Source organism: Onychostoma macrolepis, chromosome 02 (assembly GCF_012432095.1).
Source record: "Onychostoma macrolepis isolate SWU-2019 chromosome 02, ASM1243209v1, whole genome shotgun sequence".
In the NCBI taxonomy this organism is placed as follows: domain Eukaryota; kingdom Metazoa; phylum Chordata; class Actinopteri; order Cypriniformes; family Cyprinidae; genus Onychostoma; species Onychostoma macrolepis.
In genome coordinates, this window is record NC_081156.1 from 23640156 (window position 1) to 23691931 (window position 51776).

General features: G+C 35.7%; 3 protein-coding genes and 1 long non-coding RNA gene across 10 annotated transcripts; all 4 read left to right on the top strand.

Annotated features, from left to right (window-relative positions):
* The first annotated feature begins 990 nt into the window (after positions 1 to 990).
* ptx3b (pentraxin 3, long b) lies at positions 991 to 6655 on the top strand. Of its 3 annotated transcripts, none has more exons than XM_058797837.1 (3): positions 991 to 1321; positions 1959 to 2516; positions 3862 to 6655. In XM_058797837.1, the coding sequence occupies exons 1-3, from the start codon at positions 1147 to 1149 to the stop codon at positions 4476 to 4478; spliced, it is 1350 nt and encodes a 449-aa protein (XP_058653820.1). In that variant the 5' UTR covers positions 991 to 1146; the 3' UTR covers positions 4479 to 6655. The 3 variants fall into 3 exon arrangements, with proteins under 3 accessions (XP_058653820.1, XP_058653828.1, XP_058653832.1); XM_058797845.1 differs by having other exon boundaries at positions 1962 to 2516; XM_058797849.1 differs by lacking the exon at positions 991 to 1321 and adding an exon at positions 1541 to 1858 and having other exon boundaries at positions 1962 to 2516.
* A 1606-nt stretch (positions 6656 to 8261) lies between these two features.
* golim4b (golgi integral membrane protein 4b) lies at positions 8262 to 16844 on the top strand. 4 transcript variants are annotated; one of them, XM_058795631.1, is made up of 15 exons: positions 8262 to 8748; positions 10273 to 10347; positions 10524 to 10573; positions 10683 to 10736; positions 10844 to 10994; positions 11134 to 11216; positions 11407 to 11490; positions 12101 to 12128; positions 12705 to 12862; positions 13210 to 13543; positions 13906 to 13976; positions 14442 to 14579; positions 15525 to 15581; positions 15687 to 15776; positions 15973 to 16843. In XM_058795631.1, the coding sequence occupies exons 1-15, from the start codon at positions 8562 to 8564 to the stop codon at positions 16060 to 16062; spliced, it is 1650 nt and encodes a 549-aa protein (XP_058651614.1). In that variant the 5' UTR covers positions 8262 to 8561; the 3' UTR covers positions 16063 to 16843. The 4 variants fall into 4 exon arrangements, with proteins under 4 accessions (XP_058651614.1, XP_058651623.1, XP_058651632.1 ...); XM_058795640.1 differs by lacking the exon at positions 12101 to 12128 and having other exon boundaries at positions 12701 to 12862; XM_058795649.1 differs by lacking the exon at positions 12101 to 12128 and having other exon boundaries at positions 12707 to 12862.
* Positions 16845 to 16987: 143 nt separating this feature from the next.
* Positions 16988 to 25082, top strand: pdcd10b (programmed cell death 10b). 2 transcript variants are annotated; one of them, XM_058762445.1, is made up of 8 exons: positions 16988 to 17164; positions 18070 to 18231; positions 18688 to 18741; positions 18945 to 19062; positions 19187 to 19313; positions 19793 to 19871; positions 24376 to 24458; positions 24618 to 25082. In XM_058762445.1, exons 2-8 carry the CDS (start codon positions 18142 to 18144, stop codon positions 24697 to 24699), a joined length of 633 nt encoding a protein of 210 aa, XP_058618428.1. In that variant the 5' UTR covers positions 16988 to 17164; positions 18070 to 18141; the 3' UTR covers positions 24700 to 25082. The 2 variants fall into 2 exon arrangements, with proteins under 2 accessions (XP_058618428.1, XP_058618437.1); XM_058762454.1 differs by having other exon boundaries at positions 16991 to 17148.
* A 1669-nt stretch (positions 25083 to 26751) lies between these two features.
* On the top strand, positions 26752 to 40748 carry LOC131527340 (uncharacterized). The gene is made up of 4 exons (XR_009267635.1): positions 26752 to 26851; positions 26968 to 27037; positions 32027 to 32063; positions 39907 to 40748. It is a non-coding gene; the product is annotated as an uncharacterized LOC131527340 (long non-coding RNA).
* The last annotated feature ends 11028 nt before the right edge of the window (positions 40749 to 51776 follow it).

A 51776-nucleotide genomic window follows, 5' to 3' on the forward strand; every position in this document is an offset into this window, starting at 1 on the left:
TGAAGGGTGACTTTTTCAGTTTTCAGTCTGTTCTTTCAAAATATAAGTGAGGTCACAAATGTTTCCTTCAATAGTATGAAAGCTGGTAACCAGACAATATTACTTCATTGTTTTGTATTGTATTTATTAACTTGTTTGTGTTGTAAAGAGTTTGGCCTAAGGGTCTAAATAGCCATGACATAATCAATCACTCATTGTTTATCTTGAGCCTCTATAAAGATCTGTTGGTAATTTATTAATATAGTTCTTGACACAATTAATTCAATATTGTGTTGTGTAACTCAATTCCCATAGTTCTCTTTGCCCTCTCTACAATGTGTTGAATGAGTTAAACTTTAATCAGTGTTGATGCTCCAATGCACCCACAGTTAATATTTATGTGACCTGTTAATGTTCAGAGAGCTGAAACCTCAGATTATTAAATGGATTGACCCAAAATAAACATTCTGTCATGATTTACATACCTCGTGTCATACCAAACCTATATGACTTTCTTCTGTGGAACACAAAAATGTCTCTTGTTTTTTGATGATATGTTGGACCCCACTGGCATTCAGTGTATGGAGTGTTGAAAATATTCTATTTTGTGTTCATACAGGTTTGGGATGCCATGACAGTTTTCATTTTTGGGTGATCTATCCTTTTAAGAACCAGATGTAAAAGAGGAACTGGAATATTCATGTGCTAAACAGAGATACGAAAGATATAAATGGAGAGGTTAACTCCTGGACAACGTGCAAAGAAAAGCTCCCTCTGGAGATATTATAGCTACTCCCATAAGATCAAACATCTTTTTGCCCAAATCTCACTCTCTGTGCATCCACCTTGACCTGAGGCAGAATTCTCCTTTGGGAGACCCAACCCCTTTCCTAATTTTCCACACCCCCGTGACTATTTCTTGCCCAACCAGCGATAGAGGCTGTGACATTTGAGTACATCACATGCTGCCCATCTCCAACAAAGTATTATTCACATTGTGACAGCCCTGCTCTGAGTGCTGTGTTTAAAAGAGCTTGCACAGCCTCATGTACGCTCAGTGGGCTTCCAGGCACATGAGGGACGGCAGCTGTGTAACAACACAGGAACAACCACAAGGCATCTTAGTGGCTGTGGAACATCTGATTTACTTCAAAATAATCTGATTACATGCAGGGGCAGACTAACATACACACCAGCATTAACATCAGAATGTATGTGCCCGGAGCCGTGCTGGCCCTCTGCCTGCCCTGCTTTTTGAGTGGGAACGTCTTTGGTTATGAATATGGAGAGGATTACTCTGATTCCTATTATAATGAAATCTCCAATGGTGAACGCCTGCAAAGTAAGTAATTTTCAGTTCCAGACGTCTCTTCATTTTTATTTATACATGTAGCTGTATTGACATTTTGCTTTTAATTTGACTTTTTAAAATAATCACGACTGCATGACAAATTATTTTAAAAACAGAACTATTGAATAAATGGGTAGATGAATTTCAGGTTATTATATGGCAACTTTCTAAAAAATACTTGATGTCAACAACCCAAATATATTTAAATATCTGTATTTTTAATGCACAGTGCTATGAAAGTCATGACCCATGACTTTCAAAAATACAAAAGTGTTGGCAGGTTTCATGACATTTGACATTCACATACCTTTCCACTGACACTCTCCTGCAAAGCCAAGCCTGGAGCTTGAACATATTAACCAGAGGATGCTTATGAGCATCATAAAGGTTATTCATTTTCAGAAAACCTGTCATTGAGAGTTTAGCAAGCGGCAGTTAGTAATCCTCGTGGCCACTACAAAACCTTTAGCGGCAGCCCTGGGAAGAACAAAGGATGACAACAAACCACAATAATGTTATTCATTACAAGTACATTTTGTTTTGTATTATTATATGATGATATTACCTTTTAAAAATTGGTTATGTTGCACCAACACAGAGCAGTAAAAAGCATACTCTTTGTTCACAGCAGAAGCTACACAAATTCCCTGTCCGCCTCAAGACTTCTCACGCTGGGACAAACTTTTCATCATGCTGGAGGACTCTCAAATGAAGCAAGACATGCTCTTGCAGCAGAATGAAGACATGGTTAAGGTGGAGATGGACTCCGTACAGAAGGAGCTCCATAAGCTTAACAACAACAAAGTGTGCGTCCAGGCCTCAGAAAACACCTGTAAATGTATAAGTGAACAGATGAACCGCAATCTGAACCAAGCCATGGAGCAGCTCAGAGAGGCTGCAGATACGTATCAAGCCCAAAACAACGAGACGCTGCAGCAGCTCATTCAGTTCAGCAGGAACCAGGCCACCCGTCTCACCAAACTGGAGAGCAGCTCACTGCTGGGAGCAGGTCTAGGGCAAGTGGCCATGAAGTCTTTCTCCACTTATCCAAAGGAACAAGAAGCAAGCAATGCAGATGGCGGGAAGCTGGAGAGAGCGCTAATGGCCACCGTTGCAGATCTCCAAAGGGTACATGCCCAGCTGGCCCTTTTCCAACGAGCAACAGCACACCGATTTCTGCCTTCAGGTAGATGTTTCAAGGAAGACTAAATCTATGATTTCACTGTTTTTTAATTGAATTTAATAAATCTATGATTTAATTTAATTTAATTTAATTTAATTTAATTTAATTTAATTTAATTTAATTTAATTTAATTTAATTTAATTTAATTTAATTTAATTTAATTTAATTTAATTTAATTTAATTTAATTTAATTTAATTTAATAATTATTTAATTTAATAGACTTTATTAATTTGCAAAGGGCAGTTTGGTTTAGGGCATACGGAACTGACAGGGCAGACAAACACTGTCTATTTATATAATAAAATGCCTAACTACATAATACTATTATTGTTAGAAATTGCAACAAAATAAAAGAATAGAAATATAAACTTTTGAACTGCGGGTTTCGTCTGGCCAGAGGAGAACTGGAATATGAGCCTGGTTTCTCCCAAGGTTTTTTTCTCCATTCTGTCACAGAGGGAGTTTTGGTTCCTTGCCGCTGTCGCCTCCTGGCTTGCTCAATTGGGGACACTTAATTTCTAGCGATTATCGCCAATTTGATTGCACAGATACTATTTAAACTAAACTGAGCTAGACAATGACATCTCTGAATTCAATAATGAGATGCCTTTAACTGAAAATTTAGTGTTTAATCTTATCATTATACATTACTGACACTCTATCTTCCAATCTGATACTGTTAAGTGCTTTGACGCGATCTGTATTGTTAAAAGCTCTATATAAATAAAGGTGACTTGACTTGACTTATTTATCTTATCCTCAGCAAGGCTGAATTTAATTAATCAAAAAGACAGTAAAAGCAGTAATATTGAGAAATAAATGATAATATATTTTAAGCTAATAAATAGAAGAGACAGCGAAGTCATTTATAATCTTACTAAATATTTATATTTCAAATAAATGCTGTTCTTTTGAACATTTTATTCATCAAATAATCTTGAAAAAAGGCTTCCACAAAAATATTAAGGAGCAAAAACTGTTTTCAACATTGGTAAAATAGCAACCTTTACTAAATAACTGAGCACAACTGAAGTCTGAAATAATGGCTGCTGAAAATTCATCTTTGCCATCAAATGAATAAATTATATTTTAAAATATATTAAAATAGAAAACAATCATTTTTAAATGTAATAATATTTCACAGTATTACTGTTTTTACTGTATTTTTGATCAAATAAATGCAGCCTTCAAAAACAATGATTCCAAACTTTGAACTTTGAATAAAAAATAGCCGTGGCCTTGAGAAGTGATAAATAAATACTTTGCAAACACTGCACTTTGTCAGTAGTTGCAAAATGATTTAGCACAATAATGAATCTTTCATTTCTTGCTCACTCTTTTTTTAAGGCTGTGAAATGGCTTTATTATTCCCAATGCGCTCCAAGCACATCTTCGCAGAGGTAACACCTTCCATGTCCATGTCCCTACAATCATTCACCATCTGTCTGTGGGCCAAAGTGACTCAGTCTCTGAATAAAACAGTGCTTTTCTCTTACGGAACCAAGAAAAACCCTCAAGAGCTCCAGCTTCTTTTGGCAAGACACTCGTTGCTCCTCACGGTGGGCGGTGAGACCCATCTAGTGGAAGCTCACAGCGTAGTAACAGATGGGCAGTGGGGACACTTCTGTGCAGCTTGGAGCTCAGAGCAGGGGCTGGCTTCTTTGTGGGTGAATGGAGAGAGCATTGCCAGAGTGCCTGGAGTAGCCGAAGGACACGTATTGCCCAGTAATGGATTCATTCTGCTCGGGCAAGAGCGCAGCCGCTCGGGTATCTACAGAGATCTGGACTCATTGGTTGCCTTCACTGGAAAAATGACAGGGGTGAACATGTGGGACCACGTGCTGGACGCAGGGAGGATTAAAGAGTACGCCAATCAAGACGGATCTTGTGATAGCCGTGGGAATGTGATTGGATGGGGTGTTTCAGAGATCATTCCACATGGTGGCGCTCAATATATCAACTGAGACTGCATCAATATACATCGCAGTTAAATCTTGTGCATTAAGTAATATTACATTGTATATCATCAATGATTTTGTATTTACCTTCTTTTTCATTCCAAATAAAAAGCACTGCTTAAAGGAGTAATTCTCTCAAAACAGAAAATTTGCTGTGTGTTTACTCACCCTCAGGCCATCCAGGATGTAGGGGACTGTCTTTCTTCAGTAGAACAGTAAAGATGATTTTTAGTTGAACCCATGATCCCTGGTGGTTCATAAAATGCAAGTCAAGAGTACCGTACTTTGAGAGAAAAGAAGAAGATACAAAATGAATGCTGTGGCTCCTGATGACATATTGCGGTCTCCAGAAACTGAACATTATTTACAGTATTATTTCTTATCCATTCAGGTTCAGAGCAATCGTTTGACTTTATAACACTTCAATATATCATCAGAAGACACAGATTGAAGAATTCATTTAGTTTTTCTGTTACCACTTTGTTTTACTCTTAAAGAGACAGTACACATTGACCTATATTTTATGAATCACCAAGGACCACGGTTTCAGCTAAAAATCTTCTGTACTGTTCTTTTGAAGAAAGAAAGTCAAAAACATCTTGAATGACCTGACAGTGTTTAATGTTTGGGTGAACTATTACTTTAAGGGATAATCTACACAAAAATGACATTTTTGTCATCATTTACACACCCTTATGTCATATATGATTTTTGTATGATTCCCCCCCTGTGGAATGGAAAATATATTTTGATAAATCTTTCAGTGTGTTTGTCCATACAATGAAATCCAGTGGGGTACAATGGAATTGTATTGTACACTCTCAGAAATAAAGGTACAAAAGCTGTCACTGTGGTACCTTTTCAAAAGGTACACTTTTGTACCTATTAGGTTCAAATATATACACTTTAAGTACTAATATGTACCTTTAAGGTACCAAAATGGACCCTTTAGGTACAAACATGTACCTTTTGAAAAGGTACCGCCCCAGTGACAGCTTTTGTACCTTTATTTCTGAGAGTGTATAGTTAAAAACAGCTGAAACATTCTCCAAAATATCTTCTTTTGTGTTCCACACAAGAAATAAAATCAAGCATGTTTGGAATGAAATGAAGATGAGTAAATGATGACACAACTTTCATTTTTGGATCATTATCTCTTTAACCTTAAAACACTGTACACAAAGCCAATTAAAAATGTTTAATATTGTGTATTCTTTTTTAATTTAAGCTTTTAGTAGAGAATCGCATTACCATGTAAATAAATTAATTAAATGAGTAAAAAGCTACTAAATTCAAGCGGTGTGGCTCAGTGAGGATAATTAATGGACTACAATTAGAAGAAATGTTTCTCTGTTGTTCCAAATTAACATTTTAATGACTTAAGGTGCGGCAAGTCTGGATTTATTTACATCACCATGCTGGACATGACTGTTTACATTGGTCACCAATGATTCAGAACAGATTTTCCCTCTTCTATAGTTTGGTAATTAACAATGTTTGTCTGGCGTGGCATAGGTGTTGCTCTAGTATGACTATTGCCAGTTGGTCCAGTCTGACCACAAATAATATAAAACGAACCCAAACAAGGCGTATGCTTTAACCATAGTGGCAGTAACTTTGAAAAGACACCCATGAAATGATTGTTACAATGAGCAGTGTTTTCCAGTGGTTTGTGAGACAGTCAGAATAGCCCTCCCATGTTAAATGACCTAACTTTGTCCTGTCAATCTAAAAATAGGCTATATTTAACCATATTATTTATTATGAAGGCCTAACACATCAATATCAATGACTGTATCACTTGCTATTTCTGTATTACAATAATAGGCCTAATTGTATCATAAAAATATTGCTATAGTTTTGTAACATGACATTTTAAAAAAAAATTTTTGTATGACATATATCGTAAACAACATTGTTCAAGTAATTACATTTACAGAGCTCAGAATTATTTGGAAATCCATCAGCTCAAAAACAAAGCGGTTACAATATATGTGAATTTGTAGCAAAACACACTTTAGGAGGAAAATCATGATTGGCAGTCTATGCGGTCATTGAAAAGCCATTAATGTAGTTTTGGGGTGTCTTTTCTACACTTTTTACACTTGTCCCACTTTTATTCTATATTTAATTAATTAAATTTTGTTATATGAAGGACACATTAAAACTGTCTTGGAAACTTTTATGATCTACTCAACATTTATTTCTTTGCAATTTTTTTTTTTAGAAGAAGAAGAAAGTCTATCAAAACACAGGTCAAATACTTAAGTCACAGCAGGATTATTTTGATGAAAGAAGTGTTGAAAGTGTTGTGATAAAACTTTGAAAAGACATATGACAAAACATACATGCTAGAATATTGCAACCTACCTGTGTTGACTAGCATTACCTACCTTATTGTCATTTTAAAATGTTAAGACAAAGGTATGGTGACAAAGGAAATCTTCGGGTTCCTTCTTTGCCGTTCACCCAAGAACAAGGGGTCAGATGCCTACTTCACATTATTCTGTCTTCCCTTGCTTACCAGCTTATAGGAGCGAACAGCATGTCTGTCATTCGACTCATCCCAGTGTTCATAAGAGGTTTTAGGCAGTGGATCCATCACATCTGACTGGCTCTTCAGCTTTCCAGCACATTCAATGGTCTCCTTCCAGCCATCAACCCATGTATTCCAGTCCACTCATCCCAGATCACAACAGCAGCCTGAGCAGAGGTTTTGTCAGGTCTGGAACCTTTGCTGCCAAAGAGAAAAGTTTCAACCATTTTTGCATTAGTTGGTACCTAAAGTTCTTGTCCTTTTAGCAGTACACCTGGCATGATGGCGGATCAGCTTTCTAAAGCTCCTCTGCTCCTGAACTCTTCTCTCAGGAGCTGGCTTCTCCTCCTGACCCCAGTTTACTTCATTCCACTTGTTCCAGGACATCAAGTAGTTATCGTCGGCCCATGAGACGGAGGGCTGTAAAGAACTATCCATCACTAGCATCAAAATTTCACAGCTGCACAGCTCAGACATATATCACAAAGAAATATGAATGATCTGACCAGAGCAATGTTTGTGCTCAATTTAAAGTGCTTTGTATAATGAAGACCACCACTGTGACATCATCATCACTGCAAGAAAAGTTCCATTTTCTAGAGCCATTCCAGTCATGTTGGAAACTTCCTCTGCATAAAAATGAAAGCATTTACGCTACAAACATCTGGTTTATGGTTTGCGATTTGCAATCATGAAGTTAAATGACAAAACTAGAAGGTCTCAGCAGATTGCCTTCTGTCAAGTTTATACTATCCATGCAAGTTTTTCATTTGAATTTAACATGCTTTAACTTGCAGTAGCCAGAAATGAGAATAAAACACTAACACAATTTTTATTGTTTGTAATTTCATGTTGTAATTTGGTCAAATTGTGCAAGAAGTGTACTGAAAATACTGTTACGAATTAGCCGTAGCAATACAATAGTTTTATTTTATAAATTAGCCTACACATTTACATTTCACTTCAGTAATGTTTAAAACTTCACCGTATTTCTTCTCCACAAAACGCTAATAAACACAATACATTAGGCCTACCTGAAATGTGGTGGAATTTTTGTGGTAGAAGTTGTAGCCTAATGACTTTCAGAAAACATATAATATAAATAACGTTATTTGTGGCCCTAGGTGTGAAAACGCTCTTTTATATGTCATTTCTGATGTACGTTAATCTCTTATGAAGTACAGTAACTGAAGTAAATGTAAGTCAGCGCACTGGCCTCTGGGTGGCACTGTACTCAAAAGGGAGGAGTTGGTTGGAACAAACTCAATATAATGATAGTCCTTTGTGAATGACACGTATGAAAGTTTTGAAAAAGCCAATTCATAGCCATTAGTCGGACTTACTTTTTCCGTAAGGGATAAGTAGCCTATAATTAGGGCTAACTTGAGAAGTCTAGGAGAAATCAACTGGTGCGTCCATTAAAGGGACAGCATCGCGAGGAGAAAAAAAAAATAAACAGACGGATCATTGTGGCTTTCCTAAACATTTACGTTACTGAAGAAGAATCGGATGGCACATAGTCTTTACTGTCTACTCAAGAAGAGGAGGAAAGGATGGGGAAAGGAATTTGTTCGAGACGACAGAGAAGAATATTTCAGTCTTTCCTACTTCTCCTCTTCGTTTGCGGGACGTTGTGCGCCTTCATGATCTCATATGAGATGCATAAAGAGCTGAAAAAGACTGAGGCGACGGCTTTGAAGTACCAGCAGCATCAAGAGTCACTTTCTGCGCAGCTGCAAGGTAGAAATTAATGAAAAGATCCTACAGCGAAGGCACTTTGTATTAGATGTTTGATTAGGGCTTATCTGATTGTTCTGAGATATCTGATGCATGCCTCCGGAGATTTCTATTGAAAATGTTTTGGCCTGTTTTGTTAATTCCTCTTATCCAAGCCTAATAGTTGGTGCATAATAATTGACACGCATCGGAATATCATCAAGATTTTCTTGTGAACAACATTCCTTGAGAATTAGCTTTCACTTGATGGGAGTGCTTTCTGTCTCTAAGCTTTTGAATGGGGTCCTTTGACACACATTGGGTAACACCACACTGAGGATTTTCACCTTTCTGTGTCAGATCACAGTGTTCATTATATATCAAGGTGAATCTCATAAAATCTGTCAAATCCAAATCACTTTTCTGACCAAAAAGAAAACATATCTTGCATAAAAGAAATTGAATACAACTTTTTACACTGTGAAACCATTTTCATGCAATTAAGTTAATTTTACCCCTATATTCTAATCCGTGAAAAGTGTCTGGTATTCTCTTTCTAGTTTTTTCAGTAATGATTCTCATTACTGTATTACAGTCATTTACTGTTTTGCAGTAAAAAGAAAAAAGAAAGAAAGAAAAAAAAACTGATTTACAGAGATGTTAAAAAAAATTAATTAGGTTTAATTAATTAAAGGCAATACAATAAATGCTACTATGATAAAATAAAATAATTTATATATTAATATTTTTTTAATTTAATATTTATGTTATTCCAATGGGAATGAGATTTGCATTACAGTAATGATTTGGGGATAAAATTAACTTAAATAACGTGAAAAAAGGAAAGGAAAATTATAGTATATATATAGTTAACATGTGTATATATATGTGACCCTGGACGACAAAACCAGTCTTAAGTGTCAATTTTTCGAAATTGAGATTTATACATCATCGGAAAGCTGAATAGATAAGCTTTCCATTGATGTATGGTTTGTTAGGATCTGACAATATTTGAGATACAACTATTGGAAAATCTGGAATCTGAGGAATACTGGAATATTGAGAAAATTGCCCTTAAAATTGTCCAAATGAAGTTCTTCGCAATGCATATTACTAATCAAAAATTAAGTTTTGATACATTTACGGTAAGAAATTTACAAAATATTTTCATGGAACATGATCTTTACTTAATATCCTAATGATTTTTGGCATAAAAGAAAAATCGATAATTTTGACCCATACAATGTATTTTTGGCTATTGCTACAAATATACCGACTTAAGACTGGTTTTGTGGTCCAGGGTCACACACACACACACACACACACACATATATATATATATATGTGTATGTATAAGATTATTTTTTTATATACTAGTATATTTAGCAAAGTAAATTATTGTTGTATCAAATTATATATCACATTATTCAGATTTCTGAGAGGTTTAATATGTTTTTATGTCATATGAAAGTATATTTCATATATGGAAATTTAACATATTTCCATTCTAAAAAAACTATAAAAATAATATTTTCTTTCTCTTTTCAGTGGTGTATGAGCATCATTCTAAACTAGAGAAATCCCTCCAGAAAGAAAGACTTGAGCATAAGAAGGCTGAAGAGGGTAATGTCCTGTTCATTTGCACAATAATTGATTTCCTGATATACACAACCCACTTAATCTGGATGCGATTTGATAATGATGATAGATAATGAATGATAATGAGTCCAGGTTGTGCTGAATGCAGTCTGCTTCACGTTTGCTTTTAAAAGCCTCTATTGATTGTCAATACATCATAGATTTGCTAGTGTTTAAGCGGGAGTCACAGAAGGCCCTCAACAAAGAAAAGGTAATTTAAAACGTATGGTGTTTTGATTACTAATGATGTGTAAACATGATAGAGCTGCTGTCAGCTGTTGTGGATGCATAATAACTTACAGTTTTGTTTGACCTAACAGCAAGAATCAACCTATCGACTGAATGCTCTGCAGACAGAGCATCAAATACTGAAGGTGAGATGGAATAATAGAAGTTTTTCAAAAGTCCAAAAACTAGTATTTTAATTGCGGATGATGTTAAATATAATCATTCGGACTCCTTTTGCATATGACTAAACCAGTCCCAGCATGAAGACTTGAAGATGCAATACTATGAACTTCAAGAGAAGCACCAGAATCAAGGGCAGCATCATGAACGTGTTCTGGATGAGCACAGGTTGGAAATAGACAACCTCCAGAGGGAGAAGGAGGTTGAAATGTCCAGACTGAAAGGTGAATCTGTGTGCTACTCTTGTATGTATTCTGAGTAATCAGATTTAAGGCTCAGACCAAATCCATTTCCAGCCATATAAAATGCGCCTGACCACATACATTTGCTAGAGTCTTTCATCACCAGATTTCCTCCTTGTAGAGAATGTGTACAACCTTCAAGAGGAGAACAGACAGCTGCGGAAAGCTCATCAGGACATCTACACACAGTTACTTGATGTGCAGGTCAGAGAAACTACAAAGGATTCTGTGATGCATTATGTGATTAGAGTTTCAAGGAAGTTTGAATTTGCATGTAGTAGTTCAGTTAAGGACAAAGAATATTGCTGTTCGGTTTGTAATCCTAAAACCTGGACTTTTACTATTCTAGATGTTACTGAAAGGACAGTTATTCATTTCTTCCTCACCATTTCAGGAACAGCACAAGAACCTGCAAGCTTCAAAAGATCATCTCTCACTCACATTACAAGACCATAAAAATGCACTTGTTGCCGTCCAGGTAACACACAGTCATGACCACTGCTTTAGATTTGTGTGTATCATGCTTGAAATCAATCACATTCTGCCACTGCAACACCTTTAACAAATACTAAATAATTACTAATACTAATAATTAACATTTAATATACAGTGTTTGCTATTAATGTAAGAAACATTAATTTTAAGTTTGTATGATCAAGCTAAACTAAAACAATGCACACTACTGTTCAAAAGTTTGGGGTTTGTAAGATTTGTAATGTTTTTGAAAGAAGTCTCTTATGCTTACAAAGGCTGCATTTGTTAGATAAATACAGGAAAAATAGAGCAATATCGTTAAATAATATTACAATTTATTCTGTTTTAATGTATTTCATAATGTAATCTATTCCAAAGCTGATTTTTCAGCAGCCATTATTCCAGTCTTCAGTGTCACATGATCCTTCAAAAATCATTTATTTATTCATTTTAGTAACAATGTAAAGCCTTTACTGTTGCTTTGGATCAGTTTAATGCATCCTAATGCACGCATATTTGTTCTTTCTCTCAAAAAAAATCTATTGACCCTAAACTTTTTAACCTACTAATCATGTTCTTGTCTCATTTCATGCCATCTCACCCTACAAAGACAGCTGAAATGCACAGAGAGATGTGAAATTGAGTTAAGTTTGTTGGAAACTCCTGGCTAGCTATGTTTATATCTTAACCATGTCTAAAGTCTCTTATTATGGTTGATCTTTTTCTATGCCTTAGGCCACCTCAAGCTGTAAATACTACAGATGTGTCACCCTGGTATTTGACCCTGTGTGAGTGATGCATGTTTGCCTGCCATTAACATTTTAATACTGACATTATATCTGTCCAGATATAATGTGCCACTGTGACACATTCTAACATGTAAACTACTTATTGTTCCTCACCGACCTTACATTGTAGACATTATCCCTTTAGTAGCGTCATGCTACTGAATAAAACATTGTTCTCAAATAAAACTGGGGAATCTATTTTATAACAATTATTTATGAAGGTTAGAATATATAACATTATAAATTCAGTACATTTGCTCCTTGGCTGTTTATTTAATTTATGTTTTACTGTCTCTGTGCTGAGTTAGCATCTTTCTCTCATAGAGTCAGCACTCATACTATTTGACTTTCATTACCCAATCTATGCATCACAAAGTATCACTTGAGAAATTTTTAATTCCAACCTAATTCAATGTTTGAATAAAGCTTCAGGTGGAAGAGCTGAGGCGATTAAAGAAGAATCGCAATAAAGCATCCAGTGCAGGCCGAGAGGCTAAAATTGATAAATTTGCAACTGAACGCACCCGCAGCTATATACTGGAGACAGTAGAGCGCCTAAATGAGGAGCTGCATAATAAGCCCATTCAGGTACAGAAGGAAATGTAACATACAATGTTAAAGACTAACTCATTTACTATTTGGCTTTTTGCTTTTATTAGTAAGGAAGCCTATGGATTATCCTACTGTAGACATGAATGTGTGCTGTTCACACTCTCGCGTCACAAATGGATTAAGTCTTAATCCTTTTTTTAAATTATTCTCACTTCCTATTGCAGTTGAAGTAGATATTCAAAGGCCATTTGGGCTAGTTTGTCAACTTCAGGCTGAGATGACTCACGAAACCTAATAATGTAAATGTGTGACTGTGGCTAATGCAAGTGTCTTATCGTCAGGCCACACCACACTTTGGTCATACGGATGTTTCTCCTTTACAGGTGGAAGGATATGAGGAAAATGGAAAAGGGTTATCCCCTCAAGGTGTGTTGGAGATTGAAAATAACAATGCGACCAAAGTGGCAATGAAGCAGCCTCGGCAAATTGATATTTTTGCTGAGGGAAATGGCAAGAAAGAGGAGAGAAGCACATCAAAGGATAGAGGAGGAGAGGATAAGGGGAAAAAGGCAGTGCTGGAACATTCCTTATCAAACCCAGAAGAGCTGGGCATTAACCCTCGCAACACGCTAAGCCAAAGCCCGGAGAAACAGACACAGACAGAGCCACTTCACAGAACCAAAGTACACTTTGAGGCTTTGGATACAGTTATTGCTGGTAAGGAAGGATATTTTTGCGGCAGGTATTGGCTTTTTCTGATTCTGCTGTATTCTTTGAAGCTAAGGGGTTCTAGCACAAAATTCCAAGCTGACATTTAAAAAAAAAAAAAAAAATTGTTTTTAATTAAATTGCTGAAAAAAGATTCAAAATTAATATTTTTGAAATTAAATTGCTGTGAAATTTTTTTTTACTCAGAAATTGCTGAAAAAAAAAAACCGCAAGTCACACATTAATTAAACAAGAAATTTTAAAGAAGATAAACTAAAATAGTATTTTCTTGTAAAATAATAATCTGCGTTTTATTTACAGCTTTGAAAAATCATTTTTACATTGTAGTTTTAATTTCTGTTGAAATCCAGAGAATGCTGTGCAATCACACCATGGTATGGCTGGACGAGAAGATGTAAAGGAGATGCAAAAGCACGAAAAGGTGTGTCTGAGTGATAATGCAGTGTGTATTTTATTATATATAGTGTCTCAGTGTCTTTTTTTTTATCTGCATTTGCAAATTTTCCTCTTTGCAGTAGGAATTTCACGATCAGACATGAAAGAGGCCTAAAACAGATTTGAAAAGATCAATGTTTGTTTACGCTGTGCAGAAATTAGATCTGTGTCACATGTAGGGAGGGAAAAAAACTGATTCGGACCACTTACACACTGCGTGAATGACAAATTGCATGCAGAGTCATAAATTAATTATTCAATAACATCAAGGCAGTGTGGCGTAAACACTGTGGCTGTGCTTTCTCTGTATTATTTCTCGAAAAGCTCAATTATTTGACTTTGAAGTGCAAATTACAATTTCTTTAAAGTTTTATCACAGGAAATGATATCATTTGAAGTTTAAGATTTCTATTAATGACTTATTCTCTCTTAAAATGACTCCTTTGAGCAGGGCATAGGAGAAAAAAAACTGAACTCTGTGAATGAGGCCAACAACCAGAACGAAGATGAATTTGAAGATGTAGAAGAAGAAACCAAGAACAAGAGCAATGCGAATAAGATCAGGCCTGAAGAGGATGAGCAGCTTGTGGTGAGTTAAGAAGAAGGATACAGACGAGCTCCTCTTATATTATTCATGGAATAAAGTCTTCAGTGATACACTGACCTCTGACATTTGTACAAGTACAAGTTTGATTTATTTTGCCAAAGGATTTTTTAATTTATCATTATTTGGCAATATTGAACATTCACTGCTGTTCAAACATTTGGGGTCAGTGAGATGATATATATATATATATATATTTTTAAAGAAATTCATTTATTCAGCAAGGACACATTAAACTGATCAAAACTGACTGTAAGGCCTTTTACATTGTCACCAAAAAAAATCTATTTCAAATAAATGCTGTTTTTTTTTTTTTTTCATTTTCATGTTCTTTTGACCAAAGAATCCTGAAAATATCACGGTTTCTACAAAAATATTAACTGTGACATTAACATAGAATGATTCCTAAAGGATCATGTGACACTGAAGACACTGTGACACTAATGATGCTGAAAAGTCAACTTTGCCATCATAGGAATAAATTAAATTTTAAAATATATTAAAATAAAAGCAGTTATTTTAAATTGTAATAATATTTAACAGTATTACAGTTTTTACTGTATTTTTGCAGCCTTAGTGAGCATAAGACTTCTTTCAAAAACATAAAACTTAACAACCCCAAATGTTTGAATTATGGTGTATATCATTAATATTTTTACAGATGTTTACAGATTAAAATTACCTTTATCATCTTAAAGTAAATCTTAAAAAAAAAAAAAAACACTAACAACTTTAGCGAATACTGTACATTATAATGTTGTAGCATTTAAAATGCTTAATTTTTGAGCATTTTGTTTTTTAATTTAGACAAAACAGTAAATAAATAAATGTAAAACCTGTTGACAAAGTTGCTGTTAGTAGTTTCCAGCAGAAGAACTAAACCCACTGGTATGGAACGATAAGCAGATTACTGATGTACTATATCAATAGGTGGCAGGCAATCCCGAGCAGCAAGAGGACCAGCCGGATGAGCAATATGAGGATGAGGTGAGGGAATACAGGCATTGATTGGACTGGTGTGCTGAGGAAGTGATACAAAATGCTACATGAAAAATGACTTGTTCCCATCATCTCCACTGCAACATCCATTAGACTCTTGATGACTCAGTGCATGACAGACAGAAGAGAGCAGAAGAGGAAGAGAGTGAAGAAGATCCCTACAGTGAGCGTAATGGAGCACAGGTCAGCCAACTGCTTAAGAAGGCCTTTCCTATCAATCAAATAAAAGTAGTGAGAAACATGTAGAAAAGAATTGTAACTGTACTTTAGCTGAAACTGCAGAGCAGTGTATTAAGAATGCAAATGCACAAAATGTTAGACAGGCTAAGTGCATTTTGAGTACAGAAGATTTGAAATATCAAAAAATGTTTTGTTTCAGGGCCATGATAAACTGAATGAAAACCCAGAAGCTGGAAACAATGGCAATCAGATGGAGAGCGTCCAAGAAAAACTGATAAAAAGAGGATGAAGAAGATCTTAGGGAAAGAAATCAAAAGCCTGAGATGTGAAGGGGACTGATTCTAGTGTCTGATGAGTGGCTTTACACGTCTCTTCTTGCAGAATTTAAAGTGCAACAACTGTGATCCCTTGTTTTTTTTAAGTGACTACTTATGCAAGTGCCTTGTTCTTCCAAGTACAAGGATTTGTTTAGCATTCATATTTAATCAAAGCATTGTATCTTTTTGATCTTACTAAGGCGATATGAAATGGCACCCTGCTGAATAAAAGTAAACTTTTGATTTCTTATGTCAGAGAGTAGTTGAATGATTTCTTATAGGAAAATATTATTTATTTTTTAATATTCCCTCAGTTCTGTACTTGAGATTTTTCAGGTGAAAAAAAATATGTATTCAGATAAATCTTCAGTCTCTCACTTATTAAAAGTAGTAATGTAATAAAAGGGATAGAAGTTAAATTGTAAATGATTTTCTTTTCTTTTTTTTCATTTGATAACAGAATACATTAAAAGAGCTCTTGCACAGCTTTAATATATAATATTTTTTATTTTACAGGGAAAGTCCAGATGTGCTTTAAGTTTTCAGATATACCAGACCTGCTTCTGTGGACGTCAAATGTAACGTTACTTATAAAATATATATTTTTTAATTTTTTAATTACACTATATTTTGACATATTTACATGAAGGCAAATGAGGGATTTTTTTTTAGCTTTGTTAAAATTATGATTAATGTGTGTTCTTTAGTTCATGTTCACCCCCTTAATTTTTTTCTTCTCTTAACTGCTCATACTATTATTTACACGGTATTTGTTTTTTGCGAATTAAATGCTGTATGTTTACTGATTTGCAAATAAAAAGATTTAACAAAATTCCTACAGTAATTTAGCCCACATTATATTCAATACAAAATATGAAACACGTTCAAACGCCCATAGGAGGCACAGCCTGGTTGGTCAGGAGACGGAAGTCGTCAGCTTTCTCACAGCTCACGCAGAAAACTTCCGACTTCCGAAGTTGAAAACAAACACAGCTACATTTTGCTAGCTAAGCATCAATGAAACCTTGATTACTTACCCTCAGCTGTGGGACGTGCAGGTGAAGACCAGAGCAGGTATTTCTGTTGACATTGTGGTCATATGAAATGTACGGACGTCGAGATGAACAGACCTGTCTGCTAACTTTGATAGCCAGCCTGCTCATTTTTGGCTATGAAGGAGTTAGCTAGGCTGCTAACTCTAAAAAACACTTGAGAAATAAGCAAAGCTTGAATAATGTCAGAATGAGGTCTGTTTGATTTGGCTTTGACGGTTTAAAACAACCAAACTGAATCGAAAGGACCCGGAGGGATTGTGACAAAGATGCTAGAAAAACATTTGCTACATGTCCATTGTAATGGTCGGGTTAGGTTAGCAGGTTAAATAATTAACCATGATAGCTTCACTATAATGGACTATCTAGGCTATATTTTGTGACAAAAACAAGGTGTCTAGATTGTGTCAGATGAAGTCGATATTATGTCATGTAGGTGAGGCTGTGCAGTCAAGTTTGACTGAGGAAACCATAGCTGTCAAATATACATCCCTTCATAACTATTATATATTTAATCTTTTGGTATAAAATATATGCAGCAATAGTAATGTATTAAAATATTTACATTGAGATAGGCTTGATCATAATAATGTTTATTTCAATGCAGTAAGTTATATTATTAATTGTATCTTTTTAATTGCACCTCAGAGTAAAAATATTAATAATTTCATGTTTCTGAATATTTTTGTTTTTATATTGTATTCTCTTAGCTGTCACTAATAATGTGTTTAAAACTTAAGTCCAAGTTGTATGAATTAAAAAATAATTTTTCGGTTTAGAAGAACAGTCTTTAACTAAACATTTTGTATATTTAATCTGTTAAATGATTAAATGTAGAAAATTTGTCATGAAGTGAATTGTTATTAGTTGAGAATAACTTTTTGATCAATATCCATTAATTCAATGTATTCCTTCCAAACATTGCAGTGTGCTTGAGAGAACTGACTGAACTGTGTGGCTTAACTGCCCATTTTTACCTGTGGTGGGCCTCCATTGAGGATGACAATGGAAGAGATGAAGAATGAAGCTGAGACACATTCAATAGTCTCTATGACGTTATATGCAGTCATGTACCCAGTCTTCAATGAGGTATTTACATTTACACTTCAGTATAAGTAAATACGTAGTGTTTGTTGACCATGGTTTCTATTTGATAATATTTTAAAATGTAATTTTATTCTTCAGAAATCATTCTAAATATGTTGATTTGGTGCTCAAGAAACCTTTCATATTATTATCAATTCTGGAAACAGTTGTGATTTTTGCAGAACCTGTTTTTTTTTTTATCTTTGTTGAATACAAAGTTCAAAAGAACAGCATTTTTTAAAAATAGAAATCTTTTATAACATTATACATGTCTTTGTTATATTTGGTCAGTTGAATGCATTCTTGACAAATATGTATGAAAAAAGTTTTACTGACCCCAAAAGTTTTACTTTTTTTTTTTTTTTTTTTTTAAACAGTAGTGTAGCTTAAAGTAGTTCAGATGACATAATAAAGTGTGTGAATATGAAATGTCTGATTTTGAATTTGTTCATCTGACAGTTGGAGAGGATAAACCTGTCAGCAGCACAGACGTTGCGGGCAGCATTTATCAAAGTAAGACTTCCTGAAAGTGTCCATCCATCAGCTGGCAGATGCCGATGATACAGTATTTATTTTTCTGAGGTGTTATCTCTCTTTATCTGGCCCTTGTGATGTATTTGTTTTAAAAAAAAAAAAAAGATTAATTTCATGCTCAGCATAATATGAGTTTTACTGATGTGAGTTTAATGCTCTTCAATCAACGCCACCCTCTCAAGGCAGAGAAAGAGAACCCAGGCCTCACTCAGGATATTATCATGAAGATACTGGAGAAGAAGAACGTGGAGATCAACTTCACAGAGTCACTACTGCGCATGGCTGCAGATGACGTGGAAGGTAAAAAAGATAATTTGCTTCTGGTGCAGTCCCTATTTCTGGATCTTTCCTACACTCAAAATGATACAAATAATGACTGTTTTAGTATCTGAACCTAAGAAGTTTTGTGATTCATATTTCACAGAGTACATGATTGAAAGACCAGAGCAGGAATTCCATGACCTAAATGAGAAAGCACGAGCCCTCAAACATATCCTGAGTAAAATCCCAGACGAGATCAACGACAGAGTGCGCTTCCTACAGACCATAAAGTGAGGATCCTGTCCCTTGTTTTCACCTTGATAGTGGTTAAAGATCTGGCCCAGTAATCTGCCTCCGGTCACTCCAGAGGGATTGTCCCAGTAAGAGGTGTACTGTATGTCACTTAGGATAAAAGCATCTGCTAAATGAATACTTACTTACTACAAACTAGAGTAATGATCACGCAATAACTGCAGTCAAAATCGTTTGGAGCCTATAGATTTTTCTCCCCTTATAGTCTTGCTTAAAGTCTATTGCTTTAGTTTTAATCAAGCAATCAGCCAACAATTAATCGACTAAGCGATCTCACATAGCTGACAATACCATGGATACATAGACCTCAGGAGATGTTCAAACGTGAAAGATTTGTAGACATTTTAATGGGCCTCTCCTCTATTATCTTGCCATTCTCCACTGCCTGACTGCTGAGTCAGTGCTTCGCTGTTCATAAATGTATTCATCACTCCTGACCTCTCGCTGATTTCCACAGAGACATCGCCAGTGCTATAAAAGAGCTGCTGGACACAGTCAACAATGTGTTTAAGAAATATCAGTATCAGAATCGCAGAGTAAGTATTTCTTATTTCACAGATTTTCACTGTTGCACAGGCAGGTTGGGATGGTTTTTAAAATAATATTTTGGGATTAATACAAGTTAAATGGATAGTTCAACCAAAAATGAAAATTACCCCATTATTTACTCATCCTCAAGCCATCCTAGTTGTATATGACTTTCTTCATTCAGACAAATACAATCAGAGTTATATTGGAGTCCTGGCTCTTCCAAGCTTTATAATGGCAGTGAATCGGGATCGAGATTTTGAAGCCCAAAAAAGTACATCCTTCCATCACAAAAGTGCTAAAGGCCTTCTGAAGCGAAGCAATGTGGTAATTTTACTTGTATGATGGATGGATGCACTTTTTTGGGCTTTTTAATATAACACTGATTGTATTTGTCTGAAAGAAGAAAGCCGTATACAGCTAGAATGGCTTGAGGATGAGTAACACATGGGGTCATTTTCATTCTTGGGTGAACTATACCTTTAAGTAAATAGTTCACCCAAAAATGAAAATTTAGAAAAAATGTACACCCTCAGATCATCCAAGATGTAGATGAGATTGTTTCTTCATGGGAACAGAAATTTAGCATTACATCACTTTCTCATCAATGGATCCTCTGCAGTGAATGGGTGCCATCAGAATGAGAGTCCAAATAGCTGATAAAAAAAAAATGGAGGGTGCATTATTATTATGGTTTATGGACGGTTTAAAGATAAATCAATATTTTGTCTTTATCATCTGTTTGGACTCTCATTCTGACAGCACCCATTTCACTGCAGAGAAACTAACTAAACTAACTGGAGAGCAAATTATGCTAAATTTTTCCAAATCTATTTTGATAAAGAAACATCTTGGATGGCCTGAGGGTGAGTAAGTATTCAGAAAATTTGGGTGAACTGTTCCTTTAAAACCCTCATGTGGTGTTCGGGTCTTTTTTGTCCGGAGAAGATTTTCTTTATCCCTGAAAATACTAGTTAATGTTATCGCATTGGACTGAAATTTAGTGACTTTGTTCACGAAGGATATAACTACTTCTCAATTTTTAAAAAAAATCATTTTCTAACTTTTTTGGGAGTGATTTTTCACCTTGTGAAATTATAACCTTGTGATATTATAACTCGAGCAGACGAAACATAATGAATGCGATCATTGCTTTCGGAGGTGGATGCTGCTGTTTGGGAATGCGGTCATGCAAGACATTTCTGGGAGGCAATTAGAGAAATACTTTGACGACAGACTTTGCTCGGGCATTTGAGAATGACCATAACAACATTTCAGATGTTGTGGAATGACATCGGTCTGCTGGTTAGTCAAGTTTTGCCGACCTATAGCGCAAAGTCACATGACTTTTTTTGATGCGCTTGGAGGAATTTATTCTCAAAATGCATTTCCATCTCCCATTATTCACATCAACCCTTTTTCGCCAAAGTCAAAAACCACCTCAAGCAAGCGTAAAAATTATTTTGCGAATTAAGGGATTTTTATTCTAAATTTGGCATTTCCATCACTCGCTTTTCATGCAATACTTCAAAATGCGCATTAAAATAGGGTGATGGAAACCCGGCTAGTGCGCTGTCTTTACAAGAGATTATAATCATATTACTGATCAAGAAAATAGCGAGGAAGGGACAACTGAAGATGAATCTTTCAGTGAAGATGCATTGCAAGATATATTGGAAGAGGAAAACATCACTGAACAAGCTGAAAACCTTGCAACAACTGAAGAGGAGCAATCTTCTGATTTTGAGGGCCCAGCTGAAGTTGATGTAACATTCTGGTTGAAGGATGGAAAAAAATATTACTTTGAAGTCAGTGCAGGCCAAAGACAAGGCAGTTTGAGTGTGTTTATGCGAGAGATAGAGAGAGTTATAATATCAGATTCATAAAAGCATATTGCATGCAGTTCAGGGTAGGATGAAATAGGTGTAATACTCACAATAGTTTGTATGCATGGATGTGTGTGGGTGTGGGTGTGTGTGTGTGAGAGTGAGAGCATGAGTATACATGCATCCACACACGCACAGGTCCAAGGCCTTTATGTTTGCAAGCACAACATGCTCCTGAACGCTAGTTGTTTCTCTTACTTTCATTCTTCACCATTCACAATGGCTGGCCATTTTTGACAAGTGTGACTTTGTGCAATTTTGTACAAAATAAAAGCCTTTCAAAACAAACTTCCTGATTAAACATTAAAGCACACTAGTGTGATAAACAGTGCAAATTTTCATAATTTTTATCTCATATTGTGAAAATTATTCATAAAAAAAAAATTTTTCACTCAAAAAATGAGGTGTCTACTTTCAGATAAATGAGTCTACAATTAATCAAATGCACATAGAAACACAAAACCAGTCCTAACTGAATATTTGGTGATAATATATAGAGGTTGACCGATAGTGAATTTTACCGATACCGATAGCTAGGTTGGACCACACTGGCCGATACCGATTAATCAACCGATAGTTTTCAAAATGGATACTGAAAGAGAGCTAGTGCTTTACTATTTAAAAAAAAATAAAAAATAAAAAGCAGCAACAGTACTGAACCATACTTTGTAAATGAATAAAAATATTAATATTATTTACTATATTGATCATTAAAGTTATTTCATAATTTGCTAATGTTAAAAGAAGAAACTTTAAAATGTAAAAATATAGCCTATTAGTAGCTAATAGTGAATGTTGAAATGAAAACACTCTAACAAGGAACAATACTTCTACAGTTGTCATTAATGCTACGAATGGACTTTTATTGTTAAATGTTACCATTTAATTTCAACAGTCATGCTTAAAGATGGCCATGTTTAAATATCTACACAAGGCCATAGCATTAAAATGACATACATATGGATATTGTATGTGTACTCACACACTTTATTTGCTTCTATTTTTTAACACTTGATAATTATCTAATCAAAAAAAAGTTAGTCGCGCTGCGTCTAGGAGAACTCAGAGGTATCACACACACACACACACACACACACACACCAGACGCTTTGCGTTCAATTCAAGTGGCAGTCTAAAACAATTTATTTAAATCACCAAACGGACATAAGTTTGCTTCAAGAATGAACAATGTGGCATAAATGAGTTTGAAGTTCGGTGTTTAAAAAAACAGAGCAAGTGGAAAGAGAACGCGTGATCTATTGCAGCTCTCTACATGAAGCATACCGACTTTATTAGAGCCACAGAAAGACAAACGTTTTGCTGAAAAATGCACAATACATAATTTATAGCCTAGGGTGAAGTCATTATATACATTCACAACGATTTGGGACAAATATAATGTAATTTAATAGAAAACTATGTGAATGGCGCTCTGGTCCGCGGCAGGCTTTTGTGTCGGCTGCATTTAAATGCGGGTCTGGAGTTTCCCGCTCTGTGCAGCGCGCAGTGTCAAGTGTCAAAATAAACAACACGTGCTGTCAGTGATTTCCGCCGCTAGAGGACGCTCTCCTACTGTATAATGTCAGCGGACCCTTCTCAGGCATTCCGGCAACGGTTGCAAACCGGAAAACTATCGGCATGGATTTTTGCCGATAACCGATAGTTGTGGCAATCAACTATCGGTGCCGATTAATCGGCAAAACCGATGAATTGGTTGGCCTCTAATAATATAGCATTATGAGAAATTTATCGTTATTAGCCGGGAACACCGCAAGTGTGACTTTTTGCAATTTTGTACAAAATAAAAATATTTAAAAGCAAACTTCTCAATTAAACATTAAAGCACACTAGTGTGATAAACAGTGCAAATTTGTATAATTTTTTGTTTAATGTTGTGAAAATTATTCATCACAAATTATTTTTTCACTCAAAAAATGAGGTGCCTACTTTCAGATAAATGAGGCCTACGATTAATCGGATGCAGAAACACAAAACCAGTCCTAAATGAAAGAAAACAAGTTGACAAAAAGATTTAATCCAATCTTTGGTGATAATATAGCATAATGAGTGATTTATAAGCAGTTGTTTAGAGTCCGGTCATTTTTGACCCGGAACACCACAAGTGTGACAGGAATCCGAACACAACACAAGGGTTAAGTTATAAATTCATTTAGACTTGTCCCTGCTTTTCTTGAAAAAATAAAATGTAGCTTGCAGTGAGACACATGCAGTGGAATCTGCCCAATCCATAAATGTTAAAATACTCATTGTTGTAGTAATAGAGCCACAATTCATAAACATTGTGTGTGTGATTTTAATGTGAAAAAAATCTGTATAAAGCTGCCTCTAATTATACTTTGTTACAACTTTGTTGCAATGACAGCCTAATTGCTCAAACCTTTAAATGACATGAATTTTTCTATTAAAACTTTTATTTGAGATGTAATGTAAGTGCTTTTATAAAATAAGCTTCACATTTCTTTTTTATCACAAAAATTGGCCCCTTCCATTGCAAGTTTTTTTTTTTTTTTTTTTTTGCATAATCAACAGTATGTCACAAATGCTGCTAGTTAAGCTCAATTCTTTTTAATAGCCAAATATTAACATGTTTAACTTTTTTCCCCAGGCACTTGAACACCAAAAGAAGGAGTTTGTGAAGTACTCCAAAAGCTTTAGTGATACGCTGAAAACATACTTCAAAGATGGAAAGTAAGCAAGCAGACAGTGACGGATGTCTTTTCAAAGTGCAGTGCTTATGCTTCTAGCAGACATCTGTTTTACAGATCTTCTATGAAAGTGCATTTCTCAATGAAAAATGTTTAGCCAATTGATGTCCTGAGCAGTGACTTTTCTCTTTCCCATCCACAGGGCAATAAACGTCTTTATCAGTGCCAACAGGCTTATCCACCAAACTAACTTGATACTACAGACCTTCAAAACTGTGGCCTAGGAGACGGAGCTGTGATGTGTTCGGGAGTGTGGAGCCAGTTATGTGTAATATACAAAGATTTTTGTCTTTTCAAAGTATAATTTATAAACTTTGCCTCATTTGAAGGATCTTGAAATGAGTTCAAGACATGTTAATTTACCCTTAGCTGAATAATCATGATTTTCACCCTTACTGACAGCTTCATTACCTTTTTCTTTCACTGTTGTTCCGATCAAACGAAAGCCAAAAGACTTTGCGCCTTAAAGTGTCATGCAACATTCCATATACAAAGTGTAAATATTGGTATTCTTTCTTTGTCATTGAGACATAAAGAATAAGAATAAATGATGTATTTAACAGATATTTGGTTATAAATGTTCAATAAATAGTTTCCAAATGTTTAATATTCTCTGTCTCGGGAGGTTTTTAATTGATTCAATTAATATATCCCCACAGATGCACTAAGGAAGTTAAAACCGGCTTTTATGAAGTCTGCTCTGTGATGTACATTAAGAAGCACAGTTAATGGAAGAGCTATTTGACTTTCTATGTGTTTAAGTGGATATTTAATGGTCTCAGAGTAGATGCAGAAGAGGGTGTCCTGGGCAGAGAGATGCTGAGTATAGTCTAATTGTGTCACCCAACCTTATAATGTTATTAGTTTTGAAAGTGAAAGCCAAAACATGCATATTTGCTGTTATGTACAAACATACTCTACTGTTCAAAAATTTGTGGCTTGTATGATTTTTTTCTTATTCTTACTTTTGAAAGAAGCCTCTTATGCTCACCAAGGCTGCATTTATTTAATCGAAAATACAGTAAAAACAGTACTATCATGAAATATTATTACAATTTAAAAGACTTTTTCCATTTCTTTATATTTTTTTAACTATTCCTGTGATTGCAAAGCTGAATTTTTTAGCAGCCACTACTCCAATCTTAAGTGTCACAAGATCCTTCAGATATAATTTTCTTATCAATGTTGAAAACAGGTGCGCTGCTAAATATTTGTGTGGAAACGGTGATGGTTTTCTTTTTTCAATACTCAAAAGGATGGAATTTATTCAAAAGTTAAAAGCACAGTATTTATTTAAGTGTACATTTTTTTTGTAACATTATAAATGTCCTTAAAGGGATACTCCACCCCAAAATGAAAATTTTGTTATTAATCACTTACCCTCATGTCGTTCCAAACCCGTAAAAGCTTCGTTCGTCTTCGGAAAAACAAATTAAGATATTTTTGATGCATTCTGACAGCTCTCTGACCCTCCCATAGACAGCAATGTAATTAACATGATCAACGTCCAGAAACGTAGCAAGGAGATAGGGAAAATTATCCATGTGACCTCAGGGGTTCAACCGTAATTTTACGAAGCTACGAGAATACTTTTTGTACTGAAAGAAAAACGACTTTATTCAACAATTCGTCGTCTTCATGTCACTGTAGCACCATTTTGAATAAAGTCGTATTTTTTTTCTTCTTTCCATACAAAAAGTATTCTCGTAGCTTGTAAAATTACGACATGAGGGTAAGTGATTGACAAAATTTTAATTTTGGGGTGGAGTAGCCCTTGAACTTGATCAAAACTGGAAGTAATTTGCCATTGCTAAATAAAAGTATTCATTTAAAAAAAAAAAAAAAAATCTTGCAGACCCCATAATTTTGAATGAACAGTTGTTTACAAGCATATAGTCTTAAAGGGATATTTCAGTCTAAAATTAAGGTTTTGTCATTATTTCCTTATTACGTATCCTCATGTTGTTCCAAACCTGTATGACTGACTTTCTACTGCAGAAAACAAAAAATAAATAAATTCTGAAAAATGATAAACTGTTTCTGTCCATATTCAATGAAAGCCATCTAAAACAACATTAGACCCAATTGACCCCATTTCATCCTATTTTTTTTTTTTTTTTTTTTTAAATATCTTCTATTGCAGGGTGCCCAAACTCAGTCCTGGAGGGCCGGTGTCCTGCAGAGTTTAGCTCCAACCCCAATTAACCACACCTGAACCAGCTAATCAAGCTCTTACTAGGCATACTAGAAACTTCCCAGCAGGTGTGTTGAGGCAAGTTGGAGCTAAAGTCTGCAGGACACCGGCCCTCCAGGACTGAGATTGGGCACCCCTGTTCTATTGTGTTCCACAGATGAAATATTGGTTTGGATCAAAGTGTGAGTAAATGATGAATTTTCATTTTTCAAATATTTTCTTTCCCACAGCATTTGCTATTATTTATCCTGATATTTACTATATGCTCATATAAGCTAATATAGGCCTTCTGCTGCAGTTTTGTGTGTGGTAAAATCCCTGAGAGAAAAGCGTAAGTGACTGCCAAGGCAAGGCGACAGATGATACTGGTGAGCAAACCATTTATTACTGACTCTAAATAGAACGCCCAAGGCCAGCACAGACAAGTTGCTGCTTCTGCTTTAATATCTAATGATGCCCTTTTAGGCTCACCGATTTGTCTTGTGAAAACTATTTAGTCTGAAGCTATTTGTTGAAACAGTTTAGAAGTTTGCAGCCGCAACAGATTGATCAATTATAGAGGCCTATTGATTGGAAATGTCAGCAGGCATGACTGTGCGAGTCGATTGTATTCATATATTTTTTTCCCCACTTGTCGATATGAGACCGAGGGCCGCCGCTTCTTGGTGAGGTGTTTGGCGGGGCTCTGTCCGCGAGTCTGATAAAGCAACAGCGGTTATGTGCGTAATCTGACCTTTGGCATTGGCAGAACCTGCTGAAAAGCTTCTTTATGAAGAGAGAGGCCACCGGTTGGACGTTTCGCAGGGGCTTTTGACATTGCAGATGCTGCTGACACGGTCTCCTCTACTGCCGGCTTTAATAGCTCTCATCATAATAAGTGCTTGTTACAGAATAAAAACAACCTATAGAGTTGATGGCTCTGAAGTACAAATTCCATTTCATTTTCCAAAGTGGGTTTTGCATTTGGAATTTTAAATTTAAATCAGATGCTCAAAGTCATTCCAGTCAAAATCTCCAATTTAATTTATACACAATGTTTGATATTCATGTGATGCTCTCCAGTCTTCTGGATTCAGAAAAAAAGTGCTGGCATTAATGCAGAATGCCCACGAGCCACTGCAGAATTAGCATTTAAAATGGTCTGAGTGGAGTTTAATGAGCCTCTACCAGGGACAGCTTTGTTTTTGTCTGCATTCTTGCAATATCAGAGCACGTTTACACATTTGGACACCAGTCTGTCTAGTCACAAACAGGAGTTAGAACTGTCAATGCAGATTTCTTTCTAGCTTAACCCTCCTTTTGTGTTTATAATATGGGTGCCTCATTTGTGTTGGGCATTGCATTGGTTTCAATGCAATTTGCCAAAAAGTCAACACTACCGAAAACACTAATGAGTCATGAAAAAAACAAAAACTCTATTGTAGTTTGTCAGAGACTAAAAAATGTAAAATATGAGAAATGATTAACTCTTTGTTTTAGGGGTCAATTTGTGCCACATATTTCTGTTAAAAATTCGCTTTCTTTGATGCTTTTTGTCACGGCTATTTTTTAATATTTTTTTAGCCTCTGCATTTTTTGTTTTGTCTGGTTTTGAGGGTAAAATGTTTTTTTTTTCACACTTCTTTTCAGTGCTGCAACTGAAATCCCCCCCCCCCCCCCAAAAACAACCAAAAACATCCTTTCACAGATTTTTGACTATGAAACTGTAAAACAGTTCATTTTCATTGGATGATTTAGTAGATGAGTCTTCAATTTCAAGTAAAGATTAATTTCATAAGTCTCATCATATTTTAATCTCTGACAAGCTACAACAGGCTTTTCTTTTACCTGAATATTTGCTGTTCTTCAAGTGTTTTTTGACAAATTGCATGGAAACCCATGGGGGTCAGTTTGACCCCAACACCATTGCAATCGCCAAAATTTGTACAGCCTTTCCAAACACATCTGTGTCAAAGATTTGCAGGCCCATGCATGACTCTGAGGAAAAGTCAACAAGAAGAAATAGTTTAACCAGTGTTTCAAGCAGTTTGAAATCAGATTGACCCCACCACAAAAGGAAAGTTATCAGTCAGAATGAGTTTCACAGACCTTTTCTTTCTCTGCTAAACATGCTGACTTTCTCTTCCATTTGAACATTTATAGCACATATCCGAAGTACAATCACAAGCGTGCGCGAGCACTGAGGCTTTCAATAATTTTTTAGAGACACGCTTCATGTCAGTTATCTCTGTTCTATCACACCTCGATTTTGGGAGGAAATACTCCCGTCTCTCTTACCAGGATGTATAAAGAGCCATCAGAGAATCCCTGCTGGTGTTACTGATGGAGAGAGCACTTCTGCAGAGTCTCGGGACCTCCTCACACCATTAGTTATCATAGCAACACGCTTGATTGATAGATTGCTGAGCATTTGTTTATTTTCGCCAGTCAGAACTAGAGCCCTTGCACAAAAAGGTCTGCAGACGGTGCTGGCAGGTGTCCTACTGTAACCCAGGTCATTAAAATGCAGAAATCTTTCAATCCCCAGGTATTTGTGTACTCTTCCATGAAATTAAAATTGTTGTTGAACCATGGATTAACTTGGGGCGAGGTAATTGAATACACAAGCGTAAGCACATTCAGAGTATAGTAGTGCGTCTCCTGCTTCCTGTCTCAGCACACAGCATACATTTAATACCATGCTGTTTATTTTAATATGGACCTACGTCTTTTCAGTCCTTGTGCGATTTAAAACTCAAGATCAGTTTTGAGGAAAAAGTTGTTTTTATGACATCTATGGATCTCCTTTTGCGTTCACTTTGCTCACAAGGTCAGCAAACAGAACACTCATGTAAATTCGGAACCTTTTTTAAGTGAATTGGTGGCTAATTCGTACAATCTCACCGTAAGTATGTTAAGGGTGGATCTTCAAGCTTAAAGGGATAGTTCACGCAATCAATCAATCAATAAAATCCATAAAATTCACCCTCATGTTGTTTCAAACCCCCATAGGTTTCTTTCTTCCTCTGAAACAAATGTTTTAAAGAACTTGGGTGACCAAGCAGTTGATGGTAGCCATTGACTTACATTAGTAGCCTATTTTTTCCTCCATAGGCCTACTATGGAAGTCGGTGGATACCATTAACAGCTTACCCACGTTTTTAAAAACATCTTTTGGTCTCAGCATATAGAAACCATATAGGTTTGGAATGACACAAGGTTTTTTTTTTTTTTGGTGAACTATCCCTTTCATTTTTTTTTTTTTTAAATAGTAGGCCCTATGTTTCTGTAACTACAAATCACATTTTACTAATTCATACAAAATCAGCACCTCCTAAAATTGTTGTTTTATCATGAGTGACACACAAAAAATATATTTTGTACTATTAAAGTCAATTGGGTCCAAAACAACACAAAACAAAAAAACTGACTTTTTTTTTTTTTTAGTTGGACATAATGTTCATTTCTGGGTGAACTGTTCCTTTAATATAGACCGCAAAGGATTTGATATGTAAAATGCTGACCAAGTTGATGAATTATTCATGCTTCATTCCACATGCATGGACAAATGTGTGTGTAAATGGTCATATGTATATAAGAAGGTAATTTGTTGGTGTAATCGCATGGAGAAGTAGAATCGCTATAGGCATTCCCACAATCTTCACATATCAGCCACTGGATGCCAGTATAGTACTGACTTGATATCCTGACTGCACCCTAATAGTAGGGTTTCTATTCTTACATTTTCTTATACAGTGGGTGTTTATTACCATAATGTGACCAATTAAAAAATCATTTAGCTTTTAAAAGATGCATGCTGCTGGTGTATGACATACAACACAGGTCACCCCTTTAAAACAGTGATAGGCAGTCATATCACTAAGCTTGAGATGTTTGTTGGCAGTGAAGTATCAACTGCTGCTATCCCTCTAGCAGCTTGTCAATTTCTCCAAGCACTTTGGAGGCAATCCTCAGCTCCGTTCCCACCTGTCACCGTATACTGTACCTCTCACAAGGCGAAGGGTGAAAATTCACTCACACAAGGTAATTGTGTCAAAGTACATGTTTGAGCAGCAACAGAACAGATGTATCATTTTCCTGTGTTGCCTTTCTTACACCTCCACAATTTGTCTCTGAACTTCACCTTCGTAACACCCACAACGTGTTGCCTCAGAATTTCAGTGTACGTGTACAAGCCTGTGCAGAACCGGAACAGTAAAGGAGGAGAGAAGGAAATGAACGAATTTGCATTGAAAACACAATTTCAGTTCACTAAGGATCCTTTGTCAAATTTAGCAAAGAGGCTTTTTCCATTCCAGCTGACTTGCTCTGTGAGGAGACAGCTTTTTTTAATGCAGGGGCAGCGTGGGTCACAACACTGATATTTCAGTAGGTCAGCTGTCTGATAACACTTTCCAGCAAATGCTTGCCCAGTGGGTTGTTTCCATTACTGTGTTTAAAGCACAATAGAGTAAATCCAGTCTCCCGACTTTTCCTTAAAAGGTTTATCTTAATAATGTGTTTCAGGAGAGGTCAAAGGTCAGCCTGGCTCCTGGCAATCTCAAACGCTCGCTTACAAATCACTGCAGAGTTTTGGCCTATACTTTATGGACACCAGCTGATAAAGGATTTGCTTTTAAACGCGTCTTGTTTATGCACCATCCGAAGATTTACTTCTACATAATTTGAATTCTTAAAGTCATGCATATTAAAGGCACCCTGCTGCACCCGTGGTACGGCAGCAAAGTTCCTTGATTATTACGCCAGAATGAGAGTATACACTGTAAAAAAAAAAAAAGTTGAGCCAACTTAAAATTTTAAGGCAACCAGCTTCAGCAGATTTTTGTGGGAGATTGTCAAATTTTTGTTGTATAAACTTAAAACGACAAGTTGAGAAAACTCAAAAATCTGCTGAAGCTGGTTGCCTTAAAATTTTAAGTTGGCTCAACTTATTTATTTTTTTAGGCCATGTCAGGCTAGAAAATCGCAACTTTTCATTTTCTGTCAGTCTTAGTACACGATGTAACTACAGAAGAGTCAAGTTTTAAATAAGAAAAATATCGATACTCTTTGACATTTGAGCGAGATGCTAACGGTCTAATCAGATTCAATGATCTATAAGCTGCGCTAAAAGTGCTACCGCCAGACCCAGAGGTCGACTGAATGGATTCGAAAACGGTAAAATTCAACTGTTTAACTCTTGGGGAGTTGAAAAATGAGCCTATTTTCAAAAATAGTGGCGTGTTCCTCCAGGAATAGTTCACCCAAATATGAAAATTCTGTCATCTACTATGGAAGTTAATGGGGACCATAAACCTTTTTTTTTTTCTTTTTTTTTTACCAACATTCTTCAAAATATCATCTTTTATGTCCAACAGAAGAAAGGAGCTCCTACAGGTTTAGAACAACTTGAGGGTGAGTAAATTAACAATTAACAACATTAATAAATGTGTTTGTGTGTGTGTGTGTGTGTGTGTGTGTGTGTGTGTGTGTGTGTGTATTTTAAATTCATTTTTAGTGCTTCATACATCCACTAAAAATCATCTTCAGAACCAGTTAGTTAAATTTAAAGTCATTGCAAAAATACAGTACCTCACTAAAGTGAAGTTATCTCTGAGAAAATCATCATTTGTTTGGAGATGCCTCTTTTATATTTTGTTATGTGTGCAATGAAATTCATACATTTTTAAGTATCCAAAAGTGTCCGAATACATTTTGGATCCAATGTATTGCATTATATTAAAATGCCCTGAAATGATCCATCTCGTTTTTGGTTTATGGGTCTGCGGTTGCACATGACCGCAATCCCACTGCTGTTCTTTATTCATTCACACACATTATACGGTTGCAGATCGTTCGAGAGTACATGTGTTTAATTAAAGTGAACTGCAGTAGATTACATGGGAACCACTTTAGGTTTGAATTAGTAATGTGTGTTAATTATGCATGGTGTGCCGGCTGTTGAAAAAGTGTAGATTAGGGCCCGGTCGGCCTTACAATACTGATGTGATACTTCAGGAGTACGAGGCACCTCACTGCGTCTGTGCACAGGCGCTGTAGGCTTGTTTTAATTGCATCAGGCAGCGCCCACAGCTAGAGTACTGGGCAAGGAGCATCCCGTCTCTCTGTCTAATGTCTGAGATGCTTTAGAAAGTTGTTGGTCCCTGCGCGGTAGCTGAGTCATTATGCCGGGCAGTGCTTCTCTGTGGCTTTGCACATTTTCTCCGCATTGATGTTCTTTCATCTCTCCTCCTCTCCCTCTAGCCCGCTGTTTGCTTCTGTAATGGAAGAGTGTGATCAATTCTTGCCCTTCCTGTTCTGCAAAAATGCATTTTGATATTTTTTTTATTGTGTATTACCAGGAACAGCAATTGGGCAGACGGAGTCATATCTGTGAGGGAAATAAAACCCCTCTTTTACAGTGGGCTGTAAAATTGAATAATATTCCCAAACCTTCAAATCTATTATTTTGCTTAGAGTGGTTATAAATGACAGCTTTACTGTGAAGTTAAATGTATGCTGCATTCGGCATCTGGAAGAAAAAGAGATTGATACCATACAAAGCACCCTGATAAACTAGATACATGTCACAGTGAAAGTCTTGCTCAAAATTTTAGTTTTAGGATTTTGAATGTTTTAAAACAAAGTAACGTGACAAACGAAGCATGTGACTATATTCATCAAGGTACGTTCATTATTGCAAAGTAAACAGTGACATACCAAATAAAAAAAAGTTTTCAATACAGTTTTACCAGTATATTATCTTAAATCTTCAAAACATTACAATGTACAAACAATCAGCATGGCAACAAGAAAAACACTGTAACAATGTTACATTCATATTAATTCTGCCCCCATTTAACTATAATCAATCACAGAAAAGGTCATTTTAATTTCAAAATAGTGCCAGTTGTGTTTGTATTAAAAAATAGAAAGTCTGCGGTGTGATTTAAGAGCCATGAAAGTAGCGCTGGTTTCAGTTACCCGGATATACAGAGCTGCCAAGGACAACAAAACATATTACAAAATATCCAACCACTGAATACTATTTCATAGTGCTGTGTAATGAGAAACAGTTAGGATTTCACACTTTTTCTAGGTCACTGATCAAATAAGCAAATTTGTGACAACTATTTTTCACATTTGTCTTGCTTCCATTGAAGCAAAAAAAGATGCTCTTTGGAAGATTCTCAAATCATGCAGGACAATATGAATCATCACTTGAGAGGTCCAGCTCAAGCCCATTAAATCAAAAGTGGACGTAGCACGTACTAAGATATTAAAGGACTTGTTATAGTACTTACAATAACAGGGTAATAACTAGGTACTAACCCTGACCTTAACTCATGTAGTTACCTGACATTGCCATTTCTTTCTTAGACTGTAAGTACAGGTAAGTACACGTACTGTAAAACAAAGTACAACCGAAATGGTTATAATAACATTTTATGTAACAACCCCATTGTATGTTTTCTTGAAGGCATTAAACACAAAATAACCATCTTTATGATTTAAAATTCAACCTTATTGAAAACCAAGACACATAAAACATGCAGTGTTGCTCTGCTACTTCACTGAAAAAGTACATTTCTCTAAAGCTAAATCTACAATGCATGCTTCATATGAATATTTAAAGTTATAGACTGCCATCTTAACCAAAGCCTTAAATCTATACTCATGAATGTATGTTGATAAGAACCTAAACAATTATTTGCATGCTGGCTTTCTTTCTTTAAAAGATTTGCAGGAAAAAAAAAAAACCTTTTGCATTTGAAACGGTGCTCCTAAAGCACAAGGTAAAAGTGAAAATAGTTGTGTCTCCTGTGCATGAGTGCTGGAATAAATGAATCGGTAAGTAGTTTGTTTGTTGGGGTTTTGCTCTGTAGTATTGTGGAGCACCTCTCTCTGTAAATTAGGTCCCAATGGAGCACTGCATCACAAACCCCTGCACTGATTGTGCGGCTAAAGCTCCTACAACCTAACTACACTCCATTTGCACCAAAGGATAAACTCAGACTGTGGATTAGCTTTTTATTTTATGTTGCCCTAACCTTTTTTCTTTTAATTTGCACATATCCCTCTTGCAGAATCAATTCGATTACCCATGAATGCTGCAAAAGTATGCAAGATTCTCACCTGCTGATGAAAAAACCCTTGAATTATTCCGGTCTCCAGGGCCGATTTTGCTCCCAAGAGTTTCTCCCATTGTGAGGACTTTTCATTCTGGTTTTAATGGGAGCTCCAATCATGTCAGTTTGGCCTCAAGGGACAACCTATGCACCCTATCACATCGCCCACAATCCTTGAGCGTGCAGAGAGAGAGAGAGAGAGAAAAATGAATATGCCAGGACTGCAGCTGGGGATGATGAATTATATTTGAGATATGCAGACAATTTACCTGAGTACAGTGCATATGGCTCCTGCTTTTCCCGCTCTTCTGTGTTCCACAACGTTTTATGCGTGTTTGTGGCTTCGTAAGAAACGGTCGATCTCTTGTGGCTTATCAATTTCACAGACGACCGAGTCAGACGCGAATACGTTCTCCAGTGTCTTGCTCTGTATATTCCTCAGCAAATAGGTTGGCGGATTAGTTGATGCAATCGGGTAATACAGTGCTCTCAGCGCTCGATGCCGCTGCAAAAATCCCTCAACAATGACCGTATGAAAGTTAACTTGCTCGAAAAATAGGAGCTGTTTTCAGCTCTGGCTCCGCATTTACTTCGGCTTCCAAATAAGGCAGAAATACAGAGATCCGAATGCTGTCTGCAGAAATATAATCTCAGGGTGTGATTTCTTTTTAACTCAATGTTCTGGTATTGCCTTGAGATAAATACCCTTCTCCAGATGCAGTCCACCGTCTCATCCTTGTGATTTACAACAGCACGTTGTTGCCTAAATTAAATTACTCCTCAGCTAAACACTCGAACCCTGAGTCCTTATTTAGTTTAGCCGTGACACTAATGTGCGGAGAGATGGCGGCCCACAATACTCATAACTCCCCAGCGCCGCGAGGCAAGCTCTCCGTACCCCTAGTGCAGATGGAGCTTGTGTCCCAAGGCGCCTTGAGGCCTGCAGGAAAAGCCCTGGCCAGCCTGGACGACTGATTGAATTTGGGCCTAATTTCTGCCACACGGGCCCGTGAGCAGGCTGTAAAGATCCCGCGGCAACCCGCAGATTAGAGCCCCACATGGTGCCTTACAAATCACTCCCACAGCGTGACTGCATGTGCGACTGCGTGCGTCTGCCGCAAGAACATTAGATTAATTAACGCTTCTGTGTTTGGCACAATTGGAGCTGCAAATGTTAGCATAGTGATTAGGTTTATCTGGCATTTATGTGATAAATTGTAGGTTTAGGACACGCACACAACTGTGCCGGAATTAAGTGTGGCACATAACAGTTAAACGCGCAAGTCGGTGCATCTCTTTATTCTTGTGAAAATAGCTTGGTGTTTTCACAGGTGGCGTGTGCTGATGAGTCAATGTTTGGATCGTGAGGCGGCTGTGTGCACGTCCTTGCTTTTATATCTGTATGGGGGAGAGGATTTCTCTTCAAATCTTGCATCTAATTTGCGCTGGCGGATCTTGTGCTGCAGAATGCCGGTTTCTCCCTCAGAAGGCCGGACACAGATCATTTAGCTTAGGATTTGCTGTGCAGCCTAATAAGAAGCCATGATAGGCCCTCTGACAATACAGTAAATTAGCTCATCGCTGCATCTTCTTATAGCCGTGACTAGAGGTCTGAGCCTAAGACGAAATAATTATGTCAGATTAATCCATTATTATCCAAATGTTGTCTGTTGGAAAGAGATGAGATGCACTGGGCTCTGTATATAATGCACTGCTCTGCTAGTGGTTCATTCTTTAGGTCAATGAGAAATAAGACTGTCTGTGATAACAAAAAAGAACAATCTGCTTAAAATCTCCATTTTGTATTCATGTACACACACACACACACACTATTTATTCATTTTCTATTTGATTTTTTATCGATATATTCTTAATAACATTTAAATGATTTATTAAATAGATGTTTTATAAACTTTATTTAGTTTTCTGATAAAAACAAACATGAGGTCCAAAAAGGGTTTTAAATTTAAAAGATTTAAATTTAATTTCAATTTTAGTAATTTTGTGCTTTTGTCATTTTTATTAGTTTTTTAATGTTTCTGTTTATCTTTGTAATTGTATTAATTCAGCTTCCACTTATTTTAGTTAGTTGACTAATTTAAAAGTTTTTTAAAAACTAATCTAAAAATTTTAAAGTTTTTATTTAAGTTTTGGTTGTTCATCTAATATTTATATTAACAATTAAAATATAATTTTAATAGTCTTACTTAAAAACAACACTGTTATGCCATTTTAATTCATGCAAAATATTTTGAGAAATATAATGTGGTCTAATCAAGTAAAACGTAAGAAAGATATACACTTATTAATAATTATTATTTTAAAATGTATTTAATAGTGCTGTCAAGCGATTAATCGCATCCAAAATAAAAGTTTTTGTTTACATAATATATGTATGTGTGCTGTGTATATTTTTAAAGTATATGTAATAACACACGCATGTATATATTTCAGAAAAATATGTTGTTTATATATTAAATATATTTATTTATAATATAAATTATATGAATATTAATAGACGTAAATATTTTCAATATATATAGACTACAGTATGTGTGTGTATTTATATATTCATAATAAATATACACAGAACACACACATATATTATGCAAACAAAAACTTTTATTATTTGTGATTAATCGTTTGACAGTACTTGTATTTAAATATATTTTTCAAGATTTAAATTTTTTTTTTTATCATTTTGCTGCACCACATTTTCCACCTATACTACAAAAATTGCTACACAAAATTAACAAATATTATATTTTTTTTCTACGAAATAACAATAAAATATTATGCAAGGGCAAAAAATGACATGTCAGTCATGGCAGTGATCCCAATGCAAATGTATAAGTATGGCGATCACTGTGTATATGATTTTTGCGTTGTTACAAGTAGCATGTTGGTTGTAATCATAGAGCCTAAGAACTAAATTACTGTGCTAGAACCGCATTGAGAGTGTGCTAGATGAGTTAGGGGTTATCTCGAGTCCTACTGAGACTGCAATGTTCTTCCATCACGCGTGCCGTGAATGTGGAATTAAAGCGCTGGCGTGTAGAACAGATTTCAGTGCTAACTGTATCAGTGCATCTGTGGATCAAGGCTTGCATTTAATGAGCGAATTATCCCTGCAAACATTTCTAATAGCCACATTCATACTTTCTCCTCCCATTTTTTTAAGCAATTAGGCCATTTTAAAGATAGTCTTATCGATCTGACAATTTTTGCTTTCTTTTATTTGATAAAAGGCAATTAGCTTATCGGCGCAAAGCATGCCACCATATGACAATCTGATAGATGGATACCCCACAAAACACAATGCGGCCATCACGTCTTCACTGTCAGTGACAGGGCTTCTATTACAGCTACAAAAACATCCGCATCAATCATTGCCTCGGCACCTTTTAAAACAATGGGCCTGGGACTCGCTGGAAATGGCAAATCAGTAATTGCAGCCTCATTGTCAGGCGGGGACAAAACAGGGTCTCATTCGAAAACTCCCACCTCACTGTTTTTCGAGCTGATAAAGTCAATCCAACTGCCGGCATAACTAATAATGCATAATCACGGCTATTAGAGACAACCGCTATGTAAAAGTCTGAGGATACAAGAAGACTCCCGCTAGAATAACTCTCTGGAAAGGTGAAATGTCTGGCTGTTGTCTTGATGAGGGTGCTCTACGACAGAGTTATTCACATCCCGTTCCACATTCGCAGAACGTCTGGGTAGCTTTGTGAATGTGTGATTTAAAGGAGTTAATTGATAAGGAGACTGAAGGAGGCTAATGAAAAGCACTTTGATGGCTCTCATTCGGAATGCTCCGTTACTCTGCTGTAACCTCAGGCCTCTCTGCAGTAGCAATTATCAAAAGCATGTAACCCGGTGAGAGCCATCTGCAGCCTCTAGGAGTGTAATCTTCATGAAATAGATTCAATTTTCCCCAGAGCTCCAAATGAAAGCCACAATGCTGTCCAAAAGTGTAAACTTTCAAGAGTTTTCTTTGTTTTGTTTGGAGTTTTTTTCTACGTACAGTCCAGGTAAAGAAGATGCATTATCCAACGTCACAGTGGGCTGGACTGGTTACAGAAATAAGTTGGTTGACTTGGCAAAAATATAAATGTCATACTTTAAGATGCACAAGATCCATCAATTTATCTGTAGAGCCTTCATAAGGCATCAAGAACAACATTACTACAAAAGTTTTGGGTCAATGAGAAATTATTTTATTAAATCAAGAAAAGTGACAGTACAAAATATTTCTATTTTAAATAAATGCAGTTCTTCTGAACTTTCTATTCATAAAAGAATCCTGAAAAGATTATCACCGTTTCCACAAAAATATTAAGCAGCACAACTCGTTTTAACATTAATAATGATAAATGTTTCTTGAGCACCAAATCAGCATATTAGAATGATTTCCGAAAGTTGCTGAAAATTCGGCTTTGCCATCACAGGAATAAATTACATTTTTAAATATATTAAAACAAAAATGGTTATTTTGAATTGTATTAATATTTCACAATATTACTGTTTTTACTGTATTTTTGATCAAATAAATGCAGGCCTAGTAAGCATAAGAGACTACTTTAAAAAGCATTTTAAAAAATCCTACTGACACCAAATTTTGAATGCTAGTGTACACACAACATTTTAATAAAAACCTGTTCAAATTGGTAAAGCAGTCCCTCTGAATGAGCAAATAAATTCATGGCATAATGGCATAATTATCTTTAACCATATGCGTTAACATGTTCAATAACTTAATAACAAAAATTACTGATGAATTTTCTTTAATATGTTGTGGCTTGGGATTACTTTAATCAGCATGACATGTTCTCAACCCCCTGGATGTTTCCTCTACATAAAGTCATTCACAAGTGCAAAGAATAGCTTGGATGACACTGCATGAATTACAAATGACAACACTTTTTTATTGCACATATATGTATATGTATATATATATATATATTTGTTACAAGGTGTGAGAAATGTTTAAACCAGTTCTGATTGGACAAATCACAAGGGAAGTTAGTGAAACTTAAACTGCAGAAGCTTTTCACTGTTTGTTTCACTCCACTTGCCTGTTTTCTTAATGTTCCAGACTAAAGTGTTTATGTTTTCTCTCATAGGAACATATGAATCAGCAAATGAGGAACAAAAAACCTGGAGTGGAGTAATTTCAGAACACTTGGCTGGAATATATTCTATTTCCGTCTATGTGTTGCTTAGGGCCACACAAAGACTGATGGTTTGGCTTGTTTTAGAACATCTTTTTTTGTGTACAATGTACAAACTAACTGGCCAATTTGTCTGAAAGTTTTTTGAACTTCTTGCCTATAAAACTGCTGTGTAAACAAGCAAGAGTTTGCTTCACGTTGGACTGATAACAATGCAATCTTTTAAAAACAGGCCCTGACTGGCAGACAAACCATGTCATTTTTTGGTGGTACCTCAGGCTGCATGCACCACTTGCACAAACGTGGGGCGGCTTTTTTATGCAAAGAGAAGCACAGACATTATATTGATGTGTAAAACTTAACAAAAGTCTTGTTTTTTTTTCTCCTCCTTTGTGTTTTCATACTTCATCATGATGATAGAAGATTTCAGACTGTTGTGAAACCTGGCTGAGAATTGATTTACAGAGGAGTCGATTCTCGCGAGGTCCCTCATCCTCCCCACCCTCTCTTACTCTTTCTCTATCTTTCTCCTTTCTTTTCTCCTGCTGCCTTTCTCTCTTGCTTTTTTCTTTCTCATTGACTTTCTCATTGCTGTTCTTCCAGTACAGCATGACAGGTGTTGACGGGTTTTCTGGTCTAACTAAAACCTGCTGGTGGATGCAATCAATAATCATACCTCTACTTCATTCCTCATGTTCAACTTTGTTATAGACGTACAATAAAAACAATAAATCAAAATGGAGAAACTTAATCGGTTCTGTGCAATTGTGCAAAAACAAATAGCTAACAACAAACTTTTTGTATGTTTTTCCAAGAGAGAAAGATTTATCAAAATAAATAAAGCTAGATAGATAGATAGATAGATAGAATCAGAAATATTATAAATACATTTATTTAAATATTTTAAAATAAATAGATAAATTAATTAATTAATTATAATACATAATAAATCGCTCATAAGTCACTCGTAAGTCACAAACAGCTGCTAAATGACAAAATGCAACTAAATAATTCAACATACACTTAGCCATTAACATATTTTATTGAACAAATGTTTAAACAATTTAAGTCAGTTCAAAGAGCATAAATATCTTTAAATTGTGTTTTTATTTTCTCCAGAGGATGTCACAATTTCCACTTATTTACATTAATAAGAAACAGATTTACCAAGAGATAGCGAGCTGCCAGCTACTATGAAATGTGCCACTATTCATGTAAGCAGTTGGTTAATGTGAAATCAAATATCGCAGCGTATGGGCAACTGGCTGTCAGGAAGTCGCTGTGAAAGTAATTGATGGTTATTGTTTTTTGACATTAATCAAATCGGCAGATTTGAAAATTCAGCCAGCCGTCTGTGTTTTTACGAGCTGACTTCAGAGTGCACAGGGAAGGCATCGGCGTGGGTTTACATGAGGTTGAACAATACTAATTTGCCATCATAGCTAATCAAAGGTGATTTTGGAAGCTGATGAATCTGTGTGTACACTGTTTTATGGGACCTTTTGTCTTTTTTTTTTTTTTTGAGCGACACAGTGACCTTGCCAACATCTGAATCATGTTATTAACTCTGTCCAACAAGTCTAATGTTTGTTTCAATTTCAGGCATCCATTGTTGCAAGTGCAATTTTAATTTGCCTGCTCTCCAAGTCTGATTGTAACAGGATATTTATGTTTCTCTGAACAAGGTATGTTCAATCACGGTTGTCCTCGTTGGGGTCAGAACAAATGTATGATAGTGAAGTAGAAGATGAAAGCTGCATGCCAAAGCTCTTTGGCAACAGATGGATGAAAAACATGAAACAGTAGTGACAAAAAATGGAAAAAAAGTGTGTCTTTACTAACAGACATAGACAAAGAGAATTCAATTCAACCTTTGTTATCATAGTGTTCTTTTATATCTAGACTCTGAAAAAAAACATTTGTTTGTCATCAGCCGAAGCAGAACTGTGGGTCTGTGTTCACAGGAGGGAAAAAAGATTACAGTTTTGATTCCCCAGTCTATAATTGATCTGTGTATTCAATAAACAGAGAGGTTTATTACTATCCATAAAATGAGTTTTTCACCATCTTCAATAAACAAACCAATAAGACTCTGCTTGGAAATATGATACACTGTTATTGTACAGCACATATTCATGTCCTCATTTCTTTCTTTCTTTCTGTGCTTTGGCTTTCTGTTCTCTGAGAGTGGCTGGTAGCTGCTGCTTTTCTCATTTCTTTGTACATTTTTGATGAAAAATCTTGTAAGTTCCCTACAAATTGAATAAATATGAGAAAACGTAAAGTCCATCTGTTATTATCACAAAATCAACCAATCTGAACTCAAGGGGTTTATTTGATCTTACTGGATATTATCTCACTTAACTTGGCTACTTACCAAATAAAATACTTGTATACACTGAAATTATTACAAACATTTATATTTTTCCCATAGGGATTTTAAAGAAGTCTTCATTAAAGCATTATAAGCCCTGAACCAAGCCAACCAGTTACAAGGTGAATAACAACATTAAAAACTTTGATTTGATCCAAAAATTGGACAAAAAGACAAAGGTACAAGATTGTGTACCTGATGGCTATACTGAGGGAAAGAACTACAATCTCATGAAGCACTACAAATGACAATTGAGTTAAAAATGATAGATAAATATAAAACTATTTATTTAAAGTTGTTAATTATATCTATAGAAACAATATATTTACATTTTTTGCACAAAGTTTGTGTTGAAGTATTTTGAGAGTGTAGGGAGAAGGCTCTTTTGATGTGATTTTCTCACCACAGCTCTCTGATTGGTGGAATTTTCCATGCAGCATCATGGGTAAAGTACTACAAATACTGCTGTTAAACATGATTTTTTTTAAAGTAAGTTGAAATAATGTGAACAGATGACTTCAACAATTCATCAATCAACAATCTCGGAGCTCACAACAGGTCTGTCTTTAAAGTTTTATAAGTTATCCGCCAAAAATCTATTTCCCAATGCAGAAAATGAATGAAGTTTTTAGTTCCGAATCCCGACTATGCACTCTATTAGAAAATATCCGATGACTGGAGGGCACGATGACTGATCAGAATCGAGCATTACAAAAAACAAACTAATTTAACAAACAGTGAGACCATTGTAAATCTGTGAGAGGTTAAAAAGACAACATTATGGCCTTTGTCTTTCTGTTAATCTAAAACAACATTATCAAAAATCTGCTGATCCATTTTTCATTACAGCGCAAACAATTTCAAAGAACTTGGCCTCTTTCTTAACTGGAGCATCATAATGCCTGCAGTGGTTTAATTACTTTCTTATTGCTGCAACACATAGAGCTAATGAATCCGAGCAGTTTAATTTTCATCATTTTACAACGTTCTACAAATATTAAACGCTAGACTGGTGAGGGATACGTAATGAGGACTACTCCATATTCCGTGACTGCTCTGTGCAGTACAATGTACTATCTGCATACTTAATCTTCTTGATATTAAACATAATAAGGGAAACAACAGAACCCCAGAAAGTTATTAAGAGGATATATGCATGTACTTATTTGTTGTTCATCTCCCGTCCTCACCCTTGAGGTTTGATTTTTACCATATTGTTAATCAGACATCAAGAAAATGTATACCAGCCTACACAAATACAGCCTCCAGGTTGTTATACTTTCATGGGATTACAAAGTCAAACAAGAATATCTGTCATCTACGCAGTCTAGCATTGATATATTTCTCGCCATATTCTTGAATCTTTGGGGAACGGCTAGAGAAATGAAAGAAAATGAAGGGGGAGCAAATCAAACACATCTAGGAATCGATGTCAATACCTAGAGTAGGAAATGAACTCAAATTCTTGATATGACAAAAACTTTGCCCACATGAATGCATAGCTCCATACTCACAAAAATGCATGCATTTTTGCAGCTATTTTAAGACTTCACTGATGGCCTTGCATCTTGCTAATGCTAATTGTGTTCATGCAACTAGAGGTCACACATTTGAGAAGCAATTGCAAACCACACATAAGGTGTTGACAACAATGGTTTTCGAAGCGTGCAAAATTCCCACTTATAGCTTCTCAACTTAGCCGACGTGTTTTACAGTACTTTCTCCACAGAAACAGCAAAACTCCTTTCTATAATGAGAACAGAGATGTAATTTGACAGAAACAATTGTATTCACACAGCTCCGTCAAAGCACTATTTCAACTGAATGCCAAAACAATGAAGTGTTTAAGTGCAGTGACCAAGCATGTACTTCTATTGCGATCATGAACCAGCTTTTATCTCCTCCTCGGTAAATCCCTGCCTACGGGCACTGAAGGATTTGGCTTCTGCCTCTTCTGTAATGAGCTCTGTGTCTGTACATACAAAACAGCCCTTTTGCTCAATACTGGAGCTGTGGCTCTCGCTCTTTTCATCCTCTCTCAGAACCTCATTTTGAGCTCACAGTTTGATCTGTTTCAAATGAATGCTTATTTAAAAGTGAGTATTTTGGAGAACGCTTTGTCTAATACCTCATGAATGCTCTGACGTCCCGCGGTGCAATACAACATCGGCCATTGTCAAGCATTAATTAACAGTGATGACTCACAGCCCACATTTTGATGTCAAAGAGTAATACAATATAATTTTGTCATTAAATAGTTAAAGCCCTGTTTCTCTAAGCTGCAGTCATGGTCTAAATCTCCTACTAAGCGACCTCCAGCTTTAAGGATAAATTTCCATTATATTCATGGTATATTAATTTACATTATAAATAATTAAATACGCAACCAAAGTCAGGTTTTGGCTGGTTTTTACTTCACCACCTGTACAATGTTATGTGCAACTCACAATAATGTCCTAGATTTGGCTCAATTCGTTTTGAAGAACCAAGGTAATCAAGTGCTTTCATCTTCGAAAGGATGCATACAGATGCTTTATTTGTCAAAATCTAATTAATTTTCATAGGCATCAGTAATGTCTGGAGCATGGATTTAGAGTGTGCCACAATCCTCAAAAACAACATAAGAAGACCTTTTATTTATTAGTTATGCTATGATTCTGCAAAATGAGCTATTACAGCTTGTGATAAATGGGACATATAATTCACCATTGAAGTATTACAGCTGAATCAAAACTATTAAACTAATTAAACACTCCAAGACTGTTATTGCATGCTGAGCTTAATTAAAGTATTTTAATTATTTGAAATGCACAAAAGCTCAGACAGTGAAGAGACAAATATGGGAGTTGCAAGATTGCAGTGATGAGAGGAATGCTCTAGTTTTGCCATAAACGCAAAAAATGCTTCCTATTTGTTCTCATTCCCCGGAGAAAGAGATCCTAAGATTGTGCTTTAAATACAGTGATCCTAATTACTTTGACACGGAATATCAGTGTCGATGCAAAAAGCAAAGAAAAAGTATTATTCCAGTTTTATTTGCTCCATTTTAAGGTATGCTCATGAATTACTTATGGCATAAATGCATAGATCAAACTGAAACAAATGCAATATAATGTTCTCAGAACTGTGCCTGGCAAGGCTCTCTCAAAGTTATAAACAAACATTCTTCAAGTAACATTAATAGAATGTTCATTTCAATTTATCTGGTCTTTAATAAAATATTTGCATAAACAATTATTTACTGAATTGAAATGAGAACATTGAAAAGTAACGTTACCATAATGTTTGCAAAATTCTAAAATGGAATATCCCCTTGAAGTTTGCATAACCAAGAAAAATTATATTAAAACTTTTAACAAATTGACTTTAGAGAACATTCAGAAATAACATTTTCCCAAATGGAAAAATGTTCTTAGATCATACTTTTTGTTAGCCGGGCATGAAGAACTTAACGCTTAGGTTAAGCCTTGCACTTAACGCCAAGATGATAACGACGATGGATAACGTTAATGAGAACCTATTGATTGAATGTGCTATAGGTGAGTGATGTTTTCCACTAACAAATGGCTAGTTAGCGTTATTTCCAGTCACAATCGATTTAGAGTTTGAGGCATTTCTTTGTTTTGGTATCGTACACCGTAGCTGTGAGTGTGTTTGAAAGAACAGGGTTGGAGTAGGATTACTGTCAAGCGACGTCCCTGGAGTCAAGTCTAAACAGAAGCTGCACAGCTGTACACACACAGAAATGCACTCCGCCCCATACAGCAAGAGATAGCTGGCTGGATGACAACAATGTATCCTATGCAAAGATTGCTTATTTTTTAGCTCATCCTAAAAATATCTGACAGTTTGACTGTAAAACTATAGTTAAATATATTTTTAACAGACTGTGTGCGGTTGAGCTGGTAATAGGCAGCCAGTTGGTTTGTAAATTTCTGGGTTTATCTATTTAATGTTCTGATACTAGGTTTTTAAGGGAAATGTTTTATGTAATGCATACAGTTCCAAAGTGATTCATAAATGGTTTGTAGAATTTATGGCAGATTTGTTTGTTATCGTTCTGCACATGCTGCAGCCATGAGGAGCTTAGAGCTCCACACATTTTGCCTGCAAAAAATAAAGAATAAAATAAAAGTACTTAAGAGGGAGCTGGTGATAGTGAATATGGGAAGGAAAACGCTGATGTAGAAAGTGCATGAATGAGGCTTACTTTCAGCCTACCATTAGCATGTATTAACATCTCTTAACAGGTTTTTTCTACTTTGGCCAGATTTGGCCACCCACATGTTAGCCTCGAACACGAACTGGCTATTTCTCCAACAACATCGCTTGTTTTAAACATGAGTAAGTTTTGGAACCGAGAACCGTCTCATTAAAAAAAAATACTGCAAATCAAATCATTTTCATGTCGCTCGGTTCCTTTAATGGTTCTCGAACGTGCATTGTTTAACAAATGCAGATGAACACCATACTAAAATGTTCTGAAAGTGTTCAGGGAATTACTATTTAGCACATACAGATTATTGTTGGTGAATCAAAAACATACAGCGTGACTAGTGACACGCTGAAGGTGGTTCTTTTTAGCGAATTGCAAACACTTATTAGTTGGAGCAGTTTCTCAATTAATGCAACTAAATCGACTCACTTTCTGAACCTTGGAACATGAAGTAAAAAATTGTACAATTTAATTCATGTAATATTGTTGTCTGTAATTAAAACAAAGGTGAAATAAAAGAAAATATAAATAGTTACTAAATAAAAAACTTAAAGGGGACATCAGATGCAAAATTCACTTTTATATGGTGTTTGAACATAAATGTGTTGGCAGTGTATGTACACAACCACCCTATAATGATAAAATTCCACCCAGTGTTTTTTTTTAACATCCCCATAAATCATAACCTCTTTCACAGATCAACCCGTTCACAGATTCTTGGCAGTGTGACGTACTTTGGCAGGCCCCTCCCATGATTGTTTGACGAACACTGCCGTCATCACAGACCTGCCCTGAGTAAACTGTCATCACAAGTTTAAAACTGTTTAAAACTATCATTACACATTGTTTCAACGCTGAAGCAGGTGTTGACAAGAATGGTTCCTAAGCAATTGAGGTATTTTGTTGTTGGACGTAATAATGAACCTAGCATTCATCATTTACTCCCGACATCTGAGCCGCTGAAGATGCAGTGGATTTCTTTTGTTTTTTTGAATCGCCCCCCGATCTACCTAAATGTGTCTATGTTCACATGAATCATTTGTGATCCAGCTTCACCTCCAGAAGTAGTGAGTATACGTTTTTTATTTTTATGAATCTTTGTAAATTGCCTTTCCTATAATGTGCTGGTTAGCAAGTTCCATGACGAATGCAGCTAAAGTAACAGTCTCTCAGAGAGCGGCTCCTCACCCCACAGAACAGAGGGGCGGGGTAAGCAGACCTCATTAGCATTTAAAGGGGCATGCGCCGAAACGGGTCGCTGTGTTTTTGACAAGGTAAAAAGGGTGTTGTTATACACTATGAGAAATTTGAACCAAAGTATGACTTTTCTTTAAGACCCTAAAGAATTATACCAACTTGTGTAAAATGCACATCTGATGTCCCCTTTAAAAAAATGAAAGTTGGCAACTAACTGAAATAAGTTTACATTAAAGTACTAAAATTACTAAAACAAAAACTGAAATAAAAATATATTATATCTTTATAGAAATATTTAAAAAAAAAAACAATAAAAATGAATAAAGCACAAACCAAAATACTAAAACTTAAACTAACACTGAAATATAAAATAAAATTCAAAATATAAGTACTATATTATTTAATTAATTAATACTAAAATAACACTGGTACCAAGATTTGATACTGTGTTACAGTATGTTGTACTTACTGTAAGGCTTAAGACATATATCAGTGGTATTTTATAAAACATTACAGTAAATATATGATAAATGATTATTATGTAAATATATATGATAAATATATTTTGTTCTTTATTGTTTTATATATATTACTGATCTCACATTTGGCAACAAAATTACATATCTGTAATTCCAAACATTTCTTACTCTTAATCAATCAATGTTAATGGGACTATTAAGAAATCACAATTGTTCAGAATCAAAGACCAAAATTTCTTAATTCTTCCTATCCCTAAACATGAGAGACATGTTATTCCGCTGACAAATAAGAAGCTACACGCATAACTGACTCGTGGCTGCATGCATGATGGAAAATAAGTGGAGGAGTCAGGAGAGCACACAGCTTTTATGTTGCATTTGTTTTCTTTGCATCTCAAGGTTGCACTGTTATTCCTGCACAAACACTGCTTCATTTTGGTGAGGGCTTCTTCAATAACTACTCCTTGGAGCAATTCCATGTCATCAAAGAGCACGTCATCTGTTATTGTAATGAGTCTTGACTCTAACTCAGCTCTGAATCATTAGTGAATGGATCAACCGCTCTCATCAATGTGTTCGAGCCCCAGTGGGAATGTGAGCGTGATGAGGGCCCATCCAGTGCACTGTGATTGATCATTATTTTAATCACTGCAGGCAGATGGTCACGGGGACGACGTCAACCCACCACATCATTACGGAAGAGAAAAGAAATAAATTAAATGCAGGTAGGAGGCATTATTTCGAATTAGCGTCTTTGTGGATTCTCGGTCACAGTTAAGGGCTTCCCGCACCTTCCTGTGAGCACCACACTTGACGCTCTGGTCCTCCAACCTTAAATACATTCACAGCCAGTGACCACACACAAAGATGAGTCTGCTCTCTGCTCGCTCTGTGCCAAGGTCGTCTGGGTAGTATCTCGGTTTGCTTACAGACACATTTTGTGAAGGATTCCTTCCTGGAAATTCAGGCTAGATAAACAGAACTTTTTTAACCCGTAATGTCAAAGGCTGCTCATTCAGTGGTTTTGTTTCGAATCATTTTAATTATTATTTTTTTCTGCAATGATAATGAGCTTTTCAGCTCTGTCATTGACCTGTGTTTCTGCCACATGAATAGAAGCTCTCAAACTGCTATTTTCCATGTTTCTCTGTCTTTTATGATGCCTGCAAGCACAAACAACACAGCTTGAGTAATCAAGTCAAAGGCTTTGAGATGAACTCTTCAAAAACATACTCCCACTTCTGTGTAGGAAAAAAGGTCACATTCGATCGCGTTTCCGAATGTGTGCAGCCGAGTAAAAGAGAATGTGCTGGAAGTCTAAAAACATTGAAAGCCGGTTCACTTTCTCTGTCTCTGCGGTTGAAGTAGCATATGCAATATACACCCCACATTCAGAGGGATTTTTTTTTTACAGATTAGCACCTAGATGTCCTTTGTTTTTTCCAAGTCAGTGCAGCAACACTGGTGACAGGATCTAAAGATAGTCCAGTAGCAGATAGCACAGGGGCAATCTAAAAAATCAAGAGGACACTTTAGAGAGATTGTATCAAGAGAAAGCTATTGTTTCTCTCTTATCTGATATTGGAACAGTCTGGATTGCTCGCAGGTTCACAGGTTCCCATACAGAAAACTCATTTTGTTGATTTGATAAGATGAACTGCATTGACAGCATACATTCATTGTCTATAAAAGCATCTATCTATCTATCTATCATACACTACTGTTGAAAAAATTGCAGAAATTAAGATCTTTTAATGTTTTTGAAGGAGTTCTCTTATGCTCAACAAAGGTGCATTTAATTGATCAAAAATACACTTAAAAAGTAATACTGAGAAGTAAATGTATTGAATGTATTTTAACATTTAATTTATTCCCTGGATGAAAAGCAAAATTCTCTGAAAAAAGCAGAAATAAATGTGACCCTGGACCACAAAACCAGTCAAAAGGGTACATTTTTTTAATTGAGATTTATACATAATCTGAAAGCTAAATAATTAGGCTTTCCATTGATGTATGGGTTGTTAGGATCGGACAATATTTGGCTGAGATACAACTATTTGGAAATCTGGAATCTGAGGGTGCAAAAAAATCTAAATATTGAGAAAATCACCTTTAAAGTTGTCCAAATGAAGTTCTTAGCAATGCATATTACTAATCAAAAATTAAGTTTTGATATATTTACATAAGGAAATCTATCTGTCAATCTGTCTGTCTGTCTATCTATCGGCTTTTGATAGTAATTAATTCTGGAGAAAAAAAAGAGAAAAAATCATGGTTTCTACAAAGATACTAAGCAATAAAACTCTTTTCAACATTAATAGTAACAAGAAATGGTTTTCACCACCAAATCAGAATATTAGAACGATTTTGAAGGATTATGTGACACTGGAGAGTCAAGTAAGCTTCGTTTTTCAATAAATGTATTAATTTGTTATCACAAATTAGTTTTTTGCTTTGTCATTATAAAGAATGGAATGTAGATTGATGTGAAAAATATATTTTATTTATCAAATTTTCAGCTTTTTTTCATCAAATATATTTGTGACCCTGGACCGCAAAATCAGTAATAAATAGCACGGGTATATTTGTAGCACTAGTCAACAATAAATTGTATTCATGTATCATGTTACATGAAGACATTTTGTAAATTTCCTATCGTAAATATATCAAAACTTAATTTTTGTTTAGTAATATGCATTGCTAAGAACTTCATTTGGACAACTTTAAAGGTGATTTTCTCAATATTTAGATTTTTTTGTACCCTCAGATTCCAGATTTCTCAGCCAAATATTGTCCGATCCTAACAACCCATACATCAATGGAAAGCTTAATTATTCAGCTTTCAGATGATGTATAAATCTCAATTTCAAAAAAATTTACCCTTTTGACTGGTTTTGTGTTCCAGGGTCACATTTATTTCTGCTTTTTTCAGAAAATGTTAAATGTTAAAATACATTCAATTTTACTTCTCAGTATTACTTTTTTAGTGTATTTTTGATCAATTAAATGCACCTTTGTTGAGCATAGATAGATAGATAGATAGATAGATATTTCTATATCTTATTAAATGAAAAATGTCCGTTGCAGTAGGAAATACAAGAATGAGTTGTATGTCTGTTGTTGGAGGCTACTTTGCTTTTCTGTATAATGGATTTATTACTTGTGCTGGTGGATCAACTGAAGGCTTTGGGTTGCCAAGCAACAGCGGTCATGTGATAAATAAACGGCGCTTGCTTCTGTAAAGGATCAGATTATTCTCCCTCAGTGTATTGTCAGAGGGGAAGAATAACTAGGGATGAGCTACAGGGCAGAAGTTGGAAAGATAATGCATTTACGAAAGTCTTTTAACTTCATGTAAATTGACACAATGTGCAGCTGGGTTCTGGTGGCAATTTAACCGCCTTGCATTACGGTCAATGACCAAATTTAAGATGCAGTAATTAATAACTCAAGTGTCATAACTGAACTCACAGCACTGAGGACTTTATCACCATACCAAGCCAAATGGATTGGCTCAATTATCTGAATAGGGAACAGGGACCATAAAGCAGACAGC

Coding starts and splice junctions, on each gene's coding strand:
- ptx3b (XM_058797837.1), top strand. CDS start 1,147: ATGCAGGGGCAGACTAACATACACACCAGCATTAACATCAGAATGTAT. Junction 1,322..1,958: donor CAATGGTGAACGCCTGCAAA/GTAAGTAATTTT, acceptor CTTTGTTCACAG/CAGAAGCTACACAAATTCCC. Junction 2,517..3,861: donor ACACCGATTTCTGCCTTCAG/GTAGATGTTTCA, acceptor TCTTTTTTTAAG/GCTGTGAAATGGCTTTATTA.
- golim4b (XM_058795631.1), top strand. CDS start 8,562: ATGGGGAAAGGAATTTGTTCGAGACGACAGAGAAGAATATTTCAGTCT. Junction 10,737..10,843: donor CAGAGCATCAAATACTGAAG/GTGAGATGGAAT, acceptor TGACTAAACCAG/TCCCAGCATGAAGACTTGAA. Junction 11,491..12,100: donor ATGCACTTGTTGCCGTCCAG/GTAACACACAGT, acceptor CTACAAAGACAG/CTGAAATGCACAGAGAGATG.
- pdcd10b (XM_058762445.1), top strand. CDS start 18,142: ATGACAATGGAAGAGATGAAGAATGAAGCTGAGACACATTCAATAGTC. Junction 18,742..18,944: donor TGCGGGCAGCATTTATCAAA/GTAAGACTTCCT, acceptor CACCCTCTCAAG/GCAGAGAAAGAGAACCCAGG. Junction 19,063..19,186: donor GGCTGCAGATGACGTGGAAG/GTAAAAAAGATA, acceptor CATATTTCACAG/AGTACATGATTGAAAGACCA.